At 35.9% G+C, this 72,089-nt stretch overlaps 2 protein-coding genes across 2 annotated transcripts in view; both read left to right on the plus strand.

The window, feature by feature from the left end:
- Positions 1 to 795: 795 nt before the first annotated feature.
- On the plus strand, positions 796 to 52,451 carry LOC131149100 (uncharacterized). Its single transcript, XM_058099189.1, has 19 exons — positions 796 to 1,277; positions 13,321 to 13,395; positions 16,791 to 16,941; positions 21,416 to 21,484; positions 21,598 to 21,770; positions 22,095 to 22,232; positions 23,957 to 24,082; positions 30,698 to 30,796; positions 35,779 to 35,899; positions 36,068 to 36,131; positions 37,052 to 37,106; positions 37,199 to 37,323; positions 47,703 to 47,776; positions 48,593 to 48,642; positions 50,241 to 50,327; positions 50,843 to 50,893; positions 50,969 to 51,052; positions 51,530 to 51,580; positions 51,987 to 52,451. The coding sequence occupies exons 1-19, from the start codon at positions 936 to 938 to the stop codon at positions 52,068 to 52,070; spliced, it is 2,019 nt and encodes a 672-aa protein (XP_057955172.1). The 5' UTR covers positions 796 to 935; the 3' UTR covers positions 52,071 to 52,451.
- Positions 52,452 to 61,268: 8,817 nt separating this feature from the next.
- LOC131149101 (ras-related protein RABA1f-like) overlaps positions 61,269 to 72,089 on the plus strand; it is an 11,378-nt gene continuing 557 nt past the window's right edge. Inside the window, exons 1-2 of the mRNA XM_058099190.1 lie at positions 61,269 to 62,107; positions 71,769 to 72,089. The exon at positions 71,769 to 72,089 is cut by the window's right edge and continues 557 nt beyond it. Coding sequence (XP_057955173.1) covers positions 61,887 to 62,107; positions 71,769 to 72,089 — 542 coding nt within the window. The 5' untranslated portion in view covers positions 61,269 to 61,886. The remainder of the gene's footprint in view (positions 62,108 to 71,768) is intronic.

Genomic DNA, 72,089 nt, shown 5'->3' on the forward strand with positions numbered 1-72,089 from the left:
ATTTCATGTTTCCAATTATAGAATAAGAAATCAAAAATTTAAAAATCAACAAAAAATATTTACTAACTTTTTTGTATAAATTTTAAAATTAAAAAATAAAATTACATTTTTGTATATATTTAAAAAATTTAAAATAAAAAAATATCTTCACAAGTGAATAATGTTAAAATTTTTTATTAATTTTCATTTTCTTCATATATGTAAAAATAAAAAAAATTTAGTTAACTTTTTTCTATAATTTTTTAAATAAAAAAATTATTTTTTACAATTTCTTATTAGGGGTGGGGCCTGAATTGAACCATTAACAGAACCGAAGTTTCGGTTCACTAGAAAATGCGAATCAAAACTGAACCGTTTAAAATGGTTAACTGAAATATGGTTAATCAATTTTTAGACCAATATTCATTAGTTAATCGAATCATTAATTATAATTTAAAATTTTAAAGTCACTACAAATAATATTTTTCTTTCATAATAATCAACATATAAATTTAACATTCAAGTAAACATTAGATAAATACAACAACTTTTTTCTTAAAATTTCAAGTATCATCATTTTATATAATATTATATATGATGCATTTTCAAGAAAACCAAATCAAGAAAATAATTAATTGATTTTTCGATTTGATTTTGCATTTTAGTTCTATTTTTTTTTTTTTACACCCTTAACTCTTATTGTGTCCCATTAAGTGCGCATTGTAACTGCGCATGCATGGTAATTATTAATTAATTTTTAAGATCCTTAAACCCAAAAAAGAAGGGTTGTTAAGACGGCTGCTAAATGTAGCGGCATTTTTTGTCCAGGCCTACACTTCCAACAGTTTATAATCCGCAGCCAAATGCTTAAACCCTTACCAAGAAACCACTGACGCCAAAAACTGCAAAACCAGACAACCCCACACCCCCTTCTGTAGCCATTTCCAAGATTGGAAATGGCAGGTCCTCTGCTTCGCTCTTTATACTCCGCCACCAGAAAATCCCTGTCGCCCTCATCTTCATGGCCCTCTCTCAAGCCCTACCCCACACCACGCGCCGCCCACCTTCTCCCACGCGTCTTCTCCTCCGCCCCTTCCACAGCCGTTGCCGCTGCAGCTCCTGGCAGCTCCCTGGACCCCGCTCGGCTCCGGAATGTGGCCGTGATCGCACACGTCGACCACGGCAAAACCACCCTCATGGACCGCCTTCTCCGGCAGTGCGGCGCTGATATCCCTCACGAACGCGCCATGGACTCCATCAGCCTCGAGCGTGAGCGCGGCATCACCATTGCCTCCAAGGTTCACTGTTTTTCCAAATTGTACATGTATATACTCATTTTTACTGTTGTGACTTAAATATTTTTCGTCTCCTTGTGCTTTAAGGTTGTGCCCACCTTGAAGGATTGCAGGACCTTCTCTTTTTTGTTATGAGATAGAGTTGTGTTTGTAGCCTCCTTTTTGTGCTCTTCCATTTAGGGCTTTTCCGCGATGTCGCAGCCTGGCCTGGAAAGGGATTGGAGGCCAACTCGTTTGTAATTGATTGTAACTTTTCTTTTTGTTTCTGAGGAGGATATCTTGTCCTCCTCTCATTGTACTTCGTTTTGCTGTTAATATATTTTTTGTTATCTCAGAAAAAAAAAAAAAAAAAAAAAACACCTTGTTGAGCTCCAAATTTTGCATTGAAAAAAATGGAAGCAAGAAACGAATTGAAGTGTGTTTCTCTACTAGAGATCTTTGAAATATTTACGTTCACCTGACTGTAGCCCCTGGCCAATTACTGCTTGTCAACCTCCAGTTCTCTTTCTTTTAGGCAGTTCCCACTAGCTCCTAAGTTTGATTCTCATGAAAAGACCTAGTCTTTTCCTGCATAGCAACTAACTACCAATCTTAGTGATCCCCTCAAAAAGAAAAAAAACAGCTTTAGAATACTTGGAAGGCTCACTCATGTCCTATGCAACTGTCAATGTATAGTCAACAAAACCTTCATACCCAAGCTTTTTGTGTTGGTATAATCCATCTCTTCTTGCTAACTTAGCAATACTATACTACTTTTCCTTTGCACAAACATCAACAAAACATTAGGCCAATGAGCTGATAAAGATTGAGTGAGGGAATCATCCTTCTTAAGTTTTGGACTAATAACCAATGGTCTACTTGCTCCCAGATATGCCCCTTACTGTAATATCAGGAGCACATGGTTCCTTCCTTGGATAAACCGTGATTGGCTCATCAAAAATAACATCTTGCTTATGAACTTGGGTGACTTGGATTGGTACATCACAAGCTAGATACCTTCACTATACAGGCATGACTTAAGAATATGCATTCTATTTTTTTATTAATAATGATAATAATAACAACAGCAACAATAATAATAGACTATTTGATGTGGAACCCAAGAATGAACGTCCGGAGACCCCAAATCAGATTTATCAAAACCCCAAACCCAAAATAAGATTCGACATGGTAGTGGATCCTTGACCTATTGCTTGACGTGAAGTACAAACCAAGAATATCAAATTAATGGATGAAGGCCACAAAAGTAGCACCTTTGATAAGTTCGGTGAAAGTTCAAAGAAGAACTTGAAGAGAAATAAGCCTCACTTGGAATTGTATTCAGCCCAAAAATATTCCTTTCCAATACAACAAAGAGTTGGCTACTTATAGAAAATGAAAGAAACCTATGACATTAGTCCGGCCAATAAAAATAGGCTATGATATCAATCTGACCAATAAAATAATCTCACATAACCTTAAGCATGTCATGTCATTTAATGAAATGTGTGCAAGTCACATGCCATGCTTAATTGACACAATTGACCCACTATTTAGCCCATACTTTAATTAAAACAATAAAAATTTCCCTAACAACCCCTATTGGCTTAAGGTTCCAGCTTCACATGTCTTTAGATAATTTACCATCTGAGGCTTTTCAAAAAAGTCCTTTTCTTTAGTGTCCATGACCCTTATTGACTCTTGCTCAAACAACTTCTCAATTAGTCCTTGCGTAGCTTCCTTGACTTTTTTGGCTCTAGCTTTTGTGATGGGTCCGCTTGGCATGTGTAGATCATCCTGTGCAATTGGAGCTTGTTGGTTCATATAATTCCCTTTCTCCTCAAAAGGATTTGTCCTTGAATCATCACCCACATCAAAAGGGGATAAATCAGAAACGTTGAAAGTTGCATCGACCTTATACTCATCCAGTAGATCCAACTTGTATGCATTGTCGTTGATCTTTTCTAGCACTTGAAGAGGTCCATCACCCCTCGGGTGTAGCTTTGTTTTTCTTTTAGTAGGAAACCTCTCTTTTCTCATATGCACCCATACCCAATCTCCCGGTTCAAAAGTAATGAACTTGCGCCCCTTATTGGCTTGAGATGAATATTGTCGGTTCTTCTTTTCGGTGTGCTGCCGTGCTTGTTCATGGATCCTTTTCACCAAGTCAGCCTTGTGTCGTCCGTCTAAGCTAGCTATCTCATTCACAGGTGGCGGCATTAAATCCAATGGAGTCAAAGGATTAAAACCATAAACAATTTCAAATGGAGAAAAATTAGTAGAAGCATGCACAGTTCTATTATAAGCAAACTCAACAAGTGGTATACATTCTTCCCATGATTTTAATTCCTTTGAATGACCGCATGCAATAAGGTAGTTAAAGTCTGATTAACTACTTCGGTTTGACCATCAGTTTAAGGATGACAACTAGTAGAAAACAATAGCTTAGTTCCTAACTTTCCCCACAAAACCTTCCAAAAGTAGCTAAGGAATTTAACATCCCTATCACTCACAATTGTCCTAGGAATGCCATGCGCACAATGCCCCTAAAGAATAAATTGGCTATATTTGTGGCATCATCAGTTTTATGGCAAGGAATAAAATGTGCTATTTTAGAAAATCTATCAACCACCACAAATATAGAGTCCATACTCCCTTTGGACCTAGGCAAGCCTAATATGAAATCCATTGAAATGTCTACCCAAGGTTCACTAGGTACAGGCAAAGGAGTATAAAGACCATGAGGTAAGACCTTAGATTTAGTTTGTTTACATGAAATGCATCTAGAACACACTCTCTTTTTGCATCTCTACGCATATGTGGCCAAAAGAAGTGTTCGTGCAGAATATATACAGTCTTTTGTACCCCAAAATGTCCCATCAGACCTTCGCTATGTGACTCTCGCACAAACAATTCTCTTAAGGAGCAGTTAGGCACACATAGTCTATTCTCCCTAAACAAATATCCCTCATGCCTATAGAATTTTGGAAAAGCAACTTTATCACATGCCTCATACACATTAGCAAAATCAGAATCTTTAGCATATAAAGCCTTTATGTACTCAAAACCCAATAGCTTAGTGCTAAGTGTAGTAATTAAGGCATATTTGTGAGAAAGCGCATTAGCCACTACATTCTCTTTCCCCTGCTTGTACTGAATGACATATGGGAAGGTTTCGATGAACTCTAACCATTTGGCGTGGTGACGATTTTAATGATTCATGATCAGAGTGGATCACAAATTCTTTAGGCCACAGTTAGTGCTGCCTCGTCTCCAATGCCCTCACCAAGGCATATAGTTCTTTATCATATGTAGGGTAGTTCAATGTTGCCCCATTGAGCTTTTCACTAAAATATGCAATGGAATGCTTATCCTGCATCAAAACAGCTCCAATACCAATCTCGGAGGCATCACATTCAATCTCAAAAGTTTTTGTGAAATCAGGTAAAAGCAACAATGGAGCAGGACATAACCTATCTTTGAGCATTTTAAATTCATGTTCTTGTGCATTACCCCATTTAAACCCCACGTTCTTTTTTATCACTTCAGTTAAAGGTGCAACAATGGTGCTAAAATCTCTCACAAACCGCCTATAAAAACTAGCCAACCCATTATGTACATCAGTTACAGATTTAGGTGTTGGCCAATCTTTTATTGCTTTCACCTTTTCCTCATCTACTTCTACGCCCTTAGCACTCACCATATAACCCAAGAAAATAACATTTTCCATGCAAAAATTACATTTTTTTAGGTTAGCAAACAAATTTTCTTTTCTAAGAACATCCAATACACTTTTCAAATGATTCAAGTGATCATCAAGATTCTTGCTGTACACTAGGATTTTGTCAAAGTAGACAACAACAAATCTGCCTATAAATGCACGCAACACATGATTCATCAAGCGCATGAAAGTACTAGGTGCATGGGTGAGACCAAATGACATAACCATCCATTCAAACAAACCGTACTTTGTCTTAAATGCAGTTTTCCATTCATCGCCCTGTTTCATTCTTATTTGATGGTAGCCACTTTTTAAATCAATTTTAGAAAAGATGCAAGAGCCATGCAGTTCATCTAACATGTCATCTAGTTTAGGGATATGATGTCAATACTTTACAGTGATTTTATTGATGGCTTTACAGTCCTCGCACATCTTCCATGATCCATCTTTCTTTGGTACCAATAGCACAGGTACCGCACACGGACTCATGCTCTCCCTCACATGCCCCTTGGCTAGCAATTCCTCAACTTGTCTTTGAAGTTCCTTAGTCTCCTCGGGGCTGCTCCTATGGGCCAGACGGTTGGGAATTGTAGCCCCGGGGATGAAGTCAATCTGATGCTCAATTCCTCTAATCAGTGGCAAACCATTGGGCACGTTTACAGGAAAGACATCCTCGTATTCTCGCAGCAAAGAAACAACAGCACTAGGCAAGGAAGAGGTGAGTTCGTTAGTGCTCAACTATGCCTCCTTGTACATGAGTACAACTAGAGGTCTTTGTTCTTTTGCATACAAACTTACTTTTTCCTCTCTCGCTGTTTTTCCCTCATTTTTACCACTTTTTTTTTTTTTCCCCCTAATTTCAGCTCCTCTTTTGCCCTCATTTTCTCTTCTCTCTCTTTTATCAATGCTCTTTGTCTCTCCTTTTGTTTTATTCTCAGTATCTCTTTTGTTTTTCTCATCATTTGCTCTTTTCAATGTCACCTGATCTTCATACACTTGCTTAGGAGTCAATGGTACAAGGGTCACACTCCTCCCATCTTTTATAAAGGAATACCTATTCTTGAACCCATCATGAGTGACACGTCGATCATATTGCCACGACCTGCCCAATAAGATGTGACTAGCATGCATAGGAACCACATCACATAGAATCTCATCAAAATATTTTCCAATTGAAAATACAATAAGCACTTGTTTATTCACCCTAACCTCCCCACACTCATTGAACTACTGAAGTTTGTAAGGCCTAGGATGTTTTATGTATTGCAACCCCAACTTCTCTACTAATGTGGTACTAGTTACGTTAGTGTAGCTCCCTCCATCGATGATCATGCTACACACCTTATCATGGATGTAACATCGAGTATGAAATATATTCTCACGTTGCTCCTCATTTTCATCTTTCACCACATGCATGTTTAAAGCTCTCCTAGTTACTAATGTCTCGCTATGGTCAGCATACTCAACATCACTAGGCTCTTCTAGTAAAGGCATGGACTCATGATCACTCTCTTCATCATCGGTCTCAATAGTACCATCATCTCTCATAATCTTTGCTCTTTTATTTGGGCATTGTAATGCAATATGACCAGTCCCTTAACACCTAAAACACTTGGTATTTCTATACCTACTAGGTTGAGAAGAAGTTGTACCTTTTTCATGGTTGCCCACTTTGTCTTTGCCTTTCTCCTTCTCTCCCTTGGATTTGGAAACAACCCTTTCTTTTTTTTTTCCCCCCAATTTGGTTTCCATGTGGAATGGGAAGCCGAAGCTGTTGTAGCATGCTTGTTTCCACCCTTGTGTTTGAGTTGCCTCTCCACTTTCATTGCCATATGGACCATGTCCTTTAACTCCACATAGTGCTGCAGCTCCACTATGTTAGCAATTTCCCGGTTCAACTCACATAAGAATCGTGTCATTGTAGCTTCTCTATCTTCTTCAATATTTGCCCGAATCATAGCCATCTCCATCTCCTTGTGGTAGTCCCCACACTTTTGGTACCTTGGGTAAGGCTTTGAAGATGTTGGTGTAAGTCTCAGTAGTACTGGTTTGGTACAAATCGCTTCCTCATCACCGCCTTCATTTTAGCCCACGTCTCAATAGGCCTTTCCATATTTCTACGCCCACTAAGAAGAATTTGATCCTACCATACCGGTGCATAGTTAGTGAACTCCACAGCTGCCAATTTCACCTTCTTTTCTTCGGAATAGTTATGACACTCAAAAATGAGCTCTACCTTCCTCTCCCATTTAAGGTATACATCTGGGTTATTTTTCCTTTGAAAAGGAGGGATCTTCATTTTGATGCTTCCGATGTTTCTATCGATGTTATCTCGATCCCTAGGCTCCCATTGAGGTTGCCGCTCTTGCCTAGCACCTCGATAAGCAAATCTGTCCATACTGTCATGTTCGTCATCACTTGCTTCATTGCTACCTATATCATGTTCAAATTCAGCAATCAGAGGAGTATGTGGCCTTCGCCGCCTTTCATTGGATTGCCCTCTTCTCAGTCCATCAAGTGTTGTGTCTTATCTATCCAATCTATCTTTGAACTCCCCAAAAATCGTATTGAGTCTTTTAAACTGCTGTTGATAGGCTTGCAAGGTGAAGAATGAGTCTTGTGGAGGGTTCTCATTCTTGTTACCTTTGCTTGAAGTTTCAGCGCCAACCGCCTTTTTACTCATGATTTCAAACATGTAAAAAGGATATTAGAGAGAAAAAAATTCCTCACTCACTCCCTTACGTGTTTACCCTCAAACAATGACACTCAACGCTCGTGTTTTGACACAATTTTTTTTTTTTTTTTGGCTTTTCCCCTTTGATACGCTCACACACTCGTGTCTCTTACCACTCAGGATTTCTCTTTTAGTTTTTTAATAAACTAATCCCAAACAAACCAATAGGTCAACAAACGCAGCAATTGAATCAATGAATTAGAAACAAGATATCAATGCAAATAACAATAGAACAACTAAATCAGGACACAAAACAACAAAGGAAAGACAACAAGAAGTCAAGAAAACAATAATGACACAAACGAAATAAGAAGAAATTCAATGGAATAAAATAACCAACTCGACCAAGGATATATTCAAGCACAAATTAGAATAATAAATCGAATAGATTTTAGAATGGACTTAGATAAAGTCAAAGGAGAATCCAAGTTAAGTGCAGCCATAAATTGCACAAACCTTCAAGCTGCTGTCTCCTCTTTTTTTTTTTTAATGCAAAATACTGTCTTTTCTCTCTCTCTCTCTCTCTCTTTTGAATGCACAAAATGGATTTTTTTATTTTTTTATTTTTTTGTGCTCTAATCGGCCTTGCTGTGTTTCTTGCAATTTCCAGCCACAAAAGATTCAATCTTGATGATGGATGATATTAAGGAAGAGATGGAAAATTTCAGAAACAAGAAAACAAGATAGGTAGATCAGATGATAGAAGAATATGAAATAAGGATAAATGATTATAAGATAAAAGAATTTTCAAAAGCAAACAAGAAAAATAAGATAGATAGAACCTGATTTGAACCAAAGCTCTGATACCAAATGATGTGGAACCCCAAGAATAAATGTCCGGAGACCCCAAAATAGATTTATCAAAACCCCAAATCCAAAATAAGATTCGACATGGTGGTGGATCCTTGACCTATTGTTTGACGTGAAGCACAAACCAAGAATATCAAATTAATGGATGAACGCCACAAAGGTAGCACCTTTGATAAGTTCGGTGAAAGTTCAATGAAGAAATTGAAGAGAAATAAACCTCATTTGGAATTGTATTCAGCCAAAAATATTCCTTTTCAATACAACAGAGAGTTGGCTACTTATAGAAAATAAAAGAAAACCATGACATCAGCCCGGCCAATAAAAATAGGCTATGACATCAATCTAGCCAACAAAATAGCCCCACATAACCTTAAGCATGTCATGTCATTTAATGAAACATGTGCAAGTCACATGCCATGTCATTTAATGAAACATGTGCAAATCACATGTCATGCTTAATTGACACAATTGGGCCACTATTTAGCCCATACTTTAATTTAAATATTAAAAATTCCCCACACCGCCCCTATTGGCTTAAGGTTCCAGCTTCACACATCTTTAGAAAATTTACCATCTTAGGCTCTTCAAAAAAGTCCTTTTCTTTAGTGTCCATGGCCCTCATTGACTCTTGCTCAAGCAACTTCTCAATTAGTCATTGCGTAGCCTCCTTCAACTTCTTGGCTCTAGCTTTTGTGATGGGTCCGCTTGGCATGTGCAGATCATCCTGTGCAATCGGAGCTTGTTGGTTCATATCACTATTGATCCCCTTCTCAATTAGCAACACTAATTTCAGCCATCATGAAATTAATAAAAGGAACGTAACCAATTACAGACACTTTTAGTAGTGTCAATAACGTGTTCCTTGCCGGGTTTTATCTCTATTGATTTAATCACTTGAATGCCTACTTGCCCTCCCTCCAAACTTCTTCCTCCTCTTCCTTTGGCATGAAGTAATTCTCTATATTGAACATTTTCCTATGCTATTAGGTCCCAGACCCCTCAGCTCTAATTTCCTATCATCTACTATCAGTAGTATTGAACCATACCTCTTCAGGAGTTTTACATGGAAACAATCAATAATATGACAAACTAAAGAGATCACTTCTGCCCATAAAAAATTCTTTGTTAAGCTGACACTTGAGAGCATGTTGTGAGCTCTGATTATAAGGTTCCTACTCAGTGCTTAGCCACTACATCTGTGCAGACTGCTTCGAGCCCCATCGACGGTTTCAAATACCGAGAGCAAGCATTCTGAAATTTAGCCAAACCGTCGACGGATTTCTTGAAACCATCGACGGTTTTCCTCTGCTCTGCTGCACCTTGATTTCTTTCATGCTTTCCCTTAGTATGTGAGACATAATTCATAACAAATTTCCTTTTTGGATTTCTAGTGGGATTGACATGCTTTATTAACTTGATAACTTGATTGTGCTTTTTGGGTTTTTGTTTCATTTTAAGAGGATTTCTATCCTTCTCTATGTTCATTCTTATCTCCTCTGATAACTTTTTTTTTTGTTCATTCTTATCTCCTCTAATAATGTTTTTTTTTTTTCCTTTTTCTATTAAAAATTCAATTTATTAGGCTTCGTGGATGGTGTTTCTCCATGTTTTAGTGACTCTTTAGAAGGTTCTTAGGTGTTCATAGTTTTGAGGATGATGGGTTGGGTTAAAACAAAAGGGCTGATTTCAAAGGGGAGAGTATTTTGCCTTTCCTGTCTTTCCTAAGGAGGTTAGTGAGGAGAGTATTGAAGCTTACAAACTAATGGATAAGATGGATTTGTGATTGTCTTCTCTTAGGGCTGTTAGGGCTAGATTATGGTAAGACTAAGATGAGAAATGGTCAACCTGATCCAGCTAACATAAACTAGTCTGAAAATTATGATGGAAAGGGGTTGAAAAGCAACTTTTTGATTTAGTTGTGTTGGGTCTTTTAATTTCTCCCCCTTTGTTTTGTTTTTGTTTTTTGTTTTTTGTTTTTATCTGAAGTTACTAGAGCTTGTTGACTCCGGTAGATTGTAATTCTTTCTTCCCTTAATAAGTTTCTTTGCTATCCAAAAAAAATGTGATGGGATTCTTCTTTTGGTTCGAAGTGCGTCTCGCATCTAGCAAAATCCTTTTGCTTCCAGCTTGCATCCAAATCCAAACTATCCCTTCCGAATAGTGGTGTCGTGTGAAGTTTAGTGCCCATCATAGTTAGAATCTTGTGATTTGCATAATTGATTCATATGATTTGTACCAATTCCACACTAAATCAATTTGAATCTTACTAGAGAATCTTAAATCAACTGAATTGTAACTGAATCTATCAATTCACCTCCTAAACCTAATGAATTGATTTGAATCTATTGATTCACAAAATTCTGAACCTATCATATCCTGGCAGGCCCCAACTAGTTTAAAACCCCAAAAGCAACATTTTCTTTTCTTTTTTTCGTTAAATTGCGTTTGTTTTTACTTTAGGTCATGTATTGCCTTCATAAAACCATTCTTCACTTTTTGAGGAGCATAATGTTTTGCCATTAAGTAGAAGGAGCAGAAAAGCTCATCTGCTTAGGTGGTACTCGTGTTTCGTTGTGTTTTTAAGATTCAAAAAAAGTTGGCTTTTTTATTAATTGGTTCAATTATTATAATTTTTTAGGTTAATTATTTTTACTTTTTAATTTGAGAAAGAATATGCATGGCATATTATTATTTTTAATTGTTGATAAACACCAAAAGTTCAGTTTTTTAATTTCTTGATTCCTTCCCTTAAACAACATAAAGTTCGTTTTTTTAATCAACATTTCTTGTCTTATTCCTGTACTTTTCATTTGCTTAGGGACGCATGAAATATATATTTTTTTATTGTCAAAATTTAAATGTATTTTGCTATTTTGTTTGTTGTTTGTATATCAACATATGCATGTCATTTAGAATTGATTTTGGGATTTTGTGTCGAATGTTACAATTCGATTTGATTCTAGATTCTTGAAAATTAGAATTGTGATTCACAATTTGAATCTTGATTTGACAACTATGGTGCCCATCGACATAAACTTCATCTAGAACTGACCTTTGAGAGTGGGTGGGACACAGTAACAATAGCCTGAGTTAGGTATTCTTTATTCTTGGAAAAGAATTTCCTTTTGCTACTTGCATCTGGAGGTCATTTTTTCTTTCCCCTTTTGAATACTTTTCCACTTGTTCTTTAATTTATAACATTTCGATTTAATGTGCTCTTCCCTCTTCCAGTAATTACAAGTCTGATTCCTTTGTATAGACTTTGATCCAGACTTGGATTTGCTGCTGCTCAAACTTGAACCCCTCTCCATTGTCCTCCCTTTAGTAGCATGACTATAACGGGATGCCCCTGTTAGATCCCTACCTATTAACTTCTTTGAAAATAGGGATGATTAAATTTCCTTTATGGAGATAGAATCTCATAGAATCTCTCCCATAAAAGAGGGTTTCACAAAGATTCTTATACGAGGGTGGCAATGAGCATAACAATATGAGGACTTGATCTTCGTCTTCTGTCCTAATACCAAAATTCTTCAAACCCAAACTGATCCAGTTGAATTGAATTCATCAATATGGGTATTAAAGGGAGTTCCTTCTGAGCTTAAGCAATTGCTTCTTGAGAATGGGTTTGCTTGTGATGAAGAACCTCTTGCTGGATTACATTTGATAAACTTAATTGAATTGACACAAGTGCTCGATTATCCAATTTTTCCTTTTCATCTTGAGTCATGGTACTTGGCATTTTCTCTTTTCAAATAAATGCTTTACCAAGCCTTTCTAGGTTGAAAGGGCATTCTCCTTGACTTGCCATAAGCCAAAACTTATGATGTCATCAAACTTATTAAATTTGAAGTTTTTAGATATCTATGCACCTAACATGGATTAGAAACCCCAGGTTTTCTCCCCAGTTTGTCGCAGATGTGTGAAACTAAACCAAAGGATATATGCAAAATTTTCCAATTAAGTGTAAGAATATAAATCATATAATGGCGTGGAGAAGGAGAGAAAGTAGAGGAGAGAGAATGTATGGTTAACAGGTAGAAACCAAACCCTAAATGCTTTCAAAGAGAAGTTCACAAAGTTCCCAACAAATCCTGCACAAATTCCTTGCTTGGAAAAAGCTTGTTAGGAGCAATTTTCCCAACGGGTTGATTGACTGGTCCAGTGTTCAACCTATTGAACTGAACTAGTTGACTGGCTGAGAATCGATCAACCTATCTGAACAGAATTAGTCGACCTATTGTGAAAGAATTGAGCCTATACTTAACGTTGATGCTTATCTAATCATGTTTATGGCTATTTAAATTAAAATCCATGATATTTAATTTTAGGGATTCATGCAGAAGTTTTTTTTAGATTTTTTATTTATTTTTTATTTTTTTAACATTTCGGGAACATTTTTGGATGGCCTTTGTCCTTGTAGTGTGGACCACAGAATGAGTAGAGAGAATGCCTCTAACCAGTGTCTGCATACCATATGCAGGTGGATGGGAGTGTTGATTCATTTTAGATATTCTAACCCATGCATGAGCTATTCTAGGCTTTAAAGATCTGGTTATATGATCTCTTTAAGCACTGGTTACAGGCTTTTTGCTGTATACGGCATAATATTGTTTTGGTGTAGCCTGTTTTAAATATATTTTTCTGATTGATGTTTATATAAAGGATTGGGTTTGCTTTGATTAATGATCTTACCAGTTGCTTGATTTATGTATCTAACCCAATTTTATTGTTCGATTTGATCACTTTCAGTTATTTCCTTCCCCTAATACTGTGTTGGATTTTCTATTGAATATTTGTAGGTTACATCTATTTCATGGAAGGATAATGAGCTAAATATGGTTGATACACCTGGACATGCAGATTTTGGCGGTGAAGTATGTCTCCACTAAGTTCTGTTTGCAGTGCAGCTCTTGCTAGTAATTTTTAACTTCTTGATAAATAAAGAAAATTATGCACTAAAGGGCCCTAAGTTTTGCCAACCCATGCACAAAAAGTAAGGCTGTATAGAAATTAGAAGAATCCAGAAATTGGGTCTAAGATACAAAATCTGGAGAAAAATTCTGTCTTCCAAGCAAAAAATAGTAAAGATAACAGTATCCTTCAGTTTCTGTGTGTGCATCTCCTGCCTGTCAAACACCCTTATATATCTCTCCCCCCATATCCATAAAAGGCAAGTGGAAACCAAATTCTTGATATATTTCATTGTTCTGCCACTGCCTCCTATTGTCCAGCACTAAGTGCAGAATGGACTGTGACCAGCATAATCCATTTTATCCCTAAGCACTGCCCAAACAAAAACTGGAGCTCTGACTAATAAGTGAAGGATACTGGCATAGATGATTCCTTCTGTCACGGTTTTAAAACTTGGATGGGTGACTGAGCTGGTGAGGCCATTGGGTCAGTCAGACTGGTGGGTCAAACAGCAGTTGAACTGGTGATATATGTGTGTGTGTTTGTGTGTCACTCATACTTCCCTATTAGTTAATTTGAATAGTAAATAAGTAACAGCAACACCGACGATAATTTTGGTACCTTATTATTTTTTTAATATTATTTTTATAGTAATAATGATATTATGCTCAATAACAACTTGAAGCCATACAAATATTAAGTAGTGAGAAAATTTTGATTCAATTAAAAGTTTTTTTAAGGATATGCAAGCTAATAGCTTGATTAATATGTATGATGTATAATATGTTTATTATATATAATTATATAATATATTAGAATATATAAGTATATAACATACATGTGGTGTATATATATATAATTTGTTCTATAGTAACAAAAAGAAGATTCTGAGCTCCTTGTACTTCAGGTCCTTGGTTCTAGTCCTCTCCCCGACACTTCATTTATTTTTGTTGAAGGGACCGGGTTAACCACCTGATCCAATGGGTCAGGCCAAGTCAGGTCAGGTCGCCCTTCTGGCCGGGTTGACCTCTGTTTTCCTCAAATCTGGGTTGCTTAATATACCCAGACTGGTTAGTTCTAGTCTGACCTGGTCTGATCAGCCGGTCCAGTCTAGGTTTTAAAGCTATGCATACTGTAATATATGACCATGCATATCATGCTGTCAGCTCTCTTTTGTGCCAAGAATATCACTTTATTGGACAAATGATACATTTTGCTACTTTGAAAGTGGATGGGAAGATGAACAATCACCAACAACAAGAGAAAAACGAATATGACCCTGGTTGAAATGCAAGGGGAGTATAATATTAATGAAATTCTCTCAAAGTAGTTTAAGTTTCCTTGCACCATTTAATTGGGTGTAGTCACCCTGCAACCCTGTCAGGGTTGCAATTACTGGTGATTGGGTTCATCGGAGATATGTTTGTTACTTCAAAAACATTTTTATACCCGTGCTTAGGAGTTTTACAGAGCCAATAATATCATAAGGAAAGGTATTTTTGGGAGTTCAAAAAGGAAAGCAGGTGGACTCTGCCTCGCTGATTGCTTTCAGCACCTTGGGTCAGATGATGCCAGGTGGGCTCCATAGGCTTCAATACAGGCTTGTTTCAAAAATGAAACACACTTTATACCCTTGTTGCCTTGTCCAACTATTTATGTATATTGTGTATATTTGTATAACCATGGATATAATTGTAAACAAAAAAAATGCACGTTGAACCTGCTTCTCATGTCTGCTTCTTTGTAGTATTGATATGCTTTGTATGAAATGATGCCTTAATGTTTGACCATTTTAAATATGTTGCATGAAAGATATGGTATGTTGGCTTAAAAGAAAATAAATAATGAATTAATTTGGAATCCTTTTTCCAAGGTGTACATGTTATCATTTGCATTATGTGAATTGAACATCTGGCAAGTCTTGAAGCAAAGTTAGGCATAATTGTCATGTTCTTATTAGAACATTAAGTCCACAATATTTCTTTTGGTTTTACACCATTTATTTGGTTCAAGTACTTTTTTCTTTTTCTTTTGTTTTTAGCTAGGCAAAATAAGTTCATTAAAAAGCTGCCAAAGGGTGGCTCAACCTCTCAACCCTGGTATACATAAAGTACAATAACAAAACTGCCCTCACCAGCCCCCCTCCCCTCCCTCCCTCCGCAATCCTTCTTCCTGCTCACAGAGCCTATCCAAGAACTCCATTGAGGATATAGAAGGATCAATTTAAAAAAAAGTGGCTACAAGCCTGCAACTAGAAATAGATATTTGGGATTGTGTAAGGAAAATTCTAGATCTTCAAACATGCTTTTATTTCTCTGCTTCCATAGGCTCCAGAGTAAGCAAATAGGCATGGATCTCTGAATTGGTTTTCTGATCTTACTGATGAAGGTCCGGTGCCAAGCTTCTACATCTCTAATGACATCCTTGGCATCATCCATTGGACCCCCAGAAACTAAGAGAGACTACACACTACAAGCTGCGGGGTAGTGATGCAATAAGGAGTCAACTCCCTCTGCCTTTGCTCATACAACTCTAATGGGGATTATCTATCTTTTCCCTTCTTGACAAAGTCAAGGACTTAAAATTTGATTTCGATTTTTTCAATTTACTGAAATTTCGACAGAAAATTCGATTTTGATGTAAAGACATGTTGGAAATTGACAGTAAATGATGGAAATTTACAGTGGAACTTTGGGAAACATTAAAATAGATGATTATGCACAATTTGGAACCAAAATAAATTTTGCAAATGCAGACATGAGTTTTTAGTGTGTAGGGTATATAAATTGCATAATGCGAAGCAAGCAAGAATAAAAAACATTTATAATAATAATAATAAAGCCATAGCTAAATAATGGGGTAAGTGTTGTAATTGGGAATTGGGAGGGACAAGATAATAAAACAAGGGTGAGAGGGCATTTTAATTACATCATCATCATCATCATCATCATCATAATAAAAATAAATATAAAAACAACAATAATAACAATAAGTGGGTATGCTTGGTTTAGGGCTTCAAAACAAGGGGCAAGTGATGAGGCATGCTTAGTTTAGGACTTCAAAATATCAGAATTTGAGCTACAATGCTGAATTTATCGAAATTTATGAGATTTCTGTGAAATTTACCAAATTTTTAAAAATTTTGTTAAAATTTATATCAAAATTTACCAAAACATTGAAAATTTGGTCAAAAATTACCAAAACACTGAAATTTCGGTTGAAAATTTTCAAAAATGAATTTGACAGTGAGTTTTGATTTGATACCGTCTGAAACTCAAAAACTTTGATGTTTAGACCAAAATTTAAGTCCTTGGACATGTATATATATGTTTATATATAGTTTTTTTTTTTGGTATAGGTTGAGCGGGTTGTTGGCATGGTTGAGGGAGCAGTTTTAGTTGTAGATGCTGGTGAAGGTCCGCTAGCACAAACTAAGTTTGTTCTTGTTAAAGCTTTAAAGTATGGACTACGTCCCATTCTTCTTCTAAACAAAGTAGATCGGCCTGCAGGTATGACTTTGTTCCCTTCTTATTTTTTCTGCATTTCTGGTTCACGATTCCTTCTATTCAATCACTTTAATATTACGATTGTAAGATGATGCATAGATGTACATTTATTTTAGAAAAAAGTATTATCTTCTTACTATTACATGTGGTATACGTCACACTACTCCCTATTATAATACTTCTCAGCAATCAGTTGAATATTGCTGGCGTAAAAGGATGCAACGCACTTAATTTTTTTTTCCCATCCATTATGTGTCAGATACTACACAGCTTTTCTAATATATTAGAATATAGCATATTAGATGTTCATTAACAAGTCGCGTATACTGCTCCATTTTGGACAAATAGTTTGCTTTTATTTGTGTTGTCAGGAGCGCTTCTGTCATATCAATAAATATCTGGCAGGAAACTTGTATATTCGTCTCTGCAACCTCTTCAAAATTTTTCAAAGATGATCACTGTCATTTACTTAGAATGTTTGCAACATTTTGAGGACCGTATACCTTTTTATTGAGAAGTTATTTTATGTTCTTTACTATTATGATTTTTTAACGGTTACTGTTACTTTTTTCATATCTTTTGTTTTTCCTTTATGCATGCACATGCTTCATCACACATGCCCACATACGAGTTTATGTTTGAAACCAAGGTCTTAAATTTCGATTTCGACTAAAATTTTGAAGCTCCAAAAGTGCAGAAATTTTGTTTTCAATGTCAATTTCAATTTAAATTTGAAAAAATGGTGTAAATTAGTAGTGAAGCATGAAATTCTTTTATGGAACTTTAGAAATGGTTAATAGACATAATAATATAATTTTTTAGGACTAATATGTTACAAATTAAATACATTTATGTTGTATTGTTGTGTATGAGGTGCAATGCTTGTAATATAATGTGTATTATATATATTCATAATATAATATGTGTAGTAAATATGTTTGGTTTATATAAATGAAATTCATAAAATTAAATATTATATATTATACAAATAAAGATAATTTAGACATGAATGATTAAATAAATTATTGTCGTAAGTTTATTTTTCCATATAATATGAGAAGCCTTTGAAATAACTTTTTGTTTCAATAAAAAAATTAAGATTAATTAAGAGAGAAATTTCTCTTTGCGTTGAAATCTCACATTAGATTCCAAGGAAATTTCATTCTCAACAAGGTTTGCTAAAATTTTGTGATCTTGGCAAATTTAGGATGACTTGTTGATTTTTGGATGGAAATTATGCAAGATGGAAATTGACTGCCATTTCAATTTCAAAGATGATGGAAAGTGGATATTTCAGCAATTTTTTGGAAATTTAAGATCGTGTGTTTTTTCTTTTAAATCCTTGTTTATCTATTAAATTTGCAAGTATATTTGGCCATGCCCTATGTCTAGGTTCTAGGGAGATGCCTGTCAAATTTTGTTTATGTCTATGTATTTGGGTGTTGTGCGTGTCAACTAATGTTCATGTCAAAATAGGACACACAACTATGCTGTGGATATAGCCTTTATCTACTTCAAACAAGTGTGAATGTGTAACATAAGTTCCTTATTCACATAGTAGCTTCGTAATGTTATTCTCGAGGATTTTCAATTCAAACAAACTTGAAATTAATAAATTTATCTCATTAGTAAATTAAATTTACATTTGTGCACATATGATCCACATCATATGTCTTGATATCGAGTTTTTTGTATGGCTCATTGTGTTCTTTTTGAAATGTGAAATGGATATGTAATTTTCTTCAACCCCAAAGAAAGGTGCCATAATTTGTAGCATTCATAATCAAATAGCTCTTGCAAGGTGACAAATATTGTTTGGTGATTGCATAATGCAAATGTAGCATGGACACTTTTAGAGGGAAGCGTGGTCATCGTGTTGATTTCAAACCATACATGTCTTGACACTCCCTAGATGTCCCTATACACAATATATTTTTTATTTTGGAGGCTTCACACTTCTTTGGTTTTGTTTAGAAATTTATGAATTTCTTTTAGGTATCCATCATATATTATAGTTGCAAAAAAGAAAAGAATTAGACTAAGGTTCCCATGCATATATTGGGGTTTAGGGAGATCATGGTATATGTGACCTTATTTCCACATTTGGAGACTGTTTTCCTACCACTTAAATATGCAGATTTTAAGTTTGTGTGTAACATTCTTAAAACAGTGTGACACTGAGTGCACAAGACTCTCGCACCTTTACAACCTTATGGAATGTGTGTCGAGTTTGGGTGTAAAATTGTGACTATTTGGTCAGGGACCCATCTCGTGAAAATGTATCACCTAGTGAACAAGGCCTTTTCACTCAATATTGCAGTCTAAGGTTTGGATGATTTTTTTTTTTCCTTTAGATAACAAAAGAATTTCATTGATAGAATAGGAATGTACAAGCAGGAGAGTTAGGCATCTCCTTTCAAAACTCTGTGTCACCCCAGAAAAATAAAAAATGAAAGACCAAAAAGAACGCTAGAAACAACCCAAAATAATCAGCAGGCCCTATCAATTCAACAAGGAAAGCCAATCTTGCTAAATATCCAAAAAGTGCATCCCCCTGAAGTTCCCATTACTCACACACACACCAAAGAGAAGCCAAATGGTGAATCTTCTCTGATACCAGGAAAAGAGACGACTTCTTCCCTGAAAAAATGTGTGGGTTTTGTTCCATCCAGAAACCCCAATATACAGCAAATAAGGCACAATTCCATAACTCTTTACCCTCCTTTTTCCTGCTGAAGCCAACAAAATGAATTGCCAAAAACTCCACCGTCTTTGGACAAACCCAGCATTCCCCAAAATAATTAAATAGCTTGTTCCAAATCTTCCGGGCAAAATAACAATGTAAGAAAAGGTGCGGAGCAGTTTCAGAGCAATTAAAACAAAGCGGGCATATGTCTGGAGAGAGAGAATTTAATGGTCTTTTAATCTGTAACAAATTATTGGTGTTGATCCTATTAAGGACAACCAGCCCGAGAAAAGCTGACTTTAGAGTCGGATTTTGCCTTCCATGTAGTTTATAGAGAGGAAAAGAAAAACCTGAGCTAGTTAAGAACACACAAAAAGATATGCAGGAATAAAACCCCAAGAGATCCAAAGACCAAGAATGGCTATCAGCTTCCAATGAGACTCGACAATTATTCAACAAGACTAACAAGGAGGTTAGCTCCTCCATCTTCCTGTCATTCAAGGGTTTCCTAGAGTGAAAATTCCAAGAAGGTCAAGGACTACCCGGCACCACAAGGAAAGACGAAATAGATCCATCCTGTCTTGTGCTCAAGCGAAATAGGTGAGGAAAAAGGTGGTCAAAACAACACTCCCCAACCATAGATCTTTCCAAAAGCAAATATTGCAGCCCCTACGCAGTATAAATTTAGTATGGGGAATAAAGAGGGAATAAATCTGAGAGATGGCTTTCCACGGACTTTCCGATGAACATCTAAGACCCGTATTGGTATCCCACCCGTTCTCATCAAGTCCCGATTTACTTTTTATAATTTTATGCCACAAGGAAGAGACCTCTAAAGGAAACCGCCAAAGCCATTTAGCCAAGAGAGCTGTGTTTTTAGACACCAAGTTACCAAGACCCAAGCTGCCTCCCTTTTAGGTCTACAGACCACCTCCCAACTCATCAAATGATCTCTAACACCCCCCACCCATGACCAAAGGAAATCTCTCATGATTGTCTCAATCCTACTAGCCACACCCACATAAATTTTGAAAATAGACATAAAATACAGCAGGATACTAGAAAGACAAGCTTGAATGAGAGGTCCTTTTGCATGACTGGAATATGTCACTCACTGGTTTGAGGGTAACACCATTAGTGTCAGGTACAGGTTCACTTTCACCTAAAATAGTCATATTAACCCTGCATTTGGGAGCATGGAATTTGGACATTGAATTTACATTTGTGTGGATTCGGATAAAACATGGTGCTAAATTGTATTTTCTTCAAAATCCACACAAACCCAAATCCAAACCTTGGAATCTATGCTCCCAAACACTACCTGATGGTTTGTCTAAGAAATTCAACCCCAGCCCCAAAGCATACTTGATCAACCAAACCAACTCATGAACACTCCTAACCAGTATATTGAATTGTTGACTTAATGATACTGTGTAAATAACTGTAAATTCATTGTCAGATGGCATATAGATGTGTGAATATATATTTGTCAATTATCATTTCTGTGTTTATGTGTGACTGTCTTATCATGCCCTCTTATTTCCTATGATCACCAGAGGCTAGATAATAGTCCATAATGAGAGCATTCTGTTTTACTAGTGAAAACTGTTTGACATGCATCCTTGCAACCAAATTAGTCATATCTATATAATGTGTTGAAACTGTAGCTTTAGTCTTTGATTGGCAGAACATTTGTTCCTTTCATTTGAATTTATACAAATAAGCTACCCTTTCTCCCTTTACTCAGTCCAGTTTGGAATGGTTCTATGTTCTTGGTTATCGTTCATGCAGTTTCTGAAGAGAGGTGCAATGAAGTTGAGAGCCTAGTGTTTGATCTCTTTGCAAACCTTGGGGCTACAGGTGCGAGAAATATTGGAAGTGGAACTTGTTATATTAATCTGCTTGTGCAGTGACTTGCACTCTTTCAATGCATAGCAATCTAATTTGAGTAGATTCTCTTGTATTTGTTTCAGAGGAGCAGCTAGATTTTCCAGTACTCTATGCTTCTGCTAAAGAAGGATGGGCCTCTTCCAGCTTCACAAAAGATCCTCCCAATGATGCAAAGAATATGTCCCAGTTGCTTGATACCATTCTAAAACATGTTCCTCCACCAGTTGCTAGCCTTGATGCACCATTCCAAATGCTGGTTGGTAGTAGAATATTGATGGAACTGCTGTGTGTGTTGTGTGCACACGTGTGCGTTTGTTGGGTATTTTTCTTGTCCAGGGGCAGGGTGATCTGATAAAGCATGGAATTCACACTTAATAGTTATAGTTACCCTTGTAAAGGTTCCTACGTTTACTACATGTAATTTTTATGTCATCTGGTATGTTTTATTTTTTATTTAATATTTTTTAGTGTGGGTTGGAGGTTCTTTATGGTTGTGTGTGTGTGTGTATAGAAACCTTTTATTCATTATTTTCTTCTTAATTTGGGATTCTTTGAAAAGATGCTTGGCAGTTGCTTTCAGGTTTCCATGATGGAACGGGACTTCTATCTTGGGCGAATATTGACTGGCCGCATTTCTTCTGGGGTTATTCGTGTTGGTGATAGAGTTCATGGACTTCGTAGCACAGATTCTGGAGTTGAGAAAGTTGAAGAAGGAAAGGTTTGTGGTTCTATAGACTGATTCCAGTTGGAAGTATGGCTATTAAAAACTGTCTTCACCAATGACAGGAGCTCAACTCCATGTCAATTCTGCTATGCATCTGTTTCTTTAAAGCATTTTAAACATGAGACTATCGCTTCGCTTCAGCCAAATTGTACTAAAAGAAACTTGGACCGTTAAAGTCCCATATAACAGTTTGTTTATAGTCTTTAAATACTTGGTAGTACTGGGGCTTATATCTGTAGTCTTTCGGAATATGTTTCTCTTAATGGAACCATAGGAGGTTTGAATTTTTCATGTGTTTTGTAGAGGCCCAATAGCCTTAGTGAATGGGTGAATATGAAGTACTCCTGTTTATGTTAAGCTCCTACTTGGTGATTGGCTTACTTTAGTTGAAAAGAGAATGGGCCTGGCAAACAACTTTTTTAGGGCAAAAGGTGTTGACCTCCCTTGAGGTTTGGCAAAAAAGCGCGGGCCTCGATGGTTTGATAAATCCCCTTGACTTTCTTGACATATGAATTTTGGGGCACTTATACCTCTCCCTGGCTTGTTGTTTGGCCAAATATCAGGGAGGTCTGCATTTTTTGCCAACCCTCAAGGAGGTCCATTGGATTTTTGAAACCTTAAGGTAGGTCCATGTCTTTTTGCCAAACTTAGTTTGTGAAAATTTGTAAACCTTAGGGGAGACCTATGTCTTTTTCCAAAACCCAAGGGAGGTCAATGCCTATTTATATTTTATCCTTTTATTTATTTATTTATTTAGTTTTTTTAGTAAGGAGAGCCATTTTATTCCATCTAGAAAAGCATCAAGAGGTTCCAGCCCAAGTGCACAAACAAACTCATTTTCAAGACAATGACTCAATCTAGACAAGAATGCAGTGCACATCCTCCACACTCTATAGGATGCCCTGAGTGCCAAAAAGTTAACTGCTTAAACTAGCTACCTTTGAACCGATTGAGCTACATTTCTTCTCCGTCGAAGCTTATCCCATTGGTTTCTGTTTGCACAATCCAAAAAATGATTGGAGGGATAAAAGTAATGATCGTTTTCCTCTCTGCCCAGGCATTTACATCTTTCCAAGCCCAAATTTCCTTGGAGAATGTTGCCACCAGCAAGGGCTCAACAGGAATTTGACTGTTCTTATTTCGTTTCATTGTATATCAAATATTGAAACACTCAATGGAATCCAAAATTCTATTGAATAGAATGATCCTTTTTCATTCCACAAAACCAAACTAGAATAGCTATTTAAGAACCTTATTTTCGCTTCAAATGCTTGAGCTGTAACCCTGATTTAAGGAAAACAGGAAAGGTTCTTATCATAAGTCAAATTTCTTTTGTTAAATCACAAAATTTTAACAAATTGCCTTTATTACCTACAAATTTGTGTGAGACTACCTGGAATTGTTCTTATCTTTTTGATAGAAAAAGAAGAGACCTTATTGAAGAGAGGAGAAGAACCACAAAAAAATAAAAAAATAAAATAAAAAGAAGAAGAAGAAGAAGAAATCCTCCTTAGAAAATAAAAGAATTAATGGAAATAAAATTTGAAATTGTTTGGATAAGTTAAGAAACTTTCAAACCATTCAAATTCAAAATGAAATAAAAATTGTGCTCTCGTTCAAATTTAGTGTTTTTTTTTTTTTTTCCAATCTAGATCCAGGCAATCGGGTATAGAATTGTTAGCTTATAAGGCTATAAGTTAGTAATTGTTGCCTTGTAGGTTTTGAAACTGATGAAAAAGAAGGGTACAAGCATGGTTCTAATTGACAGCGCTGGAGCTGGTGATATAATATCAATGGCTGGGTTGGCAAGTCCATCCATTGGGCATACAGTGGCAAATGTACAGGTTTGTGGATCCATTTAATGTTTATTTACTTGATGTCAATGACTTTCTTTGCCTGTCTTATTTGTGTCTGTTTCCTTTAATGAAAGAGGTAATTAATGTTGACTAATTCCTTTGGGGTTGGGGTTCGTCTCTTGTTGTGAAGTTGGCGTGCTTTTCGCATACCTTGTTCAAGAGGTCGCAGCCTCTGCAAATAATGGGACTGGCATGTGTACTATATGCATAAGTGCACTGCATTGAACTCGATCCTGGGTTTTATTTTATTTGTTTGTTTGTGTACTTTGCTGCACATAATTTTTGTCTAGTTTGATTATTTTCCCCTCTTCATGCTCAGCCATCAACTTCTAGCCTACCGGGGTGATTCGTGTTGATATTAAGTGATTGCATGTTGGACAGAGGATGAGTCCTAAATGGACCTATGCTACCTCTGATAGGTGTTATTTGTTTTTGTTGTTTTTTTATGTATGTGTGTGTGTGTGTTTTATTTTTAACTTTCACTTTTTATGTTATATTTATTTATATATTTTCCCATGTTTGGAATGGGTGTTTAAGAGCAGTAATGACTAATGATTCAAACACAACATTTCCAAGTTTTAATACTTACTCCATTTCCTATAATTAAAGTGCTTTTTTATACACTTGAGGATTCCAATATTGCAGCCTTTTTTTTTGGAAAAAATTCTGCTATAATTTCTTGCAGATGTCCTCAGCTATGCGCTCTGTATTGGTAATCTGTCTAGGGTAAACCCTTCATGCCTTGTGGCTACTATCACTGTGGCTCAGGTTGAGGTTGCTCTTTTAACATATCAAATACCGCCTCTCATACATGTTGAACTAGGATCTGGAAGTGCTTTGATGCTGTTTAGTATGAAATTAGGACATGAGAAGATTAGGAATTACAAAGTGCATCAAACTGGGTTTGTTAAACAGTGGAATTGGACCCTTCATATTTTGGGGAGTATGCTTTATGGAAATAGTATTAAGTAAGAAACATGAGGTAAAAAGCAGAGGAATGTGATCTGCATCTAAGGACTGTAACTAGAGAAATGAGTTGGGATTGTAGTAGCTCCTCGGAAGAGAAGCTTTGACATAGCAATTTGACGTCTAATCTTGGCATTTGTAACTAAAGAAATGAGTTAGGATCAATGTTACGATGGGATCCTAGTATGGTGCATCCGTGCATGTTAAAAAAGGTGGAAAGTTATTGGTATATGTCTATAGATATATTGGTGAAAAATGTGCAATGACACTTGTATAATTTGGAGAGGATGTTGAGGTCTCTCTAAAATTGAGAAGAGATTTTCTTTTATGGTGTGTAGATTAATAATGAATGGAAGCAGAATTATAAATTTGTAATATGATTCTTGTATAATCTGGAGAAGATGTTGAGATGTCTCTAAATCTAGAAGAAATTTTCTTTTGTGGAGTAGGTTAATAATGAAAGGAAGTAGAATTATAAATTTGTACTATGCTAATTCTCAACCTTTACTAATAAAAAAGTATGAAAAAAATATTGAATTATAATTTTGGATTGCTAGATTTAGTGTTTTGAAATGAATAACATATTTTCAAACAATCAAACCAATTTGTGGGTCCCAAAGATGTCATTATTTTCTGGTAGCTATGGTTGGGATTGTACCACTTTATAGCTACTTCTTCTCTAGTGTCCCGAGCCCCTGGAATGAAGTAGATTTATGTTCCTTGCTGGCAACTAGCCATTGATTAGTTTGACCATTGATTGTGTAAATCCAATGTTGATCTGTCTTTCTGGCCTATATCGCGAAGTTATAATTATGACTTCCCACAATGCGGTTTTAGGATAGGGTGGCAGTTGCTGGGAATGAATCAAGTTGGAATGGAAATGAAGGAATGGGTATGACAATAACTGCGTTTGGCATATAACAAGGAATTGGCATGACATCCTGGAATGTGAATAACTGTGTTTGACATGTAGACAAGAATGGGAATGAAGTTAATCAAATATTCTAAGGTTGTGTTTGGGAGTATGGATTTCAGGGCTTAGATTTAGATTTGTGAGTTTAAATGAAACTGAGTATAATTTTGTGTTACATTTTATCCAAATCCACGTAAGTCCAAATCCAAGGTCCCAATTCTAAGCTCCCAAATATGGGGTTGTGTGTTTAAAAACATAGGTGGATTATTTGATCTCAACGGAACTATTTTTTTTTTTGGCAATTCACCGGTTCCATCACTGAACCCAAAACCCAAATCCAAACCCTAAACCAATTTTTATACCTGCAAAAGCTCCCCAACCTTTCATTCAAATCTCCTCCCACCACATAAATCTTGGGAAAAAAGATACAAAAAAAAACCTAAATCAACACCATTTCCTCAAAAGCTGTCACTCCCTCACTTGTACTTGGGGGAGTTCCACTAGTACCACTACCAGGTGAAGTCATTGCTGATGCTGCTGTATGTGGCAGAGATGGTGCATGTACATGGATGTGTTCCTGAAGGAGAACAAGATGGAATGGGCATTCTAGAATTTTCCATTTGCTGAAATAAATTCTATTGGGTATTTTCTTCTTTTGCAGGGCATTATTTTGATTTTGGGAAAAATGGAATTGCTCCATTTCAATTTAGGGAGTTGGTGTCATGCTATGTTGAAACTGTTGTGGTATTGTGCTTGTGTTGAAACCACATAACCTACCATTCCTGTTTTTACTGACCCTCCCAATGGTAATGAGAATGCAAAAATGGCTTAATTTAATTTTTTATTTTGGGTGATTTCCTGTATTTATTCCCATTCCAAAGTGGCCAAACATCAAGTTTTTGGGAATGAGGACTTCATTCCCATTTCAAGTCTTTCATACCCACTTACCAAACAAGGCCTTTGGTCCATGGAACGGCAATGGGGGCCTAGTACCAGGCATGATTAAAAATGGGCAACGCTAGGGGTATATCTCTATACGTATATTGGTGAAAAAATGTGAAATGGCACTTGTTTAATTTGGAAAGGATGTTGAGGTGTCTAAATCTAGAAGAGGTTTCTTTCTTGAAGTATACTAATAATGGATAATCAAATATAAATTTCCGATACAATAATTTTCAACTTTTACTAATAAAAAAGTATGAAAAAATTATTGGATTATAACTTTGGATCTCTATATTTAGGTTTTTGGAACGAAAATGTACCATGTTTTGAAACAATCGCTTGGTTTCACTAAGATACCAGTTTTTTTTTTTTTTGGTAACTATGGTTGGGGTTGTAGTAGTTTATAGCTACTTTTTCTTTAGTGATGTGGGCGTCTGGAATTAAGTAGAATTTTATGTCCTATTTTAGCAACTTGTCGTTGATTAATGTGGCCCTTGATTGTGCAAACCCAATGTTGATCTGTCTCCCATCCCTGTATCTTGAATTTATAGATATGATTTCCCACAATGTTATTTTAGCATAGGGTGCTGGTTGCTTATTAACTTTAGCTGGATGTTCAAATGTTATTTGTGAGCTTTGGTTCTATAAAACTGAATTATTTTTCTTTATGTAAAAAATAAGTGAATTCGTTTGTATCATTGTCAGCATAAAAACTTGCTGCGTGTGTGGGTTCGTTTCTCAAAGATCTCTCTCTATCTCTCACACACAAACACACACACAGACTTTTTCTTTTTTCCAAAGATCAGGGACTAAAACAAGCTCCCAAAGATTTGGCAGCACATACGACCTGGTCGCATGGATTTTGGTTTATTTTACTGCTTGTCCTTTAAGAAGTTGGCATTCTAGCATTTAATGGTTAGCACTATGTTTTGGTGCCGCAGGCTAACATCTGTCTTTTTCTATTGTGGATATTGTGAACCTATATTAGGTTCTTTTTTACTTCAATTGTTGAGGAGTCAACAAATCCTGCCAACTGCTGGATGAGGCATTTGGTGATGATGTTTGAATTGGCCATTAATTATAATTTTTTTCCTAATTTGGTCTCCATATAATGTCACTATGTTTTCTTGGGTTTGCATCTTGTATATGCATGGGGTTTTATTTTACTTATTTCATTTTTAGTGGGGCTGGGGGGGAGGGGGGATAGTGTGCCTCTCTCATTTAGGAAAACTAGGTAATTTTTTAATTTATTTGTTGTGGCATATACATAGTGCGAGCATGGGACTTTTATGATCTTGGTTTCGTGTCAAAGGCTCAAAGCTGTGTGAGAAGATAAATGAAAGAAAAAATTATGTGCCTCTGTCCCAAGTTTGAAATTTTTCTTTACTCTTTTAATTTTTGCCTGGGATAACTTTGAGAGTTGATTATTGGATGTGCATTGCATTTGAGTGGGACTTTGTATATTGTGATATTGAATTGGTTATAGAGCATGGATTTTGTTGACTTTGGTGTATTCCCAAGAGAGGGGGGGGGGGGGGTGAATTGGAGATTTAAAAAATTCTTCCTAGATTTAATGTCTAGCAGCAGTATGACACAACCTAGGGTCTGTCTATGCAATCCCAAATTCACAGATAAATATAATATGTGGAAATTGAATCATGCACAGCATTCATAGTCTATTGAAGATAACATACACGTGCAGTAAGTAAAGTGCGGAAATATAAAGTACGCACACGGTATGTTTGGGGTTTGACTAATATTGTCTACATTCCCGCCTTGGCTCGCAAGCCCAAGGATTACCACTAATGCTCACTTAACGGGTGGATTGACACCGGTTACAATCAGGTCAAATTACACTAGGACTGACCTCAACCTTTACACACTCTCCTTACGGGGCGGAGAAGGCCCTACCGATCCTTACGGCCTAGATCAATACCCCTCAGGTCACGCCTGGAATACAACAATGAGTATTAAATTTTTGCGTACAATTCTAGTGCTTCTAAACACAAGCAAATTTGTACCAATAAACACAAGCAATAATCAATGCACCTCAAGCAGATAGGAACTATAAGTTTAGTGCAAACAATGTGTAATAGCACTCTAGGTAATGTCAATAATCAATCAAGCGCAAGAGTGTATTCTCAACCTAACTTTGAAACACTTTATCAATATGTATCAATCAAAAGTAGTTTCTAAATTTTCCAAATAGTGTAATCAAAATCTCTCAAAATGATTTTCTCAAAAGTTCTAGCACAAGACATATTTGAACACAAGTTTGTCAAAAAGATTTTTGCAAGAACACAATAAAAGACAAGCTTAATAAGTATTGCAATAATGGTGCAAAGACTCACAAACTAAAAGTTTTTCTCTCACAATAGATTTATTGATTAAATCAGGGGGAAAAAAACTTTAGGCTAAACTCTCAATCTAAAAGCAATCACACAATCACAATAATGAGAGTTTTAGCAAGTTGGAACAATATAGAATCACTTAAAGGCACTCTCACCAAGCTTGATTTATCAAATGAATAACAATGGGTGAAGTATAGGCTTTGTTTTGGAAGAATAAGCTTTCAAAAATTCAGAGAATTTTTCTCTTAATCAAATCACTAATTCTTGCTTAATCTTGCAAATGAGGACCTATATATAGACATGCTAAATATTTTGACCGTTGGGGATATTAGGGGAATTATTATAATTGTTTTAAATGAGTTTAACAAAAATAACCCTGATTTACCCTAATTAACCCGTGGTAAATTTTGGCCAACCTGAGAGTTTCGTTTGACCGAGCTGTAGGTTCGGTCGCCCGAATAGACACGTGAAGAAAAGTAAACTTTAAAAGTTCGGGTGCCTGTAAACATGTTTGGTTTACTGGCCAAGGTGATTTTCAAAATGTCCGAGGTTTGGTCGCCTGGTCTCAAGTTCGGTCTGCCGAACTTGCATGTTTGGTCGCCCGAGGGTTTTCAACGTGAAGTTCGGGTGCCGGAGTTGTTGGAGAAGTCCTTAATAGGTGTTTGGTCGACTGTGAACACTAAGTTCATTTCAGTTTGGTCGCCCGAAGTCAAGTCAACATTTTGACTTCCCTATGTTCGGTCGACCGAGGCGTTTTGAACGCCAAGATTCGATCGCCCGAATCCTTAATACTTTAACACTTAAGTCCTGTTTTTGAAAATTGATTTCCCCTGATAGCATGCATATATGATAATGAAGACTTACCTAAGTGCTTGTTTAAGGACCTAGGTCTTTTCTAAGGCCTTTGAGCTTGTAGTTCCTACCATTCATGACATGCATCAATTATTACAGACCTTTTGATTAAAATTACAGACCCGAATGAATTAAATATAAATTACAAATGTAAACAATTTGTCTTCAAATTCTTCGAGTCACCGTATGCCTTTTCCAATTCATGCAAGACTGATTCTACGCACAAACTCGGAAAACATTAAATACCAAGGTATTTGTCATAATCAAAACGTGATATGACCTATAAGGTCAACAGATTCATTCAACATATTGGCCACCGTTTCTTTGGCCTCTACACCAAAGCTTGATTTAAGTTTATTGTGTCAATAGTTGTAATTTTTATGTTTGCTTCTCAAACATGTGAGACTCTTTCCATCTGTTGTTTTAGACATATTGTATTCTGTAATATAGATGTACTATCCACCTTATGATATCCTCATGAGATGTTGCTACCACTTTACTACCATGTTGGTTAAAAACCAAATTTATTTCCATTCTTTAACAAAGAAACTAAAACTAACTTATGGTTACATCTATCAGGTTATGACTGCATTGCCAACTGTTGAGTTGGATCCTCCAACCATTTCCATGACTTTTGGTGTAAATGACTCTCCACTGGCAGGTCGTGATGGTTCCCATGTGAGTCAGATATTTTGACATGTGTTTTTACATAAAATGTTAAGTTTTAATATGGATGTATTTTCCATTTCTAATTTTGTCACTCATATTTTAATTGTGTCACTATATGCTCTTCTAGATATGTTGGTAGTTTATCAGCTTGTTTACTTGTTACCATAGCTCAAGGTATCAATTTTTCCAAAATCACTAGAAGTTCCAGCTGAAATTCCAGTGTATGGGAGCGGTTGAATGAATTCTTTATTTCAGTTTCTTTTTAGCAATTGATGTGCTGTAATTCATTAATTTTTGGAAAATTTTGACCAAAACTTCCAAGATCTGGCCAGGGACAGAATTTTGGTATTTTAAAGAAAAAACTAAAAAAATTAAAGAAAAAACTAAATAAACACATTTTGAGGCTTTCTTTTTTCTAAAACCCATGAATGCACCATGGTGCTCCTTTATTTCTTTCCATTCTTTCAACAAAATTGTGCCATGAGTGACCCTCCATTGCAAAATTTCTTCAAATTTGGGCTTATAAAGCCTACTTGGACCTTGTCTCGGGCCATTCAGATTTGATTTGGCTGATGTATTTGCTATGTACAAAGATGCTGCTTATTATTGTGGTTGTTATTATTAACCAATATGTTTGAAACCATGAAAGTTGAAACATATTTCAAAATGAGCCAAAGTTTTCTAAATAAATTGCACCACTATTCTGACATCTTAATACATGATTTGATGAATTCAGTACAAGGTTGTTTAGATCATAATAAATGTTAAGCTAAATAATAAGTTATCATAAACAAATGTTTGATGGGCATTGTGTTGCTTTGAATGGATTTTTGTTTTTTATTTTTTTGGATGATTGATGATATCAATTTATAAAACCCACATACTATTCCTAGTAATTTCCATAATTTACTAGAAATTTGCTTTATTTTCTTAATTAAAATTAAATTTCCATCAAAATCAAAATTTCTGTCTATTGAGAGCTTCAAAATTTCTATCAAGATCAAAATTTAAGTCCCTGCTATAGCCAAGGTCTTAAATTTCGATTTTGACTAAAATTTCAAAGGCCCAAAAGTACGGAAATTTCGATTTCCATGCCAGTTTCAATTTCAATTTGAAAAAGCAATGGAAATTAGTAGTAAAGCATGGAATTATTTCATGAAACTTAATTTATTATATAAATAAAGATAATTTAGACATGAATATATAAATAAAATATTGTTGCTAAAATAAAAGTTTAATTTTACACATATTTTTTTTGATAGCAAAAGAAATTTATAGATAGATTAAGAATTTACAAACAGGAGAATAAGACATCTTCTTTCCATACTCTGGTTACCCCAGATAATTTTTGACATAATTTCAAAAGCCCTTCTAATAATCCTTCTTTCAATTAAAAAAAAAAAGAGATAAATTAAAAGAGAAATTTTGCTCTGCTTTTAAATCTTACATTTGAATTCCAGGGAAATTTCATTCTATAGTTAAAATTTCGATCAGTTTCGCTGAAATTTTGAGATTTTGATTAATGTTGAATGATTTGTTGAAATTTCAGTGGAAATTTTGTAAGACCGAAATTGCTTGCCATTTCAATTTCAAGGGCGATGGAAAGTGGAACTTTTTGCAATTTTGGGAAAATTTAAGACTATCGCCATAGCTTTAGAAGTTCAACAGAAGTGCCCATATCTGAGAGACAGAAGTTTACTATCCTTGGTTCATAGGATATTAAGCTTGATAGAAGATTGGTTTTACTACTTGGAACTTGCTGCCACGGCCAAATTTTGGAAAAAAAAATTGGTTATGGATGCAGTATTTTTGGCCAGTGTGTTGCAACAATCTGCCTGTGTGATGGAGACCTGGGGTATGGGTAAGTGCACAGTCAAACTGTGGCACTTGGGCTGTTTTACTACAGGGGGATTTGAGTAGCACCCTTACTATGAAAGCTTTTGGTGCAGCAGCAGAAACTTGCATGAATCCATGTCAATGTGCCTGCAAGTCTGTCCTTTCTCTTATATTTTCTAATTTGGAAACTAAAGGTATCATGATTTGGACATCTGATTTCCATGTCCATTTTTAATTATGATTATGTTTATCATTAAATAATATTAATACATAAAATTTAACTTTTTTTACCCAATATCAGCAACATATTGAGCCCATTTTATTTATTGAATTTAGGCACCTAGTAGCTGTGTTTGTGCCTCTGTCCATTAGTATGGTTTCCTCTAGGATAAGCTATTTTTGTTCAAACTGTTTGACAATAGTAATTGTGCTCATTTTTGTTGAACAGTGTGAATATGTTGCAATACACGTGATTTTTTGGAGCTTTTGGAAGTCATGTTGCTTAAAAATATATTGTAATTTTAACAATTCAAATTCGTTAAAGCTTAGATGTTGGGAAGCAAAAGGAATAATGTTATTTTGCTAATTATTTAATTTTATATTTGCTTTTTGATCCTTTATAGCAGATATATGGAGTTGTATGCGGAATGGATTCATGGTAGAACTATAGTGCTAGGTCTGGAGTGGTCTCCTATTTTGGTTAAATGCTCAAAAAAGATTTACAAGAATACTCCATATAAGAATCAAGAATCCAGGAACGATAGCCACTCCTTTCGAATAGGAGCCTATCATCCAACAAACTTAATAAGGAGGCAAGCTCCAAAACCTCTCTATCATTATGATTCCTACTAAAACGGGACCCCTATAGAAACCTGCCCCATTAGAAATAAAGAACAGAGAACTAGGTTCATTGTGCAAAGAGGACAATCTAAACAAATGGGGAAAAGATGATCAATGCGAAGAACCTCCCAATCAATGTCTTACCAAAACTGAACATGATACCTATTTCTCACTATAACATTTGTATAAGGTATAAAAAGAGGATATAACTGTGAAATATCCTTCCAAGGACTTTCATAAGAATATGTCAACCCCAAATTAGCATCCACCCATTATCTTGCCAGCCAAATTTACTTTTAATAACATTGTGCCAAAGGGGAGACTCTATGGAAAACACCACAACCAATTACTCATTACAACTATGTTGTTAGGCACCAACTTACCAAGGCCCAAATCACCCTCCTTTTTAGACCTATAGACAACCTCCCAACTAACCAAGTGATCTTTATTCTCCTCCACCCTGAATCAAAGAAAGTCGCTCATGATTTTCTAAATTCTACTAGCTAACCCCATAGGTGTTCTAAAGGTAGACAAGAAATGAAAAGGAATGCTAGCAAGGCAAGCCTGAATGAGTGTAACACGCCTGCCTCCAGAAAATAAGCACCCTTTCACCCATCCAACCTCTAAGACACCTTCTCCACCATTGGGTCTCAAAACCCAACCAATTGAACTGAACTGTACTCGTTTATATGTTTTTGAACTGATATTTGCACAGCCCTACTCATGGGAGCCTTGGGAGGTTCATTTGTTAGATTCACAATGTCGGGTTAAATGGGCAATGGGGAGAAATTTTGATTTTGGAAGGTTTTGTGGATTAGGACAGCACCTTTTTGTAGTGCATTTCCTCACCTCCATAGTCGCTCAACTCATCATAAATGCTTCAGTTTGTAACTTTTTGGTTTTTAAGGAGGATACTATTTTTTGGAATTCCTGGTGTAGAAGGAATTTGATTGAGAGGGAAGCTGGAGGTTTGACCCAGCTCTTGGGGGGGGGGGGGGGGGGCTGGATTCTTTTCATCCGTCTTCTTGTATTGATTGTAGATTTTGGGTTTTGGATGGCTTGGGGGAGTTCTCTTCCAAAATTGTTCTTTGTTCTGATGTTAATGGTTTTTGGTTTGTTTGCCATTCTTGACTGTACCAATACCAATGATTGGCTCCAGGTTAGTTGACAGTTGAAAGCTTTGTCTCCAGAAGTTTGCTTTCTTTGTTTCCAAAGCAGTTAAAGGAATGCTCATTTATTTCTACATTGCTTTGTTTTTTTTTTTTTTTTGGAGCATTTGGTGCAGGCATTTTTGTGGTTTTAAGGATTTTTAGGTGCGCCTGTGTCTTTGGAAGGGTTTTTGCTTCACAGTTATTAGGGTTTTGGCTCTGATAAGGAAGTGAAAATTAATTTGGATATGTGCTACTTTTTCTATTGGATGGAATATTTGGTTGGAGCATAATTCTACAATCTTATTTAAATATAGAAGGGAATTTTAGAAACCCCGCTATTTGGGGGTTGCAGAGGGAATGGAACAGAACGGAGAACTATTTGATCCCTTTCCACTCTAAAAACAAAACTGCCAAATGTAAGCATTTCTAACCTCTATTTTCATTCCTTTTTTTATGTCCTTACCCTCCGCCCTAGTGTAGTCGTGGAAGCCGTCACTGAGGGATTTCATGATGTTTAGATGTTGAGGCATTACCAGAGAAAAAATGGTAAGACCCTCACTACAGCTCCTGTATGCTCAAGTACATATAACTTGAGGGTGCAGTATACAAGCAAGCAACCTTATTTCATTTACTTTTTAGTGTTTCTTCATTATCTTTATTTAAGGTACTTTTAATGGGATTATATCTTTTTGATTTTATTGTATTTTTATCTAGGAAATTAGTATTTGAGTTTATTGAAGTTAAAAATTACATTCCTTGTTTTTCAAGCAATTTTATGCCTATAAAATAGCATAAGTAATACTTTTAGTTTTTAGTTATAGTTGATTTGGAATGGAAATTCTTTTGGATCTTATGCCTTGCATCTCCTTAACATCTCTTATGCATTACTCTTATTAGAGTTCAATTGGACTGGAAATTTATTTGGACTTACTTATCATGCATCACCTTTACAATGTCTCATATCTAATCCCACATTACAGGTTGCCCCAACGATACTCTTCAAATCATTTTTATTGCAAATAATACTGATTTGTTGATCCAATGCACCTTGATATTACAGTCTTGTCTTACCCAGAGTGATCCTAGAAATATGAGTATACTGTTCCACTCTTGTTACTTTTACCACTCTAGATGAACTAAGAAGCTATTTTGATATCCTTTTAGCTGACTGGAGGAAAAATTGGTGATCGATTAATGGCTGAAGCAGAAACAAATCTTGCCATAAATGTTCTTCCAGGCTTATCAGAATCATATGAAGTTCAGGGGAGGGGGGAACTTCAACTTGGTTAGTGCCCTTAATTTTCCACGCGTCTTGCTATTTCCTGCGTCAGCTTCAAAGCTTAAATAAACTAACTGCATTTGTATTTTAATTTCTCACGGCTTGAATTGAAACATTTTTTGCACCATAAAGGTGAATTATACGTTGAGTGTATGTTCTTTGCTGTAAAAACAGGTATCTTGATAGAGAACATGAGGCGTGAAGGATTTGAGCTCTCTGTCTCACCACCTAAAGTCATGTGAGTTTTTTAGTTTGGCATTTGCAATTGTTTGCATTACTACAGTGCTTCATTGTTCTCACTTCTCACTATGGAGATTTTTGGTATTTAGTTGTTTTATATATTTTGCTGGCCGAGTTTTAATCTTTTGAAAGGCCAGGATTGGCCTTTCATTGTTGTTGGGTCTATATAGAAGGATTGCAGTTTTTTCCTTGGAGTGGGGGGGAATATGTTATTGAAATATTGCGGCTATGCAACTTTTTTTCCTTTGATTATGATGTCCAGTGTGAGTAATTAGGAAACCATTTGTGTGATTATCTAGGTTTTCTTATGTCTTTTCCTTTGTACTTTTTACAATTTTTTAGTCTAATGATCTTGATCAGACCTCCTTGATATAGCCTAATGCAATCACCCGAATTTTTTCTTACTGATAGCCTTGGTTTCTAAACGATTTAGCCAGCACTAATTCCTGTTTTCCCATTATAGTGCTAAATGAAAGATGCAATGTGAGGGCCATTTGTAAATTTTTTAACTTTGTAGGGTCTCATTTGTGGATATTCTTTTGCCAACTTTGTGTTGTAGGCCTTGTTTCTCTCTCTAGAACTTGATAATGTGGACAAGTTTTAGAATGGGATATTTTTTTTGCTTTATGGGACCTTATCTGTTTCTGATTTTTCTGTTAATTTTCTCCTAAAAGTTATGGCACAAAACTTTTCAACATGGCCATTTGATGGCGGTTTTTGTTAGAAGCTCTTCAATAGATTATAATGGTAGCTACAATGTAAGTTGCTCTGCTAGATTAACTTCCAAAACTCTGCGAATCTACAGTTTACTATTTTCTTCCTTTCAAATATTAACTTACAGTACAATTTCATGAAAAATCTGTTTCTGTTGCCACATTATTGAATTCAAAACTTATTAGTATGTCTGTGTTGGCTCAGGTATAAAACTGAGAATGGTCAGAGGCTTGAGCCATTGGAAGAAGTGACCATCGAGGTAAGAATCACTACATGGAATTTTCAAAGTTTTAAGTGTTAGCTTTCTATCCTGTTGGATTTGTGACATTAGACCATAAGATGTTATTTCAGGTAAATGATGAACATGTGGGTTTAGTTATGGAAGCCCTTTCTCATAGGCGAGCAGAGGTTCTTGACATGGGTCCTGTCGCTGGCAACGTTGGCAGAACGAGAATGTCTTTGACTTGTCCTTCAAGGTTAGTTTGTGGTTTTATCCCTTCTGTACTGATTTTCTTGTTCCAAGTTCATTAACCTTACGGGATCCAATAATTGCAAGAAAACAGATATTCTGTTATTGCAAGATTAATTTTATTCGGTCATATGCTTTTTAGTAAGATCTTTTATTACTTTTTTTTTTAATTCTTTGGAAGTTTTTATTTATAGTATCCTCCAAACATTTTGGTGCATTTTTTGTTATTTGTCATAAAACAATTATTAAAAAAAAGAATCTATGAAAAGGAGAATAAGACATCTGCCCATGAAAAACCTGCATGCTAAATTTACCTAATATCCCAACTCAAGGGGAAACTGCCTGAGCCATTTACCCATTAAAGCAGTGTTTTTAGATGCCAACTAACAAGACTCGAAACCCCCGCCATCTTAGACTTACAAATAATCTCTGAGCTAACCAAAAAATTCCTTCTGCCACGGACCAAAGGAAATCTCTCAATGCTATATCTTGTTGAACAAGTTTGGGCTTCATGTCCTTGAATGCTCTTGTCCATCATCTCAAGTGGTGGAACCCTAGAATGGGTCACTACCTCAAACTCATTTAATTTTGAATAATAGGAACTCACCTTACAGAATGCAAGGACCGTCACCCCTACTCTTTAAACGGTAAAAATCCTAATGCACCATTACCCCTCAATTGTGTATCCTCATGATAGGAACCCCTGTGGGGTCATCATCCCAGGTCAACTGTCTTTGAATAATGGGAATCCAATTAAGTGTATAAGAGTTTCCATCTCTTTTAGGAAAAATAAACAAAATGAAACACCTGATTTCACTCTTCGTAAGGCGTTCTAAGAGGAAGTTTGGGATATGGGAATTAAGTTACAAATTGAGAAAGTTAATGAACTTCAAAAGAAGTCCATTAGGTGCCTCAATTTGTTCGTTTGGTCTCCCGTTTGGTAAATGGGTAATTTGTAATTGATGTGCGACAGCAACAGAAATTTAGAAATAGAGAGAGAATTGAGAGATTTATGGGAGAGAGTTATAAAGAAGAAGAGAAGAGGAGGAGAATTACAGAGGTACCGAGGGAGAGAAAGAGACAGCAAAGCAGAATTACAGAATAGAATTAGAAGGCAGCCGAGAGATAGAAGAGAAGAAGGAAAGAGGAAGAAGAACAAAGGAGAGGAGAGGGAAACTCAGTCAGAAAATCTGAATTCAAATCTGATAACCAACCAATTCATACATTACATAGTACTTATACATCTAAAATTACAACTAAAACATATATTTACAAAACAAAACCAACTGAAACAAAAAAATTACAAAATAACATTAAAGTGCATAAAATACTCAAAATGGCCATAAAACTAACTAAAATTCTGTAATAACCAGAAAGCTTCCCAAACTAAAATGAAAATACTAGCTACAATATAAACATCTACTGTTCTCTATTGGCGGTTCTCCATCATGCTCCCCTTGTTAGAGAGAACTCGACATTGAGTTCCGAAATGGCATAGTATCTTTAACTCCATGAGTGGGAACAAAGGAGAACATGTAGGCAATCAAAAGGAGTCACAATGTGCAGCGCATCATCAATCACCATTAGAGAGTATCTAGAAGATCCTCCAACTGCTAGCAGCATAGAAAATTGCAATGTCCTCTGATAAAATAACAAGTCCTCCAAACAAGAAATCAATTTAATATTCAAATCTATTGGTAACTCCAGCAAATATGCATTTAGTCCAGACTCTAGAACGATTGACAATGTTTCAATAGATTTGGTTGAAGAAGAATTTGGAGGGATGAGATGCGAGGGATAGAGGAGCAAATTTGCTAGATGGAAGAGAATTAATCTCAAGGGAATTTTCAACAATATGATCCATGATTAAAGAATTTTCAACAAACTTTGGAGCATCCAATTGTTCCCCACTCTTTGGGTTAGAAATGGAAAATTGAGATTGAAGAGCAAGGTGTCCTAACAGTTAGCAACTGATCTTGAATTTCATTACAAGTCTCAACAACCAAGGTTGGTGACAAGTCAAGTTCCATTTCTGGCCTAGAGGCTCCAATGGTGTTTAGGGTTGCTAAAGACAAGTCTAAAGGCATTATTTTGAAAAGATTCATGACCTATGTCCACATAAGAATAAAAAATTGTACACTAATAATGTGCAAATCATTTATCTAGTCGTGATACTCAATTATTCAACAATTTGCATTGCCGCTTCTGATATTTGATTGTTTATCCTTTAACAATTTGAGTTTTCTCTTGAACATCTTGGGAGGGTCTAGGACTACATTGTGGCTGTTAAAGCTTGATATACATTGGTGGCCCACAACCTAATAGCTTAAGCTTTTAGGTGAAGTGGCAATCTAACATGGTATCAGGGCCAAGTTGTTACGAGGGTCCTAGTTTCTAGTCTTGTTACCCATGTTTATTGTGTAGTTCTTAAAACATTATTATATTGCCTGTAATGGGTGTTATGTATTATTTGTTTATTTCTCCACAAGCAGGGGAGTGTTAAAGCTTGATATACATTGTTGGTCCACAACCTAATAGCTTAAGCTTTTAGGTAAAGTGGCAATTTAATAGTGACCATGGAGAAACTGATCTAGAATGATGAAACTCTTCAAGATTAGAAGTGGTGTTGTGGGTTGGTAGCTGGAGAAATCTCTTAGCTTTCAATGCCATGTGGTAAGCCTCAGATAGAGTAGTGGGACGTTTTTGAATTTGCAAAAAAATGTGCTTTCTGATTTCATCGCTAACCCTTTTTCGAACATGATCACCACTCTAGATTCCTCACTAAGAGCACATTGACAAAGATGGTCTCTAAATTTAAGGTAATAATGGGTGACACTAGAAGAAAGTTTCCTAAGACTACAATTGGTCTATAATTGCTACTTGTAAGAGTTTGGGGCGAACTTCTCTTTTAAATGTATCTCATTTCAGACCAACTAGTAACAGGTGGTTCTCCGAGATAAATTCTCTCTTTACTTTTTGCCAATATTGTTTTGCTAAACCAAGAAATTTTAATTTAGCTAAGTAGATACTTTGGTCAATTCTCTATGTCATCCAACCAATCTAAGAAAACTGAGGACCTAAACAACCATTAAAATCGAGGCACCTAGGTTTTATCAATTGTTGAGAATTTCCAACTAGAAGGGAACTAGATATGTGGAATTGATCATCATCATTTTTTTAATTGGTGCGCAAATATGGACCAATTCAAACAAGTACTAAATACATAAGCAACATTAAATCAATTTCTGTGGAGTCCAAGTAGGGTAAGCTCATGCAACATTACCAAAAGGTCCTTGTGCTGAGTTTTAAGAGATTCTTCAAATAATTCACCTCAATTTCTCGCAGATGCTCCAAGAAAACACCAGTTAGAAACTTTGTGCCACACTGGAAGTATGTATCAAACGATTGAAGATGGATTTCTTGAGACCAATGCTAAAATATCACAAAAAAAAAAACTAATTTGTCGCAATAAATATCAAAATACGACAGCTGGGCCTCAATCTGAATGGTGGTGAATCTTCAAAACTCTTAAATTTGTATTGGCAATCTTAAGATTCTATGGTATAGGTCAAACTATCTCAAAGCCAAGCCAAAATCTCACGAAAATTTCAAATATCGTGGCTGAACTCAATTTCTCACGATTCTGGAAATTGCAGGAGAGTTCTGGAACTCTCCCCATATGTGTTGCTAGCGTGTGGGGCACATGCAACACCACTGAGTCTCCACTGGTGATTCTTCCTGGTAGTAGATTCAAGTCTGGTGAGTCAAATGGTGGTGGTGTATCAATGAAACAATGGCAAGTGTGGGATTTTGAAGGGTGATTGGTAGGGGTGTTCATGGGTTGGATTGGGCCTAAAATTCCAATCAATTTGATCTTGTTGGTTTGGCAAAAAGCCAATCCTAAGCTGAACCATTGAAGGTTTTGGTCGGTTTGATTATTGGATGAATTGGATCGGGTTGGCGGTTTAGTTTGTCTAAAGGTGAAATAGAAAAGGGAAAAAAAACACAAAGGAATATATGCGAGGGTTTTCCCAATCATAATAGCATATGTTACATCGAAAACACTAATTACACTAGTGTCATTCAAGTTATATATATATATATATATATACGATTATTTCTCATTAAAAAACAATAGTATCAATGTAACATATGATATAACATAATAAGTACTTTAATATTTTCAATTTGCATTTATAACACAATCTAAAAATGGTTCTCAAAGTAATGAAAGAAATATTATATCTATTGTCTAACACGCATACTATCAACCACATTAAGTCATAAAATGTAAAAATATTTTGCATTGGTAACACAATATAAAAAAGGTTCTCTAAGTAATGAAAGAAATATATGTCTATTGATTGACGCACATACTATCAACTATATTAAATAATAAAATGTAACATATGTCCATTGTCTTTCAAAAGGGTCAAAACATGATAGCCACAAACATTACTACAATGGAAATAAAACCAAAAATATAAAAATTAAAACACTCCAAAATGTGTCAGTTGCACTATCCATCTTATGTATTCTTTAATAGATCCCGAGTAGTTGCCGCATTATTATTGGAGGCAGGTCCATTTGGGCCGTGGGTTAGACACTAAACCCACAAACCAACCCATACAATCGGATTATGCAAAATGGGAAACCATCAACTGATCCATAAACCATTTGAAACTGATTTTTTAGGTCGGTTTGGTTTGGGTTGCTCGGGTTGAGATGGGTTGTTGAACACCCTTAGTGGTTGGCTGGAAAGCTTCAGTCAGCGAGTGGGGCTTCACTGTTGATTAGACATTGAAGAAATTTCAGGGAATGTGGTTTTCAGTGGATTCTGTTTTTAATGGTGAGGAAGGTGTTATCAAATGATGCCTACAAAATGGTGTTCAAACAGGGGCATGACTATAATTTATGTGGAAATTAAAGATGAACAGTTGAGGCTTTCCTGCAATTCCCCTGATCCTCGAGAGATTTGTATGACTTGTAGTTTTGTAGCAATACTCACAGTTATGGAATTGAATCAAAATAACTGTTGTTCTGATCTAAGACAACAATGGCTGTTATGGTCTGTGGCTTAGATGGCTGCAAGGTGTATTGTTTAGCTACGGCCTAGTAATTGGGGTTGGGCTCTGATAACAAATTGGAGTAGGAAAGCAATATATATTTAGAAATAGAGAGAGCATAAAGAGAATTATGGGACAGAATTAGAAAGAAGAATAGAAGAAGAGAAGAAGAGGAAGAGAATTATAGAAGTACAGAGGGAGAGAAATAGAAACAGCAAAGCAGAACGGCAGCAGTGAGTTAGGGACAGAATGGAGAAGAACAGAAGCAGGAGAAAGAAGAAGGTGAAAGTGGTGGTATGCTTTGATACCACTTGTCGGCCCGGGAGTATATGGAGTCAAAACGGGGGCAGGGGGGGTGAATGGACTCTTTCGCGTATTTTTGGCTTTCTCTACAAAATAAAATTCTTAGCAAGATGCAAGCAATTATATCACAATAAATCAAATGTAAATTATGCACAAGACATAAATAATAAAGTAAAGGGGAGAGAAAGCTTAACACTGGTATTTTTACGTGGTTCGGCACCAAGCCTACATCCACGCCTTGAGACCAACTCAAGGATTCCACAATCCAACTAAGGAACTCTTTCACCGGCAGAGAAGCCTTACAACTCGGGAACAAATCCTTACTGCTCACCAAGAGCCGTGTTGGTTCACCAAGAACCTTCACCAAACGGTTCACAAAGAACCTTTACAAGATGATGGGTATACAACACAATGATCCTCAAATGAGCAAATATCAAATACAAAGCAAGCCTCACACTATTCTCTTAGGGATTGAATCACACAAGATTAGAGAGCAAGAGAGAATGAGCACTTGTGAATGATAAACTATATGCAAAGTGTCTAGGTTTTGTATTCAAAGATATTTTTCACTAAGAACTTGTAAAATCACAAAAACCATGTTTAATCAAGTCTATGAACTTGTATTTATAGGAAAAATGGGCTACTAGCCATTTTATGGCCATTGGGGTGATATATTATATGTTTAAATTGAAAACTAGCCATTTATAGTCGTTGGGGACTGAATCCAGACTCCAATCGTCAACTATTGGACCCCATTCGTCGACTATTAACATTCTGCCTGAAATTGTCAATGAATTGCACCCAATCGTCGATGAGTGCCCCAAATCAGAAAAAGTCATCAACATGAAAGTTGTGGGATTTTTTCTTAGCTTTCCATAGACACCAAGATCGTCCTTTTTGGACTTTTCGAGTAAAAGGTATGCCCCAAATACCGAAAGGTGTTCAGGACTCGAGATCAGTCGTCAACAAGTCATGCCTTTTCGTCGATGAGTCACCTGGGCTGAAAACTCATTTTGGCTACTGGACTTTTTCGTCAACGAGTCAATAACCTTTTGTCGACGAGTCATTGCCATTTGTCGACGACTCACTGCTGTTCGTCAATGACTCGCTTAGGCAGAAACTCAATTAGGCTTACTAGATTCTTTAGTTGACAAACGCACTACATTAGTCGACGATTGCTCTGTTTTTCTATGTCAAAAAGCTTTTTAATGACTTAAAACATTCTTGGACAAAAGTATATGAAATATATTAAGTTTAATGAAGATTAAAACTTGTCCAAGTGAGTTTCCTCTTGAATATAAGATATCTTGATTAATAAAACACATTTGAAAGCTTATTTTGATATCTTATATACTAAGTATGTCCTTTATAAAAATATATTTTGACTTTCTTGAAACTTTAGGACATAAAGCATTTTTTAACAAAACTGGGACTACGTATGTAAATGTTTGTAAAACCAAGATGTTTGAAAGCTTGTCCCTTTGGAAAACATATTTTGTGTTTAGGATCTTTTTGACAAACTCTTTATATTTGAAAACTATAAATGTTGAGTTTGTGACTTAGTGAAAACCTAAAACTCTTGTGCCCTAGTATGCATGTATTTTGCTCAACTCTTGCTCAGAATTCATGCATGAATCAAGACCGCAAGAGTTACAAAATATACTACCTCAAACACTCCCCATTACAAATAAACAATTGTACATTAAGCTTCCTTGGGTGTGTTTGAATCCTTTCTGAGTGAGTGTCCATTTGATCTTTCCTATTCCAACTTCTACTTGGTCCGATTTTGCCTTTGATTAAGTACTTTATGTACGAGTACATGTTCTACACATGATCTGCAAAGATAAGAAAAATACTAGGAACAACAAATAGGTTAATATCATAAAAAAACAATAAAAAATGTAGCCACCGAGACTAACAAAAGGAATTTGGATGAAGAGGAATAAGGAGGAAGGAGAGGAGAGGAGAGGTCGCATAGAGGAGAGGGAAAACCAGTTGAGGTGAAAGAGTTGGAATTCAAATCTGATAAATGGTTGTTTCTTATATTACGAACAAAGAAGGAAAGGCGAGAATAGGTTAGGTGGGAGAGGAATCTGAATTCAAATCTGGTAACTGGTTGTTGCATACATTACAAACAAAGTATTTAGGCATCTAACATTACAAGTAAAGCAAATAGTTTGAAAACAACCCCAACTAAAACAAGAAATTGCAAAATAACCCTAGTGCTTAAAATACACAAAATAACCCTAAACTAGCTAAATTTCAAAATAACGAGAAAATTTTCTGAATTAAAATAAAAAACCTAGCTACAATATAAAAATCTGAAATTCTCCATTGGTGGTTCTCCATCAATAATCCTTCCAACTTGATTGCTCTACTTGAGTCACCAGTACTATAAATAAACAATTAACAAATCATACAATTAAAGTAAACTCAAACAATGAGCAGATAGGAGTCACATCAACATTGATACTTAAATCAACACTATCTTCTAACACACACCTTACACAAATGGGAGTGAATGAATATATAAATAAAAAAAAAAGAAACTGGACTCTTAATGATGATGAATTGTGCTGAAAATATTCATGAATGTTTTCGATGTGTATTTGGACTTGGGATGAATCCCAAGTTGTAAATTTAGGTTCATCTTCTGAAAAGGGCTACAATAACATGTGCACTCACATACAAGAATCATGCATTCATCATTCAATGAAATCATGCATCAAAAAGATCATGAAACAATAAAAATGCTCCTATTTATCAATGGATCATAAATAGGCTTTAAAATATGCTCCTAATGAAAATATCTAAAACATGCTTTCAATTGAACAAAATGCATCCTAGTCATTCTCTTAGTAAGTCAAAAAATCTCTACTCTTAGTTTTCAATCAACATTGCTAAAATGTCCTTTTTACTTCTACAAGGTTAAGATTAAAATAAAATTCTCAATGGATGGATCATAGTTACCAAAAAACAGTAACACTTAGGTGAACCACGTATTGGTACGAAACTATGATTGTTCCAAAACATGGTACGTTTGTGTTCTAGAATGCAAAATCTAAGGATCCAAAGTTTTAATACAATGTTATTTACATAACATAACTTCTATTCCTTTTATTATTAATCTATTCATCACACTTTAATTCTATTCCTTTTATTATTAATCTATTCCACCCCAGAAAATCTCTTTTAGATTTAGAAACATCTCAACATTGTTTCCAAAATGTACAAGTACCATTACAGTATATCTAATTAAGTATAACCCCTAACTGTCCACATTTTAGAGCATGTGCCATACTACGATCCCATTCCTGTTCCAGGAACCAAAATATTCCATGTTCTAGTTAACATTGGGATGTATAAATTTGTAAATTGATATTCTTTAAAAAACTATCATAAGTCCCTCCTAAAAATAGTATATTTGGGTCTGTAGAGCATGCATGATGTGGCAGTGGGTGCTCACAGCTAGAGACAATAAATCAAAACCCTAATCATGCTTCTAAGATCAAAACTCTTATGCTCAACAATGCATTGGAAAGAAACAACAATTAGTAAAGACAACCAGAGCACCCTAAACATACTTCTAATCGTGCAAATTAAAGTAAAACATCCTATAAATCATGCAAGTTGGTTAAAACAAACTTGGTCATTCAAAAAGCGTACCAGTTTTGGATGTGAAGAGAATTCCACTTAGAAGATAAGAATAGATCCAGCCAAGAAGTGGCAATAATCCCGCAAAGTTCCAGATCAAGCACGGTTCCCTCCAACAATTCTTTTGCCTCTCTTCCCCTCTCTCTTCCATTCTCTAGGAAAGGTACCCTAAGGGTTCTATTTACAGACATAAGAGGGGTTTCTTCTGGTTGGACTTCACCTCTAATGGATGGGATCCTCCTAGGAGAAGGTTGCCATCAAACATCCCAAAATGCTTGAAACATAAAAATTTGGAAATTGTACGTTTGGAAGGCAAGATAAGAGCTCAAGATAAAGATAAGGAGATTTTAAAGCAAAACAAAACAAAACTAGCAAAAGGGGGCACCTGCAGTGCACCCCTCTCAACTTGGCACTTCTCTCTCTCTCTCTCCGATAATAAAAGCAAATTTATTAAGACAAAAAAAGAGATTACAACCTTAGAAAGGACAAGAAGTCCTCAAAAAGAAGAAACCAACAAAAGAAAGAAAGAAAAAGCAAAGAAAAAAACCTATCAGAAAATGATTTTAAAACCCTATCTTTAAACCCCTGCCATTGTAATTCACAGAACACTGCAAGTTTTCTAATTCTTGCTGGTGTTTCTTCAGGTTTCTTATACCACCATTCAGATTAACTCCATTTGCTAATCTGTATTTTTACATTTTTTTTTAAGGTTTACTTGAAGCCTTCTATGAGAATTGACTTTGAATTTAAGTTGGGATGTGTTTCTCTACTCTATTTTATTCCTGAAATGCTCTTGAAAGAGTGGTCTGAGTATTAAAAAAGGAGTAACCCTGAAAATACCTTCAAGAAAGCGATAGAACTATGAAGGGGATTTTACCCCATTTATCCCTATAGAACCTCAAGGAAGATAATGACTTGCTTAAAAGGGATTTTATGGATTTGGGTTCGAATTCATGCAATTAAATGCAGTATAATCAAATTTGAAAGCTCTTTGAACAAAATATAGTGAATATAAAGGTGACTCCAAAATGAGGTGTCTTCTTAATGTTTGCTATCTTTGAATATTACTTAGGTAATTTGATTAGAGGAAATTCATTTATCCATTTCAATGCTAGATATGTACAACCTTGTGCCTAATCTTGGCATGATAAGTTTTGTTACCCATTTTAATGCTAGATCTGTACAACCTTGTGCCTAACCTTGGCATGATAATTTTGTTCCATCATATGAGTTTTCTGTAGTTTAGGCATCCTTTCTTCTGGATAAAAATTATATCTGAAAACAACGTTATGCTTTATTGAGGATATCTTTGGTTTGGTCTTTCATAAAAAATTACTTTTTTTTTTTGGTTGTGTATCATCAGGGGCCTGGTTGGTTACAGGAGTGTGTTTAGCAGTGACACACGTGGGACTGGATTTATGCACCGTGCTTTCCTGAGTATGCATCTTTTGTTGAAGATATCTTTATTTCTGTTTCCTTTTTCATTTGTGTAGTTTTTAGTTTTCCTCCTATTGTATTTTCCTATAATTGAAACATCTATAGAGTGACATTTTTTCTTGCCGACTTATCTGGGATAAGATACTTATGGCAGGGATTTGTACATACAAAGTCCTATATTGGACAATCTAAACTCTATACATTTAAATGTTGGATCCTGTTGGGAGTTTTATTTTTTCTCTTACTATTCAAATGGAACACATGCAACCAAACAAAGAAATGCAGATAAATACATGGGTTTTTTTTTTCTAGATTTAGCATCATTGAGGCTTTCCAAAGTTGAAAGCCTGTGTTCTAACATCTTGAGTTGGGTAAATGTCAATCATGATTGTTTTCTAAAGCCAAGTATAAACTTGGAAAATTGGAAATTTAGTTTTCTAGTTTTTCATTTGGGGAAAAATTATATATGAACATGACCTGCAATTTTCCCATTTTTGTAGAGCTTTTTCAAAATTTCCAGAAAGAAAAACATTAGAACAGCCTATTACTAAGCTCACTCTAAAATTCCCACTCAGACCGAACAATTTGAATTCCTTTTTTTTTTTTTTTTTAAGTAGGCCAACTATTGAAATGTTTGATTATTATCATTCCTTATTGCTTCAAGATGAGTCATGAAAAGGTTGCTACTAGGCTGTCGTTACTTATACATCCAATTCATTGTGGTTCAATGTATTATTACTGTCATTGTTGTCGTCTTTTTGTGGCAGTCATACATTAGCTTTGGTGCTCATAATGCTGTAATTTTCCTTTTTCTAGCCTATGCAAAGCACCGTGGTCCCCTTGGAAATGTCAGGAAAGGAGTATTGGTATGTCTTCCCATTTCCTCTTTTGATTTCTTATCGTTATAATGTCATTGTGATGTAGAACACGAAAAGAGAAGAAATGAGGCAAGAAAAAAGATGGAATAGAAGAGCCAAGGGAATGGAGAGAGAGAGAGAGAGAGTAGAGAACATTGAGAGGGATGTTGTTAAGAGTGAGAGAAGAGTGGTAAGGAGAGAGGAGCAAGCAAAGATTGATGGCATGGCACTGCATTCAAGCTTTTTGAGAAACAGAGATAGAGGGAGAAAGAGAAGATTAGGCATTATGTCCCTTGTTGAAAAGATTGATGACGTGGCAATGCATTCAAGCCTCTTGAGAAACAGAGATAAAGGGAGAAAGAGAAGATTGAGAAAAAGAGAAAGGCATAATGTCCCTTGTTGTAATGCCGATTTGATATAGAACACATTGAATAGAGAGAGGCTGGGAGCACCGGCATGTGAGCAATATGTACCATTTTACTTAAAAAGTGCCGCCTCTTTAACTGCTTCATGCAACTGCATGTGTGTTATCACTTCTTGTTTGCTTGTTCTCCAGTTCATTTGATGTACATTCACAAGCATTCTTTGCACATCCTATCATTTCCATGTTGTGTTCTGGCTCATAATTAGAGGGCACTATTTGAAATCTTCAAGAGATGGGAAGGCTTTGTGTGCCACTATGAATGAAATCTTCCTGTTAAAAGACGATTCAGCAGCATTTTTTGGGGGCTGCAGGATCTCTACTCTCCTCACCCTGTGGTATTTTGAGCTGGGGATGGAATATCTATATATTGTTGTTTGTAGATATTTTGGGTTTTTTGTATGTGGCTATAAATATTTGTAGTCAAGGTTTGAAATCTTAAAGTAATTTCATTCCACACTATGGTAGACATTTGCGGGAATTTTGTGGAAATAGGCACATTGCTTCACAACTTAATTGTTGTATTCTACTATTCTTTTCTCCTCTGTTCACTGTTTTCCTCTATGAGCATGCGATATCCCTATAGCTACTCATTTTCACATCATCTCTTATCTCGCAAAAAAATTTTATTTCTTGAATCATGGTGTTATCATTTTAATGACTATGGAGACAACATAATTTTGTAACACATTACGTAGCACAGTTTTGCTGTGTATGTTCTCACTTAAAAGCTTTTAACTGGACGAAGACATAATAAATAATTTTTTTTAATAATGCAGTTGACGTGTTTTTTTTTTGTTTTTGTTTTTTTTTTTTTGACAATATCATTTGAACAAAATATTGTGCACAATTTTTTTTTTTTATTGCATGAGTATATATATTTATGGCGCTCAAATTATCTTTGTAGAATGCATTAATTATACACATTTATGGTATATAGTTTCTTTTATTATAAAAGAACATAATATATTATATGTGAGAACCTCTTACAGGAATTTGCTCCTTGTTTTTCCTCGGTTACTGCACTTGAGTGAACTTGATGTTTTATATATATATACATACATACATGTGTGTGTGTGTGTGTAAAGCTGTCATTTTACTTGAAGTGGATCTTTGACTTGAATGTGCGATATTACGGTGCAATCTTTCCATTTTTGAATTAGATTTTATTCAACTGATGGAACAGGTATCAGTCGGGCATGGTACGACCACAGCATATGCACTAATGAGTATAGAAGCTCGTGGAACTCTTTTTGTAACTCCAGGGATGGAGGTTGTTACAATGCCTGTTCTCTTGCCCTACTGCATGTATATCTGGATTTTAAATCCGTGTTAATTACTGAACAAATTGGCTTGTGTAGTCTCTTATCATTTTTATTTTATTTATTTACTTTTTTTTGTAAATATATCCTGTATGTTCCACCTGATGACTGTCAGTATGGATTTTGTTTATAAATCAATCCCTATGAAGCCTTATCAGTAAGTGAGGAAGCTTCTCACATAAGAACTCATGTTAGTTCTGGTTCTGCACATTCATTTTCTTCTTCACTGCCATTATGGTTTTTCCATTTTATTTGCATCCTAAATTCCTAATAATGGATTTTGTTGTATGGTCATGACTTATTTTGTCTCCTGAAAATTTGAGCTAGTCAACACGGGAGGGTACTGCTTAGATAATGATATCTGTTCCCTGTTTTATATAATAACATCTGCTAACTTAACAAATGAATGGAGTAAAATTGCATTTATGTTTCTAATACTGTCGACCATCTGTTCATTGGCATGCAGGCATATGATGGCATGATTGTTGGTGAACATTCACGAGATACAGATCTTGATGTAAGCAGCATTTACTTATTTTTTTTCTCTGTTAATTATGCACCTGACTTCCCAATGGTTGTTGTCTTGTTATAGATTAACCCAGTGCGGGCCAAGGAACTCAGCAATATGCGAGCTGCTGGAAAGGATGAAAATGTCAAGCTTACTCCTCCTCGCCTTGTATGTATTCATCAAAGATTACATTCCTTTGGTTTCATTTCCTGCTATTGTGTTTCTTCCAGATTCTAGTCTGTCAGATTCTATGCACTTCTATTTTGATGAGTAGCATGTTTCAACATTAGGAAAAAGTTGGGTTCTCATGCACTAGAATTGGAAATATGCGGAGTTCCTGCCATTAGATGGGTTCCATTGATGAGCTTTTTAGGGCCAAAAGTATTTTGACAAATTTTCTTATATATTTTCCCAAAAAAAAAAAAATCTGTGTTGTCGGGAAATAAGATTTTTTTTTTTACTCTCACATGCTTTTTCTAAGTCAAACTACACTTTTTGAAGTTGTGAGTTGCATGATTATACTTTTAAAATAAACTTAAGGATGGTAGTATCCAGATGTTAGTAAATGATGCTCTAGATGCTCACGAGTTGCAACTGTTTTGTGGGTGCTTAACATCCATGCCAACCCACTTCACTTTGCTACAGATGACTCTTGAAGAAGCAATAGGGTACGTTGCGTCTGACGAGCTCATTGAGGTAAGTCTGTTAATCTTTTATTGTCCAATATTTGTGAGGAATTGCGTAATAAATAGCCTTATTTTTTGAAAAGTTAAAAAATTCTATGGATCACATACCTCAAACAGGCACAACCTGCTTCAAAATTAGCAGTCCATTTGAAATGATTTGGGTACAAAAGACTCCATATGTTTTAATTATATTTATAGGTAGCCGTCAGCATTGTGAATAGTTCCTAATGTAATTGCACAACAGCTGATTTTTTTCCCTCGGCCAACATCTAAAGTGCATGCATTCTTCACAAATTGTTGCAAATTTTTCTGCTTGCTTTCTCATTTTTGACTTGGTCCAAGCGCTGAAGAGTCTGCTATAAAATAACATCATAAATGCTATATTTCTGATCAAATAACTTGGGTTACCTATGCAGGTTACGCCAAAAGCCATTAGACTAAGAAAGAGATACCTGGATGCAAACAAGCGGAAAACAATGAGGAATAAGCCTAAGGACTGAAGCCTCTGCCCTACGAGAGAGAGAGAGAGAGAGAGAGAGAGAGAGAGGGAGAGCCATGTAATCCATTTTTGAAACCTGAGGGTAGATAATTATTATAAGCCTCTGCCCACGAGAGAGAGAGAGAGAGAGAGAGAGAGAGAGAGAGAGAGAGATGTTACCATATAGGCCATTTTTGAAGCCTAGAAGAGATAATTATTAACTTATTCTTGAAGTAAGCATCATTGTAGATTGTAATTGTAAATCCAAAAGTAAACAAATAAATGAATAAGTGGTGACAATAAGGGGAAAATCATGATGTTTGTACTGGGTGATGATAAAATATAAGTGCAATGATTAATTATGCTTGATTTGAAAGCACAAAAATTTGCTTTCCCTGTAGAAGTTCGATGGTGATCTGTTCATTATTCAGACGTCAAGCACTTTTTTGGTATGCCAAACGTCCGTCTCTAATCATTCGGCAAGTTGAGTAGTGAGTGGCAGCTCATTAGGGTTTGGTGGGTAGGTTTACCATCGCATTCAAACTATCACTTAAAAGTCTTAGTGCAGATCTCCATATAGTTTTAGGGCATATCAGTCTGGAGAAATATGAATTTCAGATTCTGAATACGAATCTGTGGTATTATATTTTATTTAAAGTTACACAAATCTATATCAAAGAATTTACTTTCAAAATCATTTCAATTGTCTTTTAGAGCTATTATTTTGGTGTCAATTCCCATGGGAAACATATGACATTTTTATGATTTGTTTGACACGAGAATAAAATGTTAATAGGATGAATAGATTTTCATAATTTTGTATTTTTACCATATAATTTTTTATTTTGCCACTCAATTTATTCTATTCTTGTCTTTTAAATTTGGGTTACATTTCACTCAAATGCGAATGTGATTTATTGACCCCTCGGAGGTTTCTCTCTAAATTCCCAATCTCCCCAACATTCTAATTCAAAATTCAAATTCTTTTTCACAGTACAGATGCACTCATCAACGAGACACAGAAGATCACCCGTCGACTAGTATGGTCACTCGTTGACGAGTATTTAGGTCTCTTATTTCCTTGCTTTCGGTATCTTAGAACCTCTGAGCTTTTGGGCTTCTTGGGATCTATTCGTCAATGAGCCCCAGTTGAGTAGTACCATTAATTCCACATGCTTTTCTTTTTCCTTTGTTTATGAGACCTAAGTATAAGAGACACCTACAAATATAACAATCTCCACCTTGACTATTATACGTCCCTTAGAAGAATTCGAAAAAACATATTAGACTACTCCACCTTGAACTTGGAACGCTCGGTTGGGTTTGTCTCCCTTCTATCATTTGGAGACATGGAGTAAGTTCAAGCAATGCTTGAACTTTTCACTAGTGACTGGCTTTGTCAAAATATCTACTACATTTTCAAAAGCGTGAACTTTCTCCATTACAAGCTCACTCGAAGTAATCAACTCCTGAACCTTGTGGAATCTCACATCAATATGCTTGGTTCTAGCATGGTACACTTGATTTTTCGCTAAGTAAATAGCACTCTGACTGTCACAATGCAGCACAATCCCGTTTTGCTATAAGCTCAACTCTTTGACCAAACTGGTAAGCCATAAGACTTCCTTTACAGTTTCAGCAACTATCATATACTTAGCTTCAGTTGTGGACAATGCAACTAGAGATTGAACCATAGATCTCCAACATATAGGTCCTACAAGAGTTAAAAAACATAACCTATTGTAAACTTTCTATTGTCCATATCCCCTGCATAATTAGAATCAACGAACCCCATAATTGATGGACAACCCTGTTGCTTGCCAAACATGATGTCATAATCCGATGTACCCCGCAAGTATATGAATATTCATTTGACGGCTTCCCAATATTGTTTTCTTGGATTAGAGAGAAACTTACTTATCATGTTCATAGCATGTGTCAAGTCTGGCCTTGCACACACCATGACATACATTAAACTTCCCACGATGCTAGCATAAGGGACCTTTGACATGTCCCGGATATCCTCCCCCGTACTTGGGCTATTTGCAATAGAAAACTTAAAATGACTCGCTAGAGGTGTACACACCGGTTTTACATCGGTCATGCTAAACCTTTCCAACACCTTCTTCATATAACCGCCTTGAGATAACCATAACCTCCCTACAGTTTTGTTTCGGCGAATCTCCATCTAAAGTTTTTCTTGGCTTAACCAAGATCCTTCATGTTAAACTATTTATACAACAGTTCATTTAACCGATTCACCTAAGTTAAATCTTTTGCGGCTATCAACATGTCATCGACGTACAATAACAAGAAAATAAGATAACCATCTTTTGCGGCTATCACATATATGCAATAGTCATACTCACACTTTTTTTAGTAAATCTTGATTATATAGGAATCAAATCTTTTATACCATTGCCTTAGAGACTATTTCAACCCGTAAAGAGATTCTTCAACTTGCAAACTAAGTTTTCTTTCCCTAGTTCACTGAATCCCTCCGGCTGTACCATATAAATCTGTTCCTCCAAGTCACTGTGAAGAAACACTGTCTTCACATTCATTTGTTCCAAATGAAGATCATAATGGACTACCAACCCCAACACAATCCTGATAGAAGTGTGTCGAACCACAGGTGAAAAGATCTCATCATAGTCTATTTCCTTCTTTTGTGAGTGCCATTTTGCCACTAACCGTGCCTTGAATTTTTCTCCTTCATTTTCTGAAGTTGCTTCCTTCTTCCTATATACACACTTGCAACCTATCGGTCTCTTCCCATTTGGAAGCTCCACCAAATCCCAAGTTTGATTCTTATGTAGTGATTCCATCTCTCCAATCATTGCACCCATCTGCCTACCTTTCTCATGGTCATGCACTACCTCTTGAAATATAGTTGGATTGTTGCAAATGGTAAGAAAAGCATAAGACACTAACTTTTCAAACCCATACCTTGGTAGTGGTTTGATAGTACGTTTGGATCTCCGTATAGGAAGATTTTCAACTTGCTGGTTTCCCGAATTAGAGCTTCCTGCAACCATAGGACCATGATCATTACCATTGCCCTAAGCTTCCAACTCCACTTGCACAACATGTTTATCTTTGCCTCAGTTTTCTAGCTCTTGTTTCTGCTCATCTTAATCTTGAGTATGCTTCACCATAACCTTCTCATCAAAGATTACATCTCTACTGATCACCACTTTGTTTGTCATTGGATTCCACAACTTGTACCCCTTCACACCCTTCTGATATCCCAAAAAGATGCAACATCGAGATTTTCAGTCAAGCTTAGACCTCTCCTCACTAGACACATGAACATAGGCTAGACACCCGAATACTTTCAATCCAGAGTAATCTACTACATTTCCCGTCCATACCTTACCCTCTAGTGACGCCCTTGGTGATCGATTTATCAGAAAAAAAGTCATACAAACTGCCTTAGCCCAGAAGTTCTTCGACAGCCCTGCATTAAGTTTGAGACACCGAGCTCTTTCAGCAAGAGTCTGGTTCGTCCTTTCAACCAAACCATTTTGCTGAGGTGTCTGGCAAACAGTAAAGTGTCTCTTAATGCCCCGCTGAGCACAAAACTCCATGAACTGAGAATTAGCGTACTCAGTCCCATTGTCCGACCTTAGACATTTTATTCTCTTCCCCATCTAATTTTCCACTTCTGCGTTCCATAACTTGAACTTAGCAAATATATCAGACTTGTGCCACATGAAGTATACCCAAACTTTCCATAAGTAATTGTTAATAAAACTCACATAATACACATGTCCACCCCTTGATGTTACTCTAATTGGGCCCCAAAATATCGGAATACACATAATCAAGAATACCTTTCGTCTTGTGAACAGCTGATTTGAATTTTTCCCTATTTTGTTTTCCAAGAACACAAATCTTACAAAAATCAGGCTGACATGATTTCAAATCTTTCAAGAGTTCCTCTTATGTAATTCCTTCATACCATATTCCCCTCATACGCCCAAGATGCTTATGCCACAAGACGGTTTCATTAGATTCAGCATCTACGGCTGCAGCTCCACCTACAACAACAATTTCCTGCAATGTGTAGATATTCCCATCTGACTTTTGCCCTTTCATTAAAGTCAGGTTTCCTTTCCATACTTTCATAACCCCACCTTTGGACTTGTAATTGAAACTGTTACAATCCAAAGTGCCAAGTGATATCAAACTTTTCCTTAACTTCGGTATATGTCTTACATTACTCAAGGTTCTCACAACACTATTAAACATTTTTATCTTAACATTTCCTATGCCAATGATCTTACAAGAAACATCATTACCCATAAGAACTGAACCTGAATTCACTAACCTCTAGGTGTTGAACCACTCCTTGTTTGGAGTCATATGGTAAGAACATACCGAGTCAAGTATCCATGAGTTCGTAAGGTTATCCGACCCTGATGAATTCGAAAGAACATCACCATCACTGCAAACTGAACCTCCTTCTTGAACAATATTCGTTAATTTCGAAATTCTCTTATGCTTTTTAGCATTTCCTAGCATTTCCTTTCTTTCAATCTGGACACTTCGATTTAACATACCCTTTTTTACGGCATTTATCACACTAGATATCCTTTTTCTTCTTGGATTGAGTACGAGATTTCTAACTTGACCCACTTTTAAACTTTCCTTTGCCACGCTCATTATTACCTTTCACCACAATTCCTTCTCCTTCATCACATATTTTCAGTCTTTGATGAAAATTCAGTAAGGCACTTGTCACTTTTTCTAAATCAAGAGTCTCTTTTCCCTATGTAAGAGTGGTAACTAGATTTTCATAGTTATGAGTCGATGGCAAGGAGTTTAGTAACATCAAAGCCATATTATCTTCATCAAACTTAACTCTGAAAACTAAGGTGTAGTCCCAACTGCGAGGGGGGGGGGGGATGAATTGGGTTATTAAAATTTTTCTTTTAAATTATTTTAATTAATTCTTGACTTCTTTGTTTGATTTAACAATCACACAAAAACTTAGTTCTTTTTATACAAGCCACAACACAATTAAACAATCAATCAACCACACCAAACTTTAAAACCAATCAACCAAATTCACAAAATATTCAATCAAGATATGCCATGCAATTCTTTTTTAACTTTTCCAAGAATTCAAAATGTTTAGTTTGTTTGCAGCCTTGTATTTATGAAATTTGTTTCTCAATTTGATATTTAATAAAACATCCACACTCTTCTCAAAATTCAGACTTCAAATAAACCTTTAGTTAATAGGTTTTGGGATGTTAACCAATCAACGTACTCCCTTACGATTTCCGCAAAATATTAATCAGCCAATGTACTTCCTTTCGATTTCCATAAGCCCAAAAACAAATTAAACTTCAGATTTATTTAAAATCCAATCCATGTAGTTTTTAAGATTAATGAATTTAAAACATCCACGCAGTTTATATGTGCTGAAAATAAAGAGAGTAAGGGAAAGAGAGAGACACCGAGTTTTTACGAGGTTCGGCTTATCCCCAGCCTACGTCATCGCCTTTGGCAAGCCACCAAAAGATTCCACTAAATCAGTTCCTTTCCAGACGGAACAAAACTGTTACACACTCCTTGTGTAGGCTAGAGCTACACCTCTCTAAGTGATACCCCACGCTTAGCTAACGATCCAAACACCTTGGAATTGTAAAAAACACAACAAGAAAAGATAAAAGAAGGTGTGCAAGAGTTTAGAATTGTTGCACAAGATTCGAGATTGGGAGTCAGCAAAGCCTCAGCAAATTTCATGCAAAATGAGAGTGAGAGAGCCTTTGAGAGTTTGAGAACAATTAAGAGAGTATGAGAGTTGTAATTGATTCTTGGTAATTAAATTCATTGGTATAGGGGTTATTTATAGATTTAGAAAAGTGTCTAATTTGATTCCCAAGTTTACTTGGAGTAGTGTCAAAGTTTTGAACAAGTTTGAACCCAAAGTAATCTATTTTTCAAAAATATGTCCGTTATAAAATTTAAAATCTGCCGCATGGCAGTAGCCTGGGGGGTTCTCGTCAGTCTCTTGTCAATGAATTACATAGCCAAAATACACAAGCAGTAGGGTGGCAGTCGCCTGTCACCTTGGGGTTAGGCGCTTGTCACTGAAGTTCTCTATTTTTAAAAAATGGATAGAAAGGTGACAGCAGCCTGGTGAAACTTGGTCAGACTTCTCATTTTGCACTGTCAGGCGCCTATCAAGACCCAGATAGTATCCTGACGAACTTCTGTCTATATATTTTAAAAGTTTTTAAAGTGGCAACCTACTAACCATGTTCAGTCAAGCACCTGTCAAGTAAAAATTCTGACTTTTAAAATATTGTTGTTTTCTCTCTCTTTTCTTATCTATTCTTGGAATGTGAATTTGTTTTCTTGAAAAATATGTTCCAAGGTTTAAAATAAGGTCTCTAAGTCTCTTTATACCTAATGAGCTTCAAAAATAAATTCCATACTTTGAATATACTTGAAGAACTTACAAATATGTCCTATTGACTCTCTTCAACTCTTGAACTCTTTGAGAATCTTCATGAATTTGTTGCTTTGAGTTCTTTCAAGTCATAAGCTTCATTTTTCCTTGAGCTTTCAATTTTGAATATGATATGAGCTTTTAAAATCGATCACTTGAAGTATGCTTTAGCTTCAATATTTGAAATATCGCAACTTTGAAGAATATCAACTAGCCTTACTTTGTTATCATCAAAATCAAGAGTCGTAAGCCTTATTTAGGCCAACAACATCAACCCGCATCAAATCACTTATGATTTGATTAAAAGCATTGATACGTTGATCAAAGTTTAAACCTTCAACCATCTTAAGCCAATAAAGACGCTGCTTAAGAAAAAAGTTTATTATTGAGTGTTTTGGACATGTATCAGCTTTCTAACTTTCGCCATACAGCTTCTGGAGAATCCTCTTCCATCACACGATAGAGCACTTCGTCGGTCAAACACAAACGTATTGTAGAAGCGACCTTTGCCTCCAATTCTTTCCAAGTTGCCTCATCCATTCCATCGGGTTGAACGACAAGTAGAGCCTTAGTCATTCCTTGTTGCACAAGTATATCCTTAACTCTCCTCTACCACAAACCGAAATTTCCAGTTCTATCGAATTTGACAATGTCAAATCTTATAGAAGAGGATCCCGACACCCTGACAACAATCGCTTTGATACCAATTTGTTGTGATTATCGGATATATGATGCACAACGGAATAAGTAAAATACAACAAGTAAATGAAACACAACTAGAAAAATAAGAACCAACAAGAATCAACACGAGAATCTACATGGTTTGGTAAAACCTACATCCACTGAAGCAATCAGCACAAGAATTTCACTAAAAAATTAGTAAGTACACAATACACTTCACAACGATCTCTCTTTTCACAAAATATGCCCAAAACAACATATTTATCGACCCCTCGAAGGTTTCCCTCCAAATTCTCAACCACCCTAACGTTTCAATTCAAAATTCAAATTCTTTCTCGCAACCCAGATGTTCTCATCGACGAGAACATGACACTTGTTGACAAGACACATAAGACCACTAGTTGACTAGTATGGTCACTTGTCGACGAGTATTTACATCTCTAATTTCCCTTTGCTCTTGGTATCTCAAAATCTCTGAGCTTTTGGACCGCTTGGTATCTACTCGTCGACGAGCACAAGGCACTTGTTGACGAGTCCCTGCTGAGCAGCACCATTTAATCCATATGCTTTTCTGTTTTCTTTGTTTATGAGCCCTAAGTATAAGAGCCACACATAAAAATATAATAGCTTGCAAATTATTTATTCTTAGAAATAAATAGGTAAACTTATCAGAATAAAGGATAAAGGGCATCGACTTTTCCTAAAATTTGACAAAAAGATATTTCTCTAAGTTTTAAAAAATTTTAGGGATCACTTTGAGATTTCAAAAAATCTCACGAGCTTTTTTTGATATTTAATTTTTGGTACATTTATACCCCTAAAAAAGTTTGTCTTTTTATAAAATATAAGGAAAGTTTGTGTCCTTTTAACAAATCTTATGGAAGATTTGGGAAATTTTTGACACTTTTGGAGAGGGGTTTTTTTTTTTTTTGAATTTTTGAATCAAAAGGGAGAATGTATTTTTTTTTTCAGTCAATTCTAGGAGAGGCTCCAATTTCTTTTGCTCTAAAGTAAAAAGACATGTAATTTTTTTTTTTAATTTTCATTATCAGAAATTCTACTCTTACTACCATATTTCATGTTAGGCGCAGTAATAGAAAAACTTCTATATATAGTTTTTTTTTCAATGTATTATATTTTTACACAATTCTTATGCATTTTCCATCTTATGCCAAATGATGAGAGTCAGTGAGAAGTGCACGTAATTATGTGAGAAAAAAGAATCCATTCAAAATGAAACTCTGGGTGGAGCCTCATCCCCTCCCACCTCAGTGAAACAGGTTTATTCCATAATAGGCAAAGTCTGGATGCTTTTGGTTTGAAATTTTCCAAATACCAAACTGAAATTGCTTTTGATTAGGACTGGTTCAAAGGGCTTCTTCACTATTTATACTTTTCATTTTGATTAGGACCTGTTGGCAAAGGCCTGTTTTAGGTTCTTTGAGTATGTATGAGTAAAATCTTTGTTCTTAAGATTTTTGCATTGAATTTTAAATTTGGATGTATATATCTTGATAAAATATATACCTAAATTTAAATTGAAGGCCTTGAATTCAACTCTTTGACCCAATCTTAACATCTAATTACGAGTACAAAAGTCTTTTCAAATTAACTGTCAACCTAAAGAGATGAGAAATTTTCTCAATATATATATATATATATATATATATATCACCTCTTATATTTTATAAAAGGATATTTTTAAAAGAAAATTTGTTTCTTTTTTACAAGCTTTTAGGGAGGAAGAGTAATATTTTTGAAACTTCGGAAGGGATTAATGAAAATTTTGAAATAAAAAATTCTTGTCTTCTTGTCATAACTGTGTAAACGAGTGTCTTTTGTCCTTAAATTTTAAATTTGAATTCAAAATTTCACTAGAACATTATTATGAGAAAAATATAAAGTAAATACTTACTAATTCAAATTGTAAAACCCACATGACGTCAAAAATTATAAAATGCGTTACACATTTACATTATTGCCACATGACATTTTTATGTTCATATTCATTTGCTCTTAAGGGTTTTGTAAGGGTTTTAATTTGAAGGTTAGGTTCGGATATGTGAAAGCATTTTTTTTTAATGAAATTACACGTATTTTTTTTTTTACTTTTCTGGCTTGAATTAGCTCATTAGAGCAAGAATACTTTTCTGGCTATTATTAAATATATTATATCATTAAAATAAAAATATTTTCTCGCATTAAAGAAACAATTTGGAAATTTGAATTTGAATTTGAAAGTCCATTTTCAAACCAAGAAACAGGAAGATCCGTATTCGTTTAAAAGTATAATGTTAACAAAAGATTAATGACGATTGAGCGAGTAACAGACCCATATGTCAAGATTGATCAGCAACGAGAATTCTTCAAACGCATCGAAATCCTAGAATTTTCAATTTCTTCCAAAGCAATCAAATCCGTTTCCCTCCCGCATCCCCTGTTTTCCTTTTCCCACCTTCAACCAAATTCAATTCCATTTATTTTCCTTTCATTATTTAATGCTTTTAAAATTAAAGCATTTCAAGCTTTGAATCTCTCTCTCTCTCTCTCTCTGGGTGATGGAATGTTGATATAGATCTCAATTCTCAAGGGTCGAAGAATTGCACCTAGTGATTCATAGAAGGACATCAACCGAAGCACATCGTCTTGTATTCTGCGAAGCCTCAAATCTGTGAACGACCCAACTCGCCGATGGGTGCCTACAGAGCTGACGACGACTACGATTACCTGTTCAAGGTGGTGTTAATCGGCGACTCCGGCGTGGGCAAATCGAACCTTCTTTCCAGATTCACCAGAAACGAGTTCAGTCTCGAGTCCAAGTCCACCATCGGCGTCGAGTTCGCCACTCGCAGCATTCATGTGGACGATAAGGTCGTCAAGGCCCAGATTTGGGACACCGCCGGCCAAGAAAGGTTCGTTTATCATGGAAAAGTTCCTCTCATTTTTCGTGTGAAAATGAATAAATCGATCTTAGTTGTAACTGGGTACTTGATGCGTTAGATGCATGGATGAGATATTAAGAATATGGGTATCGACTGTGAAATCGCGGGCTTAATTTTAAACATTTAACGAAGAGTTATTTGTAGATGTTGATGTCAATGTTGAAACATTGTTAGATGCCGGCCAAAAATTGCCCATGTTCTCATGCTCCTATGTTTTCTGGGAAAATCCCGCAATTTTTCCGCGAAAATAATGAAATTTTTGTGTAAGCATACAGATACGTAGACTTTTTTATAGTAGTTTTGATAGAAATATGTGTCGGAGAGAAAGTAATTGGAATAAATGGTTTTGATTATTCTCCATGAATTTCTCTTGGTGGGAGATTTAAATTTTGCCCAAGAAAATTCGTGAGATATATGATTTTTTTTTTAATTGACATCTAGGGTTATATATGTGTCAGCATTGATAGAATTTTTTAAAGTGGAAAATTCCTTGGAACAAATGGACTCATTGTCTGAATCATCAATTCTTTTTTCACAGCGGATTTCAAAATTTTCCTATGAAAAATATTAACTTCTAGGTGTATAGAGACTCGTATTAAGTGTTTGGAGAGATATCAACAAATAACCACAATGGAATAATTCTTCTCCCTATATGCAAGCAAATATAATGTATCTCTACTTTTATACGTGCTGAAAATAATAGAAAAAATAATCAATCACACCAAGTCACAAGAATACAAGCAATTTTTTACATAGAAAACATCCCTAGTGTGAGAAAGAAAAATCATGGGACCTAATCCAGTTGAAACCTCCACTATCAACCAAATAATGGGTACACAAAGTTTTCTCTAATCGCAATTAGATGCTACAAATATATTTCATCAAGATTTCATCAATCTTGACAAATATAAAAAGAATTGGAGAGAATATACCAAAATCGCGTTACTGTTCATAGACCAAAATCCCAACTCCTGAGTTCAAAATCTGATCTCCACTATTCAAATTGTAGTTCCTTGAGTCGTGAACCTCTCCTCCAAATTTCAGCTCGATCGGACCATAGACGAAGTGGGATTAGAGTCTTGATGAAATTTGGGCGACATGACAAAAATTACGCTTTACTCTCTTTCTTTTGAGAAGTGACGGCTCCTCCCTTTTTCCCTCTCTTTTTATAATTTCTTTTAGGTTATCATACTAAAGGAATGGGCTTTGGGCTTTTAATAAGGCCCACTTGGGCTTTCCTCCACATGGAAGGAATTAACCTAACAAATCTCTCATTTTCCGACTATGCAGAGGGAATTGCCATCTCGGCGATCGAACAACAAACTTCAAGTTTCTCTCTTGATAGTGTCTTTGTCAACATATCAGAACCATTATCATTAGTGTGAACCTTCTCAAGTTCCAGTAACTTATCGTTCAACGCATTTTTAATCCAATGGTATCGTATATCAATGTGCTTTGATCTTGCATGGAAACTAGAATTCTTAGTAAGATGAATAACACTCTGACTATCATAAAACAACACATACCTTTGCTGCTTGAAACCAAGTTCTCTCAAGAACTTCTTTGCCCATAGCAACTCTTTAGTCGCGTCTGTTGTTGCAATGAACTCTGCCTCTGTCGTAGAAAAAGCAATGCACTTTTGAAGTCTCGATTGTCAAGCTATAGCCCTTCCCACAAAAGTTATCAAATATCCCGAAGTAGACTTACGAGTATCCACACCCCCAGCCATATCTACATTTGTGTAGCCAACTAACAATGGTTGTCCGTTTCCCAAACCAAGTCTCAAACTGGAAGTGCCTCGAAGATATCTCATGATCCACTTCACTGTATTCCAGTGTTCTTTTCCTGGATTTGACAAGAATCGGCTAACTACACCAACTGCATAAGTTATATTTGGTCTTGTGCAAACCATTGCATACATCAAACTTGCTAATGCTGAGGAGTAAGGAACTCTTTCCATGTCTTCCTTTTCCTTATCTATAGAAGGACATTCCTTTGTGCTTAGTCTAAAGTGGGTAGCAAGAGGAGAGCTAACCACTTTAGCTTTGTTCATATTGAACCTCCGAAGCACTTTCTCAATGTACTCATTCTGTGACAAATATAACTTCTTGGCACTCCTGTCATGATTGATTCTTATGCCAAGAATTTTCTTTACTGGCCCCAAATCCTTCATAGCAAATGACTTACTCAATTACTTCTTCAACTGGTCAATCCTTTAAGCATTCCTGCCAACAATCCGCATGTCATCCACATAAAGCAGTAAGAAAATAACATCATCATTAGAGAATTTTTGAACAAATACACAGTGATTTGAAGTTGTCTTCTTATAGCCTTGCTCTCCCATAACAGACTTAAACTTCTTATACCACTGTCTCGGTGCTTGTTTTAAACTATATAGGTTTTTCTTCAGCTTGCACACATAATCCTCTTTCCCTTTTACTTTGAAACCCTCTGGCTGCTTTATATAAATCTCTTCCTCTAAATCACCATGAAGAAAGGCAGTTTTCACTTCCATTTGCTCAACTTCCAAGTTAAGACTAGCTACTAAGCCGAGTACTGCACAGATCGATGATATCTTTATAATTGGAGAGAAGATCTCATCAAAGTCAATACCTTTTCTCTGACCGAACCCTTTTACAACCAATCTAACTTTGTACCATGGCCGTGAAGAGAACTCATTTGGTTTCTTCTTGTAAATCCACTTGTAAAATTCTTTTTCCTTTAGGTAGCTTCACTAACTCAAAGGTGTGGTTATCATGTAATGATTGCATCTCATCTTGCATGGCCTTAACCCACTCTGTCTTGTGTTCATTTTCCATGGCTTCTGCAAAACACTGCGGCTCTCCCCCATCAGTCAATAATACATATTGTTCTGTTGAATATCGAGTGGAAGGATGTCGTTTTCTAGCTGACCTCCTGGATGGAATCTTTGGTGGAATCTCTGGCATTGTCAACCGCTCATTAGTCTCAACATCTCCCTAAACCTGTAAGGGAACATCCACATCACCTCTACTCTAGTGGTCATCCTGAACATCATTCTCAACCTGAGATGGAAAATTCTTCCAAGGAGCTGGATCCACATTAGTCAAACTGTCACCCTGCTGAGACATAGATTTCTTTGCCTTCTTAATATCCTAAATCATCTGATCTGCTATAAACATGACATCTCTGCTTCTCACAATTTTCTTCTCAACTGGATCGTAAAGCTTGTATCCAAACTCATCTTGACTGTAGCCAAGGAATATACACTGTCTTTCATCTTTTCGAATATGCACAAATGCTTTGCACCTAATAACACGAAGGTGATTATAGGAAAGATCCTTACCTGTCCAAACTCGGTCTGGCACATCAAACTGTAGAGGAACACAGGGTGTAAGATTCAACACATGAACAACAATGCTCAATGCCTCCCCCCAAAAGGATTTTGGTAACCGGGCTTCTGAAAGCAAACATCTCACTCTCTCAACTAGTGTTTTGTTCGTCCTTTCTGCTATGCCATTCAATTGAGGAGTTTTCGGAGGAGTCTTTTGATGTCGAATACTCTGTTGTCTGCAATACTCATCAAATGGACCAGAATACTCTCCACCGTTATCAGTCCGGATGCACCTCAGTTTCTTTCCAGTCCGTCTCTCAACTAGGGCTTGAAATTGCTTGAACTCAGCCAACACTTGGTCTTTTGACTTCAAGGTATATACCCACAACTTCCTTGAAGATCATTTATGAAGGTCACAAAGTATTTAGAGCCACCAAGTGTTCTCGTCTTCATAGGGCCACACACATCCGAATGTATCAAATCTAGTATCTTTGACTTTCTCGAATGAGGGGAATTCTTGAAGGAAACTCTGCTCTGCTTTTCTAACAAACAATGAGTACACCTTTTCAGAAGTGTACTTTTCAGTCCACATAGTAGACTTTTCTTCCCTAGTAGAGCTAATCCTTTCTCACTCATGTGAGCCCAGTCTCTTGTGCTATAACTCTATTGTACCATTATCCTTCATCGCATTAACAATGTCGTTAGAGATCTTTGCTTGCATAACATACAATGCAGAGTGCTTCATGCCTCGAGCCACAACCATAGCACCCCTAGTGAGCTTCCACTGGCCATCACTGAAAGTGCTGCAGTACCCTTCGTCATCAAGTTTACCTGCAAAAATCAAATTCAAACGAATGTCAGGAATATGCTTCATATCTTTAAGAATTAAAGTCGTGCCATTATTTGTCTTCAGATACACATCCCTAATTCCAATGATTTTAACCAAGCCATCATTGCCCATCTTTACAGTTACAAAGTCACCGGATCTATAGGATGTAAAGAGATCCTTCCGAGATGTAGCATGAATGGAAGCACCACTGTCAATCACCCAATTGGTCTCATGGTATGCAACATTTATCATCTCATCACCATAAAAAATGATGAAGTTTGCAGGAGTGGTGGTAGCAACTCTATCATCACCATCTTTGTTATCTCCATTCTTCATTCCCTTCCCTTTCTCATTCTTATTTTCTTTCTTTAATTGCCTGCAATATTTCTTGATGTGTCCATTTTTCCCGCAATGATGACGCTCAACATTTACAAACTTGTTGGACTTGCTTCTGCTGTTATCTCTATTATTTGGACCTCTGCTCTTACTTCTCCCCCTCTTTTCTATAACCAAGATCTCTGATTGTAAAAAGGATCTCTGTATTTTTCTTCTCATCTCTTCATTTAGCAAACAACTCTTGGCCATATTCATTGTAATTGCGCCTTCTAGAGCGGAGTTAGACAATGAAGTTCTGAGCGTCTCCCACGAGTCCGGTAATGAACCAAGCAACCATAACCCTTGTATCTCATCATCAAACTTAATACCCATTCTAGTCAACTGATTAATAATTCCTTGGAATGTATTTAGATGATTAGATAAAGGAGTCCCGTCTTGGTACCTTAAAGTCATCATTTGTTTAATCAGAAATAACTTATTATTTCTAGTCTTTCTAGCATATAGCTATTCAAGCTTACTCCATAGAGAACGTGCATTTGTCTCTCCACTAATATGGTTCAAAACATTATCATCTACCCATTGCCTGATATACCCATACACTTGTCGATGTAACAAAGTCCATTCCACATCAAACCTTTTTTCTAGTTTTTCAACACTAAACACCATTAGGTAATAATCTTTCACATAAAGAAGACTCCATTTTTCCTTTCCATATGTGACAATTTGAACCATTGAGATTAATCATATTACTAGTATTTGCTTCCATAACTCAAACTGCCAACTTGACAATCTGTGAACCTGTCTCTGATACCACTTTGTTGGGAGAGATATCAACAAACAACTACAGCGGAATAATTCTTCTCCCTATATGCGAGCAAATATAGTTTATCTCTACTTTTATACGTGCTGAAAATAATAGGAAGAATAATCAATCACATCAAGCCACAAGAACACAAGTAATTTTTTACAAGAAAAACTTCTCCAGTGTGAGGAAGAAAAACCACAGGATCTAATCCAGTTGAAACCTTCACTATCAATTAAATAATGGGTACACAAAGTCTTCTCTAATCGCAAGTAGAGGTTACAAATATATCTCATCAAGATATCATCAATCTTGGCAAATACAAAGAGAATTTAAGAGAATATACCAAAATTGCGGTTACTGTTCATGGGCAAAAATCCTAACTCTCAAGCTCAAAATCCGATCTCCACCGTTCATATTGTAGCTCCTTGAGTCGTGAACCTTTCCTTTAAATTTTAGCTTGATCGGACCACAGACGAAGCTGGGTTGGAGTCTTGATGAAATTTGGGCAACATGAGAAAAATCATGTTTTTCCCTCATTCTTTTGAGAAGTGACAGCTCCTCCCTTCTCCCCTCTCTTTTTATGACTTCTTTCAGGTTATCACACTAAAGGGCTGAGCTTGGGCTTTTAATAAAGCCCACTTGGGCTTTCCTCCACATGGAAGGAAATAACCCAACATTAAGTTTGTGAGAAGCTTCATGGTTTAGGTTACAATTTAAAACTGGTTTGATTCCTTATTATTGATTTTGTTTTCCTTAAACCTTTTTTAAGAATATCTTGGGAAAAAAAGTGAATTATGTGTAAAGAGACGCATGACAAGTTCTTGCAAGCTTTGAGGCTTTAAAAGAGAATAATTTCTGAGAAGAAAAAGCTGAAGAAGTGTTTCTCAAGATGACCCATTGGATTGTTTGTTCTCTGAATTATGCTGTCAGCATTATATCAACGTGGGAGAATTAATTCGTTGGTCATGAATATTTCTTTTGCTAATTATTTGGACATCTTTGACAATGTATGAGATTTCAATTTTTTGCTTTCTCTATCCTCTTTTTGGCTGCTGATGAAAATGGAGGGAGAAAAAACAAAGTGTGGATTATATGGTTTTTGTAGTTTTGCTTTTCAAGAAGAGGGAAATTTGCTTATTGGAGTGGTTGCATAGGTCCAAACAGTTTGTGTTTTTTGTTTTCTCTACATAGTATAAGAACATAACAATTATTAAGTTTCAGAATGTTAAATTTATTTATATACTTTTGTTCAATTCATTTCATCATTTTTTCATACAGAGCGTTGCATGTTTTAATCCTTTTTATTTTTCATTTTTTTGTTCAAAGATGAAAGCTACATAGTCTTTTGGGTTCTTATATAGCTGTTTTCTTGATTTTTAGAACTGCATATCTTAGGATACAGTACCACACCACATTTCTGTGAAAATGCTCCTTTCAATTTACTTCGTCGCTCACGTTATTTGAACATCCAAAGTTTGATTTTACTCTTCTTGGAGGAGAACAAAGTCTTCTTTTAGTTTTGAAACAAATGTTCAATTTTGTTTGGGTTGTCAATTGAATACTTAAGTTTTATACTTAAAAAAAAAAAAAAAATGAAAAACTCAACACAAATAAGCTAAATAGAGTTCAATGGATGTTTTAGTTTCCTTAGGTCCCACAAGGTGAAAATTCACAAATTTTATTTTCTTTCCAAATTTTTATTGAGCTGCTCTACAATTCATTGTGCTTGCCTTCAAGGATGAACTTGATGATATTTGTATATAAAAATTATTTTTCTCTAGTGGAGGTAGCGCAAGGGAGTCATGCAACATCTAATATGAAGGTTAATTTTGGCTTTGTCTATTTTAATAATGCTCAGTATGTGATATGGGTAAAAGACATTGACCTTCCCTAAGGTTTGGCGAAAAGATACAAATTTCCCTTGAGGTTTCAAAAACTCCTAGGACTTCTCTTGAGATTTCATAAAATTTACTAAGCTTCTTTGAGATTTGAAAAAAAAAAAAAAAAAGCCACAGACTTTCTCTTACATTGGGGCAAAAGACAAGTCTTTCGAAGGATAAAAGTGTTCTAAAAAATCAAATGTTAGGGAGGCCTTTGAAAAAACCTCAAGGGAGGTACGTGTCTTGTAGCCAAGCCACATGATAGGGTAGTGTCTTCAGGCTTTTTCTTTTCTTTTTTTTGTGGGGTGAGGGAGAAACTAAGTATTGCCCCCTATTCTTGCATGCAGCTTTCCTACTGCTTGGCTTGGTTTTCCTCTGCCAATTATACTTCAAAATTTAGAATCAGTTTTTTATAGCAAGCAGAGATGCTATTAGAAATTATCTTTTTGCTACTTTATTTATCCAAACAAGTCAAATGAATTGCTCCTCTGTATAGTAAGTTTCACATTTACATCCAAAAAATGTTTTCATGCTCATTAGTAATTCTGTCCATATTGAATTTTGATTATAGAAAAATTAGCGAGAGAAAGAAAGTAGTGGAATCTCAGCACAGCCATTCCAACATAAAGTGATTGACTGATTTCCAGTCCTCATTTCCTTGTTAGTTGTTACAGACAAGCAGGACATCATTCATTTTCTTTTTTGGTAATCATGTACCTTCTGGTTAGAAGATTGCTTAAAGTTGAAAACTTTAACAGGCTATTAGGAAAGCTTACCCAAATATCCATCCATTTAACCTGAAAAATTATGAGCTTGAATTGAAAACTAAGCTTGAACTTGAATTTGTGCTGAGCATGTGCTATCTTAGCTGTGCCTTAATTCCACCAGCTTGAATTATTATTTTTTTAATACAATGTTTTATATGTTTTAATATCTTAAGGCATTGTTGGATTAAAATAAACAACCAGGTTAGCATATTTAGTTAACTTCTTGCTACCCTGGGTTCTGGGATTATTTCTTGTAAACTTTATTTTTAATGTGAGCTTCAGATGTATGTTGTTATGCTATCATTATATTTCTAAATATGAGCTAGCCAAATTCACCCAAACTGGTTTAGAAAAGTGGGTTAAGTTGAGCTCAAATCTTCCTTATTGGCTGTGTCATGCCTGAAAAAAGCTTGTCCAAGCCCAAGCTGCCCAATTTACGGTGCTAGAGCTATGCATCATGGGTTGATTTTACATGACACGTGGTATGAGAAGTGTTGATGCAAGCATGTTGGTATTCTGAAAACCTCGATGTCATGCTTTACAGCAAGGAGTTCCAGCCTCGGAACTATGTGGAATCTGAGAAAAAATCAAAATGATTTTGCATTAGAATTTGCCCAAGTCCACACAATTCAAATTCAAGACTTTGAACTCCATGATATGAAACACAAGGTGACCAGGAGGCCAAGCTGCATGACTATGTGAACCTATTTCCCCTTGGAAAGTGCCACAGCCTTGCATTCTCTGTTATTGTGGAAGCTCATCACTAGAGAAAGAGTAATCATTTGTTCTGCCTCATTTCGATTAATTGCAACATGCTTAATTACTTTTGAGAAGAGGAGAAAGTTTTTCAAGTTCTTTGTAGGAGTTTGAATGGGGAATATCTACCATAAGGACTATACTACTACATTCATGTAATCTATCTCTTCCAGGAGTCCACTTTGGAGGAGTGAATTTTTAAGAGGAAGAAACAACTAGGTTTAAGAAGGGTTAAAGAAAAAGGTGGGAGCAAATTCTGGGGAAGTAATGGCCATGGGCTCAAATCCAAACCAAAACGCAAGTGCTATTAGGTGGAGTGCTCCTGGCTTATATGTTTGTTGTGGGGCTTCTATGTGAGTGAGATTTCTCTCGACCATACTCTGCATCTAAATGTTCAATGCCACACAAGCTCCTTGGCTCCTTGTGACACTTTGGGATTTGATACAATGTTGAAGCCCAATATTTAAGATGAAGGCTATATGCCAGAATCCAGTGGAAAAGCATTTAGGTGGGGACATGGAGTCACTACTAGCTTGTATGCTGGTTGGTTGGGTTTTTATGTGGGTGATGTTGGGATTCTCTCAATTTTGAGTCAAGGGATGATTGAAGGCAGAGGCATATCAAGCTTAGATATTGACTTTGCTTATAACAAAGCCATAGTATTCCAGAGTTGGTGGAGAGGGCGATGTGCTCCAAATTCTTATTATTCTTTTTTAATTAAATTATAGTCCTGCTAAGATTGGAACTGCACACAGGGTGAGGGTTCTAGAGTTTGCAACCTGCTATTTTTTTCCCCTTCTTATGTTAATTACCTTAATTTGCTGTACTCCATCTTTTCCCTGTTATTCCAATAAATTCATTATTTAAGGTCAAACAATATAATTAATAATCTGGGCAATGTTTCTTGAGAAATAGATGTTCATCTCATTTGTTGTCATTATTTAGGTACCGTGCAATCACAAGTGCATACTACCGAGGAGCTGTTGGTGCCCTACTTGTTTACGATGTCACAAGGCATGTCACATTTGAGAATGTTGAGAGATGGTTGAAGGAGCTTCGGGATCACACAGATTCCAACATTGTGATCATGCTAGTTGGGAACAAGGCAGATTTACGTCACTTGCGTGCTGTTTCCACCGAGGATGCCAAGGCATTTGCTGAAAGGGAGAACACATTTTTCATGGAAACCTCTGCTCTTGAGTCCATGAATGTGGAAAATGCCTTCACAGAAGTTCTTACTCAGATATTTCATGTTGTCAGCAGGAA

This window comes from Malania oleifera, chromosome 2 (genome assembly GCF_029873635.1).
Source record: "Malania oleifera isolate guangnan ecotype guangnan chromosome 2, ASM2987363v1, whole genome shotgun sequence".
NCBI classification, from domain to species: domain Eukaryota; kingdom Viridiplantae; phylum Streptophyta; class Magnoliopsida; order Santalales; family Ximeniaceae; genus Malania; species Malania oleifera.

Excerpts from the sequence above, each read along its gene's own strand:
- LOC131149100 (XM_058099189.1), top strand. The coding sequence starts at position 936 with ATGGCAGGTCCTCTGCTTCGCTCTTTATACTCCGCCACCAGAAAATCC. Across the intron at positions 1,278-13,320 it reads GCATCACCATTGCCTCCAAG|GTTACATCTATTTCATGGAA; the intron begins GTTCACTGTTTT and ends GAATATTTGTAG. Across the intron at positions 51,053-51,529 it reads AGCTTACTCCTCCTCGCCTT|ATGACTCTTGAAGAAGCAAT; the intron begins GTATGTATTCAT and ends ACTTTGCTACAG.